This window comes from Micropterus dolomieu, linkage group LG19 (genome assembly GCF_021292245.1).
Source record: "Micropterus dolomieu isolate WLL.071019.BEF.003 ecotype Adirondacks linkage group LG19, ASM2129224v1, whole genome shotgun sequence".
Classification (NCBI taxonomy): domain Eukaryota; kingdom Metazoa; phylum Chordata; class Actinopteri; order Centrarchiformes; family Centrarchidae; genus Micropterus; species Micropterus dolomieu.
Genome location: NC_060168.1, coordinates 21,121,491 through 21,193,579, shown reverse-complemented (window position 1 = coordinate 21,193,579; position 72,089 = coordinate 21,121,491). Strand labels below are relative to the sequence as shown.

General features: G+C 39.4%; 3 protein-coding genes across 3 annotated transcripts in view; 2 read left to right on the top strand and 1 right to left on the bottom strand.

Moving 5' to 3' along the window:
* The first annotated feature begins 25,903 nt into the window (after positions 1 to 25,903).
* On the top strand, positions 25,904 to 40,575 carry xpnpep2 (X-prolyl aminopeptidase (aminopeptidase P) 2, membrane-bound). The gene is made up of 21 exons (XM_046030796.1): positions 25,904 to 25,992; positions 26,650 to 26,711; positions 27,019 to 27,129; positions 27,232 to 27,295; positions 28,003 to 28,107; positions 29,512 to 29,598; positions 29,763 to 29,906; positions 30,852 to 30,953; positions 31,541 to 31,622; positions 31,763 to 31,964; positions 32,224 to 32,313; positions 32,705 to 32,814; positions 33,529 to 33,606; positions 34,638 to 34,709; positions 34,811 to 34,871; positions 35,163 to 35,232; positions 35,387 to 35,491; positions 36,725 to 36,784; positions 36,983 to 37,059; positions 37,188 to 37,277; positions 40,088 to 40,575. Exons 1-21 carry the CDS (start codon positions 25,944 to 25,946, stop codon positions 40,286 to 40,288), a joined length of 2,022 nt encoding a protein of 673 aa, XP_045886752.1. The 5' UTR covers positions 25,904 to 25,943; the 3' UTR covers positions 40,289 to 40,575.
* A 5,770-nt stretch (positions 40,576 to 46,345) lies between these two features.
* sash3 (SAM and SH3 domain containing 3) lies at positions 46,346 to 56,510 on the top strand. Its single transcript, XM_046031690.1, has 8 exons — positions 46,346 to 46,495; positions 48,472 to 48,567; positions 50,021 to 50,155; positions 52,655 to 52,790; positions 53,499 to 53,656; positions 54,106 to 54,315; positions 54,420 to 54,564; positions 55,674 to 56,510. Exons 1-8 carry the CDS (start codon positions 46,433 to 46,435, stop codon positions 55,943 to 55,945), a joined length of 1,215 nt encoding a protein of 404 aa, XP_045887646.1. The 5' UTR covers positions 46,346 to 46,432; the 3' UTR covers positions 55,946 to 56,510.
* A 3,256-nt stretch (positions 56,511 to 59,766) lies between these two features.
* The window catches only part of zdhhc9 (zinc finger DHHC-type palmitoyltransferase 9), a 33,004-nt gene continuing 20,681 nt past the window's right edge, over positions 59,767 to 72,089 (bottom strand). The window contains exons 7-10 of the mRNA XM_046031627.1: positions 68,886 to 68,988; positions 65,101 to 65,204; positions 64,660 to 64,753; positions 59,767 to 63,732 (exon numbers count right to left, since the gene is read on the bottom strand). Of these exons, the coding sequence (XP_045887583.1) occupies positions 63,550 to 63,732; positions 64,660 to 64,753; positions 65,101 to 65,204; positions 68,886 to 68,988 (484 nt within the window). The 3' untranslated portion in view covers positions 59,767 to 63,549. The remainder of the gene's footprint in view (positions 63,733 to 64,659; positions 64,754 to 65,100; positions 65,205 to 68,885; positions 68,989 to 72,089) is intronic.

Below are 72,089 nucleotides of genomic sequence, written 5' to 3'. Positions count from 1 at the left end.
AAGTGACGCTGTCACGATCCCCTCCACCGTGACCCCTGCTTGTGACACCTGGCATGGGAATGAGTGTGTTTTTGCTTGGTTTTCCTTTTGGGTGGATGTGGCATGCTTGGTGTGTTTTGGTGTAATCTGTCTGTCTGTGTTCTCTCTCTCCCTCTCAGTCTGTGGCGTTGGGCGGTTACCTCTGGCAATCCTGGCTTCCACCTGAAAAACATAGCTCATCTCCACCCATCACTGTTCTTCTCTGCTACACCTTCAACACATACAGAATTGACTACTACTGCTTCATCCAAGTCCTAAATAAACTACAGTACATCCAGAACTAGGCCTCTCGCCTGCTCACCCATACCTGTTCCCATGACCACATCAACCCCGTCCTCCAGAACCTCCACTGGCTCCCTGTTCCACTACAGATCTGATTCAAAGTCCTAAAGCCCCTTCTTACCTGCTTCATCACCACACTCTTTCCCGAATCCTCCAGTTTTCTGATGACAACCTCCTGTCTCCTCCACTAGGGACCAATCGGACCTGGGGCGATAGAGCCTTTGAGACTGTACTGATCAAATCATGAATCAAATCATGAATCAAAACCCACCTTTTAAAGCTATATATGTGTATATATATATATATATATATATATAAATATATATTATTGTTATTATCATTATTATTATTATTATTATTATTATTATTATTGGCACATTTTCACTCACCTGCCTGCCATCAGCAATCTGCACACCTGGTGTGCATTAACTCAATCAACTCTTTTAACAACTCTGGGCTTACATCCAGTCCCCGCCCGATTGTTGAGTCGTACATGGTATGTCTTGTGGTGCGTATCAGCCTACTAACTTGCCTGCAGCTAGATATTATGCTCGTTCTATCTACTTGCCTTGTTTGCCTGCCAGCCCAACTAACTCTGTGAATCTCCGTCTTCAGATTCACCAGCAACCTGGTTGGTGATTACTACTCCTGCCAGCCAACTCACTCGTTACTTCCCCTCTCGCCAGCCAGCTCCCTGCTCACTTCACTAAACTGTTCTTCAATAATTACTTAAATAATACTTGTATGTCTAAGCATACAGATTTATCGTCAGCTTAGGGTGCTATTCACAAACTTTGAATTAAGTTTTTATTTTTATTTCAAACCATGAGCAAGCCATTATCCAAACTTTAACCTTTACCAGTGTCTTACTGTGGTACCCAGGTAACAATAAATAAAGTTGGTGGAGAGAATCTAAGCTCAAAGGTCCACTTACTCGTGATCCATAGCTTGCAGTCGCATCTGTCATTAAGGTTAAGTGATGACACCTGAGCCTGTTTCATTTGCTGAATGATGACTGTTTCTCGTCACCTTACAGTATATTGTTCCTAAAGGCCTAGACCGAAAAAGGGGTATTGAAGGGATACACCAGAAATTTTGTATTGCATAAAGTTGGGTGATTCACAAGGACTTTAATACATTTTTACATTACAATGGGTTCATATCACAAATCTAAAATTGACACTTACAATTTGGAGCAATTAATATCCAAAAGTATACACTTATTGGACTTTTTTTGAGGTTGATGCATTTGATGGAAACAAAAACAGAAAAAACAGCGGACAGGAGGAAAGCCACTGAGGCTGTTTGAATGGCGGCTAACTTGTTATATCAGAGGGCTTACCTGTGCCTCAAATAGAACTGTACTGCTCTCTGCTTCAGGCCTCTAAATGTGAGTTTAAACATCTGTGACGATGAAAGCCAGATGATGCCCAACTGTGTTTGACTTTGATATTTGATGGCAGCTTTCCTGAGCCCCACATCAGCTAGTATGTTATCTTCGCCATAAAAGCTACTACTGTACAACTGATCGTCGCTATTACTGATCTACTTTGTCTCGGTGGAGCTAGCTTAAAAATAAATGTCAAACATTAAAGAGACTCTTGAAGTAATGTGAAGCATCACATCTTGAGCTATCAACACTAAAAACTGTCAAAAGAGTTATTCACTATGACAAATGTGCAGGACTCACTATCTGTTTAACTGCGACCCCCCACACCAACATATAAAACATTGCAATAGGATTTAAATGGCTGTAACAGCTCCACAGACACATGCGTGTTCTGTGTATCTGGAACCGGTTTATGTTACGAGTCCTAATAGACACATAAGCCTCTCTTTTACAGCTCTGGGAAGCTAAGGACAAGGCTGTTGTCTGAAAACAGTGCCCATGGATAGACAGACAGAAATATATGTTTTTATCACATACATAAGACAGAAAGAGGTGACTTTTTAAGGTCATGGGTTATTCAAAATAAAGAGGTTTCGTTTTCTATGAGAACATAACTTTCCTTCACTTTGAACTGCACTGTAACATTGCAAGCATTCACTCCCCAGGCAAAAAGCATGTTCGCACTGCAGGCCGGCACCAAAATTGCTGAAAGGTTAGATATACAATCAGGAAATTCTCCATGATGGGTTGAAGCAGCTCAGCTGGAGTTCAGATTCCCTGCTGTTACAGTGTGTCATGCTTTTTCCTTTCCTCTATGACCCCCAAACCGAATAGGTTCCACACTGCTGCTCTGCAGTGACGGCCTGGAGTATCTCAGAGGGTCCGCTGGTAGATTTATGAGCACCATGCTTTTGTTTATCCAAGGCGTCCTGCTTATTTTTGCTTCAGTGTTAGAGACTACAGGTTTAGATAATGAATCAAGGCCTGAGGTTATGGATCCACAGAGAGCTGCTCCTTGCTGGTCACCTGGTACGACCATTTTGTGCAGTAAAGGTTGGTGTTGACATTTCGATTTCATTTAGAAAGAATGACCGGGTAGAGAAGACTCAAATATGAATATACTGTAAAGGTTTTGGCAATGTTGACTGAACTAGCTCAACAACCTTTGCATGGATTGCCGTGAACTATTGTACAGACCTTCATGGTCCCTAGAGCATGAATCCTTTAGAGGATGTATAATTTTGATTATGTTAGCATGTTAGCATTTTACTCAGAGCTCAGAGCGCTGTGTACAGCCCCACAGAGTTGCTAACATGGATGTAGAATCTTGTTTCATGGTAGTGTTGTGTCGTTCAATGAACGTTTCGTTCATAAGACCTAATCATGTATATGACTCGGGAGGAACTGGTTGTCTCAGTGAGTGATTCGTTCATTTTCATGCATGCGTGAAAATGAACTCTTACGTGGACTCTTACGTTCACTCGTCACACGGCAGCTGCATAGGCTCCATCAGCACAGGAAACAGAACTGATTAGTTCACGACTCTCAACTGTGGGTCTGTTTGAGTTGTTCATTTGTCACGTGACAGCTCGGCTACAGGGCTGTGGTAAGCAGGCAGCACAGGAAACAGAACTGATTAGTTCACGACTCTCAAGCAACAGTGGCTCTATAGGTTTGAGTCGTTCATTTGTCACGTGACAGCTCAGCTACAGGGCTGTGGTAAGCAGGCAGCACAGGAAACAGAACTGATTAGTTCACGACTCTCAAGCTACTGTGGAGCAGGAATGAACGACTCGTTCACCGCTCACATGGGTCCTCCTCAGTCAGTGCCAGCGCCGCAGAATGAGAGGCAGGTCGGTTGTCAGGTAACTGGACTGACATTATATAGCTCTTTTGTTTATTATGTGACATTTAATAAAGCGTAACATTATTACAGCGCAGTGATGTTGTGCTAACTTATAGTTTTAACACAGCCGTACCATTACTTTAGTACTGCTGGTGTTTAACATTACAGCTAACAGCTGATGAGAGTTGTTCTGGGTCCGCTCCACTTCAGAGCCCTGACAGGGTTCTACCGGGAGCTGAATTACCTCAGAGGTTGTCTCCTCTCCAAAACAAACAGACCCGGTCATTAAAACATTAAAACATAGCCACGTAGCAACGTTAGCGTTAGCCCTGTAAACAGCTAACAGCTGATCCAGGTCCGCCAGAGAACGCAACGTAACTTTTCCTTTTTATTTAATAACAGAGCCGTGCTGTTGTTTCACAGCTCGTGACTGGTGAACAACCTGCAGTGTTTGAGAGCGATGTGCTTATGTGTGTTTCTCTGTCTGCAGAATCCGGACCTGATGTGGCGTGTGGCCCATTCTGCGTCCAGACCTGCCAAACTGCTGCATTTATATAATGTGTTAATATTTCTTTGTTCCTCTCTCAGTGCTGGAGTTCTTTAAGAACTTGGTGGCTTGATCCAGATTATTATTAAATTGGTTGTATTTTAATAAGAGTGTGTTTATTCATATAGTGTATCAAGCTTATTACTTCTATATACACAAATCTGATATTAATATTGTACTCATGGATAGGAACGTTAGGCTACTGTATGAATGAGCACTTTAGAGATAATGATAGTAATTATATACTGTACATAAGCCTTTATATGGCTGGTCTGGTTGTACTCAGGAAAGATTGTGAAAATGGAAGGATCTAGGCGGAGTAGTGGTGATTGCATATAGACAACATATTTCTGTGGTTTTTACATGGTTTGAATTTGGTTGTGGGCCCAGGGGGGTTTATATAATGATGATATACAGTAATCAAGAGGTGAATTTGTGCATTATACTTTGTCAAATAAAGCAAGCCAGGCAGCCTTCCATGTTTGACCAGCAATAACCAGCCTAGTTCAAATGAACGAAATGAACGAAATGACTCAAAAAAAGATTAGTTCATTTTAATGAATGAGATTTGAATGAACGAGTCTGTCAAAAGACTCGAACTTGCCATCACTATTCTATGGTTAAAAGCAAGCTGCCGAATTTTAGAGCTAACTTGATAATACATGACTTGCATGGACGCCAACAGCTGGTGCAGTCAGACGTCAGCAAGAGACAGATTTCTTGAACCTGACCTGAATCTGAAGCTTTATGCAACATAATGGCCTGATTCAGTTAATAGAACAGTCCCATATCACATGTAAAATATGTAACACAGTCCTTTGTGTACTTGGACATAAAATTACATATTGACAAACTGAATGTTCATACACACACATACTTATATACTGTGGGAGATTTATTAAATTTACTGCTCATGTCCACTATGCAAAGTCAGTTGTGTTAAATCAAAAGCACATTGACTCTGAGAACACAGCACAATTACAACTTGTACAACAATGACTCAATGTCATATAGTTATATCTGCCTATTTTTCACCAAAACCTCAGCTGCAACAAAATGTGTCATGACCACAATGCTTTCCCTGTTCTTTCTTTGTCAATGATATTTTCAATGATATGCTTGGTTTGTCAGACTGTCAGGGGTTGGCCGTTTCTAAAGGCTAAAATAATATTTGTTCACAGTGATAGAGGCTGGAAATGGGGGCTGGTTTAATTACTTTAAATTGTAGATAAGGGTACGGTGAAAGATATAGCTCAGTAATAACACAGCTAGAATTTGCTATAAATAGCATTTGTCATCAGAGCTGGGAGAAGAAGGTGTTTGAGCTAACAGGCTGACTGGATGATATGTCGACTGAGGTCAGCGTGTGCGTGCCGACTGCAGCAGCTCCATTTTTCCATTGGTCACTGCTGACACCCATAAAAGTTTTGCACATGATGGGGTTGCAGCAGCAGGGTCTCATCGCCCAGAGGTTTCCTTTTATTCTCCCTCCAAGAGGGTACTTAGAGGCATTGCCTCAAGCTGGATTCCACAGACATTGTATTGTTCTGTCAAACTGAAGTGACAAGTTTAGCCAACTAAAAGCCTTCTTTTTGATTGTAGTGGTTTTAATATTGTACAGTATGTCATTCAGTATCAGATTTGTGGATGGTGGAAGGATTTATAGCATTCACATTCATATTAAACATTCAACACATGAATATTTTGTTCTTTTCTGTCTCCATTTTATTCATAAATAAATAATAGAGGTTCTTCCTTTCCCAACAAAAGCAATGACTCATCACTAATATTAAGATTTCATCCTCATACCCATGTACTTGTGGCTTCCTCACCAAATTTGTCTCCAAGTTTCCTCATTATTGTTTTCTTGATACATGGCAGTTTCCATGAGGGATACTAATGATATTTTACACTCTAACAAGCCAAAAACTAAAAATGTACCGTGTTTTTCATCCTCAAGTCTTCCATTGCTTTCCAAAAATACCGTATCTGCATCAAAAAAGTGGCTCATAGGCTTAAAGCTGCCTGTGACAGCAGCATCATCAGCACTGTTACTCTGTTTGCCGCAGCACAGATTAACCCTAACTAGTACATGTAATGGGCCAAGTTGACTGACCAAGTTTGACATGCAGTCCTCCCTTTGTAACAGGGGTCACAGCCTGCTATGGTGGAGTAGTTTATAAGGGAAAGAAGGATTTATTGGGACATGACAAAAGCCCCTGCAAGTGAGAGGTGGCTGCCTTTTTGCCTCAGCGGCTGTCTGTTTGCAGCAGTGCAGAGGCCTTATTCTGAAGGGTCAGGAGGTCAAGTTAGCGACCACGCTAATCCCTTCACAGCCTTATTATGAGCTCTTGAATGTGCGGACACGAGCAGTGCAATACTTTAAGTCATGTGTCGAGCCAAGGTTTTGATATCGTCTCATTGTTTCAGCAGCAATGTGAAACATCATTTTCTCTGAAAGTGGTCATATAAAGCTAATTTTCAAAGTTGTACAGGAACAGGTTTACATGGTTTAATTTTCAAAAAACACCATATTTTTGTCATTCTGCACATTGCTGCAGCACCCCTTTTAATCCTGTGTGTTAAGCACTCCATTTTATCTATGGAGTGAAGCAGCTCACTTCTATTTGATCTTTGGTGAGAGTTACACAGTGCAGTACCTAGTTAAGGACTACTAGCCAACCAGCCTGTACCAGTTTCGCAACCTTAGACTGGAGCAAGAGTTTCAGAGTGGTAAGTTATTTATTTGTAACAAATGTATCTTCATACATAACTGTTTTAACTGTTCACTGGTATCTAACGTTCAGTAGGGAGGGTGGGGGTGAGGGCAGGCAGCGGGCGGACGTCTTGTGTTTCGCCACCAGTGTTTTTGAGGGCGGGCCACACTAACTGCTAGGCAAGTATTATGACGCATGTTACATAGTGATCGACCTGTTTTCAGGTAGTTCAGAAGCAGTGTTTTCTGTGGGAGATGGCAATTCCCTTTAGGGTGAACTGATTTTTGCTGATTAGCCATGCTTGTAGCATGGCTGTAGAGATGGCAATGCCAGTACAGGCAGTCATTGTCCCCAAAAGATGAATTTCACTTACTCAGTAAAATATCACATCTATTTGATGGATTGGCATTGTGTAGAGAAAGGTTTCCCGGCGATATGTTGTACTGATTTTGTTGATCATCTGAATTTTCCTGTAGTGCCACCGTGGGGTTGACATTTGTCCAATTTTTTTGTTAATCAAAATATCTCAACCGCAATTGATGGACTGCCATGAAAGTTTGTACAGACATTCATGATCCTTGATTCATGAGAGGATGAGTGCAAATATGCTCCAATAAGTTCACCAGGTAGTCATTAACTAATGTCCACTGTTTGGTGCTAGGCAGGTAGTGTGCAGTAACCAAACAGTAAAGCTAAGGGCAATAAGCTGAAAGACACTGAAAAGCTCTGTAGAGCTGAGAAGACCCGCAGAGTTTGGTGTTAACTCTGTAGGTTCATCACTATGGACGACCCCTTTAACATTACACAGTCATTTGAGCCATTGTTATTATTAATATATTGATTACAGCTAATTAACATGGCAGTCAGCCAACGCTTGCACTGATTTCTCATTAGATTTTTCTTCACTTGCCAACCTGCTGTCCATAATTTACTTAAAACGTATCCTTGATTAGGGATTAGTGGAAAAGAATAATATCCACTTCTAATCAAGCTGTAGGAATTGAGCCACATAATGTCTGTGAGGGCTCCAGGATCACACGTGTTTGTGTATGATCCCTTGGTCCTCCACGGATATTAGCAGGCACAATGGCATTCCTCCACATACAGTAACATCCTACGCAATTAAAATGGAGCAAATTCCAAAGTGCAATTGATGATACTAATTATAGATATCGTTTAACAAACAAGCTGACATAATGACAGATACACTGGCTCTTTCCCTCACACACACATACAGGATATCCAAAAGTAAGGAAACACCGTGTGTCAATAGGAAACAACACAGCGTGAGCCGGAGTGTGTCCCATGTCCCTGAAGGCACCGTGCACTTGAACCAGGTGCCTTCCTTTGTGTATTTCCTGTTTACCGACTCGCCTGCTGGTTTGTTTGGGTGTTTTCTTTTGCTCCCTTAAGTCAGTACCTTCCTGAGGACAGTGTAGCTCTTGCCTGACTTCACTGCTCTTTTCTGGCCACCGGACGTCATTAAAAAGGCTCAGAATATCAGCCAAGGGAAGTCCGAGGGAGTCCAGTATGTGGTGCATTGTTTTTGAAACCATGCTGGTTTGAGCTTTAGCTATTTCTGGAGACACCGAGCTGCCTCCAGCACATCAACTGTATTCAACTGTAAGAAGTAGTTATTTTCCACCTACGTCTTCATTGCCAAATAAAACAATGCCATTTCCAAGGACTTCCTTTAAGTATACATTTATTTCCTCTGTCCAGAGTGACTATTTTTTCAGTGACTCATGCACTGGAATATTTCTCAAACTGTTGTGTGAAATAGTTCGATTTAAGCATCACAAAAACATACCATGTTTTAATTTCTTGATTATCAGAATTATTGATAAATATTTTATTCTGACAAGTAAATTATTTTATCATATCTTTTATATGCGGAAATGTCTCTCCCTATGTTTTTGGCCACGCTAGTGGATTGCATTTAGGGACGGCAGGGAAGTTTGCTGTCGTTTGGTCCACCACTTTGTTCCAGACTGAATAACTCAACAAATATTAGAAACATTGCCATGATATTTTGTACATGGGGTGCAGAGGATAAATCTTAATGTTTTTTGTGATCCCCTGACTTTAATTCTAGTGCCAAGAGCAGGTCAAGTTTTCACTTATTCAGTGAAATATCTCAACATCTACTACTTGGATTAGAATTACATTTTGTACAGATAGCTGTGGTTCCCAGTCGATGTAACCCAATTACTTTGTGGGTCAGTTTTCTTTTGTTCAATACTATAAAACTAAACATAATTGTTCGATACTACTATACTTCCATACATTTCCCATCAGCAACAGCTATACTTTGTGATTAGTGCTACTTTTCAGCAAAGATGGGGAACATGGTGAATATTAGCACATTGTCATTGTGAGTGCAAAGCACCACTGTGTGAAAGTACAGCCTCACGGAGCCACTAACATGGCTGAAGACTTAAAATTTGACTTCTGAATTTTGACCAAATCATCGAAAAACAGCGGAAAAGTTGAAACAGACATGGCTTTTGGAGAAATGCAATCCCACGTCGCATTGTGGTGGCCAATCCAGCCACAGTACCCTACAGTAAGCCAGGAATATCACTGGTAATAATTTGTGATTGTTTAAGCACAGATAAACACGCACACAATGCCCCCCCTCCCCACCAAATACACACAGCCGCACAATCTTGCAGCTAATCGCCGCAACACCTGATTTGGTCTGAATTCAGCTTAGGTCAGGCCATCTTAAACCCTGCAAAAACGCAGCCCCACATTCACAGAAACGCAGGGTCAGGCACATTCTTGGTGGATTACTTTGTAACGAGAACACAGAAATTTACCATTTACCAGATGTGTCGAAAAATAAAATGTGTCGCTGTGATAACTTTCCAGAGTTGTAAATTGCTGTCTCAGAGTATTATAAAGCGTTGTGCAGTGTTTTGGCATCTAAGAATCCTTCAAATTCACAAATCTGCTACTTCAACACGATTTTTGCAACAGATGTTTAGGACCTTGCATAGTCTTTAACACAATGCTGCTTTTGGTCTCAATGCCTGCTTAGACTTGTTCTTATATGTCCACCCTTTGTCTGCAGTGCAACACTCTGGCTATCAGATCTGAGACTAATCTGAAGCTCAAATGTTAAGATTCCTGATGGCTTCCTTGACCTCAGGTTGTGATATCTCTCATTTGGTTCTCTCACACTCAGTATCTGGGTCACTGATTGGGCCTTTATAGTGTGACCTTTGTTTTAACGTGTTATCAGACACAACATAGACCCCAGACTGCTCAAATCACATGCCTCACACCAAATACACACAACTCTGTCTGTGTTTGCTTACACACCCCAAAGCTTTGCAGCTTTCATCATCAAAAGACAAATTCTGATAACGAAGGATTAGTCTGACTTGTTCAGAATCGCTCGGCTGACTCTTAACATATCATACACTCTCTCCAGCCTTTATCGATTAAAACCTGCTCCACTAACACTCATCTACTGTACTCTTCACTGATATGTTCGTCCTCTCGCCTGCAACAAGTCGGGTAATTCCCTCAGCGGTTTGGAATTTGACACTCAGAGAGACAAATGGAAGCGTAACAAGTCTCCCTGGTGAGAGTCCAAAGCTGGAACAAGAGCCTGTCACCTCACACCAGGCACACACTGTTATCATCCTGCACTCTGGCAAACATGCCACCGCCTCACCAGCTGCACTTGGGATCAGCCAGCATTTTTTAGCCTCCCAGAATGACAGCAGCCCGTGCCCTTGACAGAACCAGTGAATGAGCCACTAGCTTGTTTTTATTTTTTAAAGTTCAGAAAAGCTACTTAAGTCAAACTTCAGGAGAGAAACAGCTCAACGGTTTGCCATGCTTCTTGAGTGGCACTGGTAATTGTACACTGACCTCAGTTTCAGTCAAACCAAAGTCGATCTCATTTCCCAAAATCGGTCTTTGAATGTGGGCGTGATTACTGTCAAACAAACCTAAAATGTTGTATTTTCCTCCTCATCTAACCATGGGATTTACCACAGGAGAAGCCTTGAGCTGAAATGCTGTATTCCTTTGATATTTCATTGCTGAAGCTGAGCTCTTAGTGGGCAGCAATTTTGGGGCTATTCCAGGCTTGTTTTAGTTTTTTCAAGGGTATCTCAGCCTTCACTGATGTGAGGTGGAAACACATATTAAGTTATTAATTCTATTCACAAAACCTCTTAAAGGATCACGGATTCCTTCACCAAATACCTTCTGACATATTACAGCACCATGCTTCTTCTCAACAGTACAGTATTTACACAGTAGGTATTCATGAGGGTCTATGGTCTGCGGAAAGTAGCAGATTGCATGTGATCGTCTTGTTAAGGAACATAACTCAACCGTGCCACAAGTTCAGCAAATTGCCATGCTATCTCATAACCTAAAAGTCGATTACATTATTGAAGACAGACTTGAGGAATTGCAGACTCCAGTCATTTGCTCCCCAGAGCCCCACACGCTGCTTTACTGTAAAATGCGATACCTCTTCATTAATCCTGCTGATTGGAGCGCAGCCCAGTAGGATGTATGCAGTTTGAGAGCTGACTTCAGGCTCGTACGCACACATCTGTTTTATTGTGAGCAACTGTGCGTGTGCATTTACATCTATACATGTGTGTGTGCATCATAAGTGAAGCATTGGCGCCTCGGGACTCAAACCCCTCCACCTCTGAGTGTGTATATATGTGTGTGATTTGAGCGCCATGGGAGAGGTCTTGCATCCATCTCATCTGACAGCCCCCGACCTTCCACTAATCTCAGTATTTCTCCCTATCTCACTCCCCATTACCTCACACATACATACACATGCACAGGGACAGCAGGCATGTGACCTGCTGCAGCATCAAAGCCATCCTGCTCATTCGTCTACAGCTGAATCGACAGGCAGTCGCACCCAGGACTCCATCACCAGCTACTGGCCAAAATCTGTTGTCATTCGATCTGCATTCCTGCTTTAAAGTGGAGAGTCCTTCACTCCATGTTAAGTCATCTCTGCAGCCCCAATTGGTGTTGAATTTCATTTGTCTTCAATCTCTGGAGAAATGAAACACTCCTATGAACGCATTTTGTTGGGTAAAATTGCTACAGAGATTTTTGTTTTTATTAGCCATGATAGCTGCATAGCTCTAGGGATGATAATGTTGGTCTGTCTGTCAGCCGGTCCAAAACTTTGTTCCAGGCTGAATATCTCAACAAATATTAGAAGAATTGCCATGATATTTTGTGTAAACATTCATTGTGCCTAGAGGATAAATCCTAATGGTTTTTGTGATTCCCTGACTTTTATTCTGGCGCCACCAGCAGGTCATATGTTTTTTACTTACTGTGAAACATCTTAATATTTACCACTTTGATTGGCGTTTTTGCCATGACAGTTATTACAGACGTTCATGTTCCCCTCAGGATGAATTGTAATAACTTTGGTTATCTCTTAAAGGTTCAGTGTGTAAGTTTTAGTGTCATCTAGTGGTGAGCGAAGCGTGCTCTGTAGCGGCATTTCTCTGTTTAAGCTAATGTAGAAAAATGGAGGCGCAAAATGGTCCATTATAAAAGGACCCGCAGTGTATGCAGAGAGAAATGGCTCATTCTAAGGTAATAAAAACATAACGGTTCATTATGTAAGGTCTTTATACACCACTGAAACCATTATTATGAATATTATATTGCATTTTTGTCAATAGATCCCCATAAATATTACACACTGAACATTTAACCTCTTCTGTAGGGAATCAGGTAAAAAATTTAAATTTGTCCAATGTTCTGGTTGGAAAACTCATGACATGCAACACTTTTCTTTTAATGTGTTATGCATATCTTAAATATTTATATATTGCTTAAAAAATCCTAAATGGGGGGTTGAAATAAAGTGCAACTGGCATTCCCACCAACCTCAACTGTACTTCGTGTTTAGTCCTATTTAACAATTGTTAGCATGCTAAACTAAAGCTGTGTCTCAATGCCGATGCTTCCGTTACATGCAGTACACTATGTACTTACTTGCGTAGTGCGTAACCTTTGACAGGGAAGCGTTGTCTTAAATTGAACACGGATCTGGTACACTTACTGAAAATGATGATTGCAACATTTGAGCACTTGTTATTATTATTATTATTATTATTATTATTTTATTGTAGCTGGATTTATAGCTGGATCATCATTGCTAAAATGACCACAATTGTCACACGCCAAAGCATCTGCTGGGTTTTTTGCTCACTTGACTTCAAGTCAGTTTTAGTAAAAATGAATAAAAATACTTACTTTCACAAAGGCAACCGCTGCAGCTTGCCGCCATTTTCACAATACCAAAAATACACAGGTGGTCCCTCCCCTTCCGCTACATAGCCAAGATGGCGGCTATTGAAGGTGAGAAGTGTCCAGTGTTCCCTGCAGTCCAAGTTCAAGTATGGAAGGGCCAGGAAGGGCACGACTTGAGACACAGCATCAGTTGGTGATCATGGTAAAGATACCTGCTAAACATCTATGCATGTTAATATGTCAGTGGAATCATGTTAGCATGTTGATGATAGCATTCAGCTTAAAGCACTGCTGTTGTAGTGTGACTGTAAGGTCTCTGCTGTGAATCTCATGATCACTGTAGCATACATTCAGAAATCTATCCTGAAAGTGGCATATGGCTGTGCAATGAAAATGTAAGCACAAACGTTAAACAATTTTTTACAGATGCTATAACTGTCCTGGTTTTTGCTACTGCAGAAAGGTGTTACTCCTGTTCTGTATGTGAATCTCTGGCTGCAAACCGTTGATTTACCGCCTGTTATCTTCTGCTTCCTCTATCTCACTGAACAATCTGGTTTCACTTGGGCTCCCAGCTCTATTTAAGAGCACTTTGTCATCACAATGAGAGGAGGAGATATTCCTCCCTGCCAAAGCACACCAAAATATGTATTGTGTCGTAAAGAAAAAAAGGGAAGACCTATTTTATATGGCTAATGAAATCTTCTAATTTCTTCAAGATGTTGGGATACGTTATGGCACAGATGAAAAGAAGTTAGATTTTTTTTATTTTATTTTTATTTTTTTTACAAATGCAGCATGTGTTTGTGATCACTGCTTATCTGCTTATCTGAAATCTGCTCAAAAAATGATATCATGCACTTGATACATAAACTGTACAATAACGATGATACGATCAATCCAGATTTTCATAAAATTTCAGGTTAACCTTTGACTCAGATATCTGGATTCTTAGTATTGGCTTTGTGAGGTTTATGATAAACCTCAGTGTAATGGTGGTAAAACTGTTTTTTTACATCTGATTTTCTTCTTGAAAAATTAATTTCTTTCCTCAGCCATGTGTACTAATCTGTCTAATTTATAATCTGCCAATTTCTAACAGTGACTATATTTCAAGACCATGTATTGTAATAAGTATCATTGTATATTGTCAGAGCTTTGATGATGAGAGAAAGAAATTAGTTTAAGAGGCTAAAATCAACATTTTGTACTAACAGTGGATCACATTTCAGCAAAAAAGCTCTGACAAACTCAGTGTACACTAGCTGCTCAGCACCTCACAGTAAACAGACACAGTTAGCAACTAGCTATGAAGCATAGAGGAGAATTTAGCGGCAAGAGCCAGATATTTCTCTCAGGAGTTAAAAGGAGATTGAATGCTGGGCTTTTATTTGTCACATTACCACAAACATGACTCCAAATTATTGATAATATTTGTCTGTGTCTGCTGGATCTGTAAATGCTGTAGGAAGCTGTTTTCTTAAAAGTTGGCCAAATCAACTTTAAAGGGGGATTAAAATACAGTTAAACAATGCTAAACGTGGAAAGATTTATTCAAGCACTGTTAAAACACATAAAAACTTATTTAGCACTATGTTTGATGTACTGATAATAGTTATTTTTATCGAATTTTGTTAGTCATAATTTTTTCCTTTATTTTATTGTAATTGCCTCTTACTGGGGATGTGTCCTTGTCCACTTTACTGGTCTCTTTTTATCTTCTTTTTTGTTTCCGTGTGTAATTATGTCTACTCCTTAAGGGGCCATTGTGTAAAAATTATCACTTTGTACTTTGTTTGTCTAATGTCTATTTTTTTTAAAACCCAACTCTCCCAGACTTTATGAGCAAATATAAAGTTCAAAAAGTTGCCTCTAGCAGTGCAAAAAATATTTATGTGTTATACAGTATAGCTGTAGTCTTGGGGAAGTGGCAAGATTTGTAATCAGCTTCCCCGGGCCTCTGCAGTGGCATTGCAAACAAAGGCAGTTCGGAGATTGGACGTGAGTGACCCCAACATGGCCGTTTGTTGTTTACTTTATTCAGACTGACGGCTGCATACAGGACTGCACTGGGTATACGTGACTGAAGTCACAATACCCTTGATACAACTGCAGAACAGGACAGGACTGCAACTAATTAACTGTTTTTCCTTCTGCATATTCATGACCTTTTCTCTTTCTCAACTTCCAGTTTCCTCATTATCTTTCACTCTATACAACGACTTGTCCCCCCCATAGACCACATTAGAAAGACTAGTAGGGCTCTGGAGGGCTAGCGTCCACTGTCTGCAGCAGTGTAACTGATTTATAACCAGTTAAAAACCCTACAAATCCACAATAACCATTATCGTCACTTTAAAAATATCATCCACTCCTCAGAGATAGAGGAGAATGTGCATCACAACCACACTACTTCCCAACAATTCCAGGGCAGCAGGGGGAACACCCATGTTGTATTCCCTCAAGTGTTTACTGTACTCCAATCCCTTATGTCGTGCAAACCATTCAAACACTGCTGCACAAGTCATTAAATGTAATTGCTTTAATTTACAGTGCTGCGTGTTTGATGAGTGTTGACATAAATGACAAAAAGCAAACAAATCTCTGAATCCCCTCAATGCCAAAACCCCAAAATGATTCCTTTACTGTAAGAGCTTGTTGATGCAATTATTTCATGTTGATTTGATTATGATTCAGCCCAGTCCTCTAAATCTTGTTCGGCACAGATGTGACACTGGTTCACAGCCAGCCTCGGAGGTGGTTTTCAGAGAGCATTCATGTTCGGCCACGGTGCCCTGCCTTCCCCTCTGCCTGAGCTCCTCTGACTCACGCACTGAACACTGTTGCCAGGGCTACCATTTATTAATATTGGCCCATAACTTTGAGCCTCATCACCAGGCAGCAGAATGGCCGATGGCTGAGACAGGCACCGAATGCCCCGAAACGCACTCCGATACACATGCACGCAAACACACTCACACATACACACACATGGCTTTGTGTGCAATTCATGTATATTGTGAATGAGTGCACCTATAACTGAGCAAGCGTTTTTTGGAGAACAGGGTGTTGACTGTGAGAGAGAATTGCAAGTGGAATATGTTGGACACTAGCGACACCTTGTGGTCACGTTTGGTGCAGTGGTTACTTTCCTTTGCTTGAAAAAACAGAACACTTTGCTTTCTCTGTGTGTTTATTTGACAGTGGCCTTCCACAGATGCAGCTTGATTGACATTTGTCGGTGCAAGTAGTTTGTCATTTCCTGTGTGAACAAATGTAGTAAAAGTATATATTTTTTTATTTTATATTTTTTAACTAACTGCAAAGAGAATGCACTATGAAATTGACTCTATAGTGCATACTCTTTTCTATTGATATGTAGTGTGGAATTGGGACACAGTACAGTTGCCATGAACCAAAAGTGTGTTTTTCTTTGTTATTTTTTTTTTTACAACTTTACAATGTTTTAGCACTATAAAAAAATATGAATCTATTGTATTTAGTTCAACAGTGATTTAAACTGATGATGTGAGATGTGCTTCACCTTTCCTAACAACATGGATTTCTCTCGATGCAAGAAATTACAGTGGAGCACTTCCACCCCCAACTGGTCACTTGATGTTACTAAATGGTAATGCAAAAACACTCCTGCGCTGTAGACCACAGACCCTTTTTATTACTGGAAGACACTTGTGGAACCTGATCTGACCTTTAGTTGTGATAGAGTAGGCACTGGAATATCTTAAGTAAAATAATCACGCTGTCGGTTTGTTAACTTCACTCAGCCACACTCACATGGAATGAATGTAGAACATTTTTTTCAATTGCTAACATGCATTGGTCAAAACTGAAATCACATTGAACTCAGGTGGTTGGTACATGAATGTCTCAAGAGCCAGTGTTACTGTGTAAACAATTAAGGAAAAACTGAAAGCACTGATTTTTTTTTTCACAAGTAAATTATATGCAATGATATAGAAAAAAGAAAGGATAATGAAGCAAATTTCTGCACTTCTGATTCATTCTTGTTACACGTATTTTAGTACAGTCAATAAAATGAAAATAAGTTATCAAGTTCCTCATTTATGTATAATGCTCCCTGTTGTTAGTGTTTTATAGTCTGTGTGTTGCGAGTGACAATGTTTGCTTTTTGGGTGAGAATTGTTGCCAGAGTTTTTTCTTGAGACATGTATGAAGTGTTTTGGTGGTTTGAGTGAGTTTTGGAGGTCAGATTAACTGTTTGGCCAAGGTGACTGTATGCAAGTATGCAAAGTGGCTTCAGTACTGACCGATGTTTGAAATAAACTCTATTAATAGTACAAAATGACGTGCAAATTTTGAGGATAAGAAGCATAAGTCCCTGTTTGATAAAATGATGACACAGAATAAAGGTTTTGCAATCATTTTTAGCATTTGAGTATTTCCCCTAAAGATCACTGCACAAATTGAAGTGTACTCAAATACATGGTGAACAGTGTTCTCTTCAGGCCAGAAGAAAGATGTTTTAATGACTGAAAATGTAGTATTTACCTTAGCAAATTCTATTTTTATTACAGTAACATACTACCCTAATACTATTTTCCATAGAGATGTTATTAGGTTAAATACAAACATTAGGCCATCAACTGAGTGTAGAAGGCACTTCATTTTCACTGTGTGCATGTGGTGAATTGTGGAATTTCAATTATTTTTGCTTAAATAATTAATTAATCGAATTGTTTGGTCTAAAAAATGTCAGAAAATGCTGAGAAATGCCCATTAAAGTTTCCTGATGCCTAGTGTGACATCCTAAAATCTCTCTTCATTTCAATCTTCATTTTATAATGATGTGAAACAGAGAAAAGCAGAAAGTCGTCACACTGGAGAAGCTGCTACATAAATGATTTATCCAAGATATAGTAGCTGCTGATTGAAACTACTAATGGAATAATCATTTGAGCTTTACATATCGAGTCATTTATCAAGTGAAAAAATCAAAGGTTATCTGGTTGCTGCTGCTCTAAGGTCAGGCTGTCCTGCCTCTGCCCTTCACTGTAAATGAAACACATCCAATGGGTTTTTGGAGAGTTGTGGACCCTTTTTATGCCACTCTTCCGCATTCACCTGCAAATTTCTGCATCAGCTGATTACAACTTCTGTTTTTTCATGATGAACTCTGAAATGCATTTAACTTGCATGCCAGTGGTACTGTACACATGCTTGTACATCTGCAGGTTTTCACCACGTGGATGGAGGTGAGTTTTAGTGTTTCAGGAGTATAAAGAACAGGATGATGAGAGAAATCCTGGATCTCAGGATGGAAAATGAGCATCTCTCTCAGAGGTTCACGCAGGCCACAAACCGGCTGTGGAGCCAGGGAGCTGACAGAGATGTTCAGACAAAATACACCACTCTGGAGAAGTTCAGGGAGCTGGCTGCAAAAAAACACAGCAGGGAAGTCAGACTTGAAGAGGTGGAGAAAAAGAAAAGTGGAAAAGCCAAGGAGATGAAAAAGAATGAAAAGGTTGAGGAAGTGGACATTGAAAAGGAAGAGGAGATGAAAAAGCTGGATACAAAAGAAAAAGAAGAAGTGAGACAGCGACAGTAAGGTGGAGGAAGCTGCTTGATGTTCATATCAGGTTGGACATCAGTAGCTCCCTTATCTTCCCCCCTTCACCTCTCCACCTCTCCATCCTCCACCATCTCCCTCACCCCCTCCTCTAAAGACATCTTACATTTTTTATAAGTAATGGCCAAAATAATAAAAGTTTCTGTAAGTAAGTCAATTGTGTACAGCAGCACACCACACATAAATTACCTGAGTGAAAATAACCATGAAATAACCAGAAACACTTTTGGATAGATTACAGGTGTTGAAGAATTTTTGTGAGCCAGGATCAGGTGTGAAGAAGTTTCGGAGACTGATGAAGACTTAATATAGTTTATTGAGCCCGGCCGAGGAGACACAGTGCCAGCATACAACATATGAACAAGTCAAATGCCAACACCAGATCTGAAGGATAACATCTTTTGGTCCCTTTTTAAGTTTCTGTCTTCCCCCTAGAGCCTGTAGGTTTTCCTATCAGGTCATCTTTTGTTGGCCTTAACCTAAAACAACTAATTTATCTGATGTTTAGACTCCAGTGCTTCGGCATATTGGAATCTATCACTACCCATGAGTTGTACTCTAATCTGTGGAACCAGTGAGTTCTTGTAAACATTCTTGTAGGACTCAACCTTGTAAGATTCCCAGAGAACACTGATATCTGCTAGCCTGACGCCTGAGCTACTGACTCAAACTAATCAGTCTGTTGTTGTCTCCCTGACAAGGACAAGTACATGTGAGAAATACCTAAAGCTAGAATGTCAGAAAACACTTATCAATCAATCACTTATCAATTAAGTCCCTTAAGAAATATTCTCAACAACAGGGTTAAGAAACTTACTGTATATACGTATCTTTCATATAAAGGAATTTCACACATCTGTACAACAGAATTTTGAATCTTAAATCTCAGTCATGTTTACGATGAACTCAGAAATTCAGTCGTTCTGCAAATTGGAAATTTGTATTCAATCCAAATTAATTTTATTCATTTAGTGCCAATTAGTAACAGAAGTAACCTCATTGAACTTTTCATATGGAGCAGATTTAGACAATACTGCAATTTAACCATCTGTGCATTATCATATAGGGCCACCAGTCTCTACCTGTTGTTTGACAATGGCCACAAGATGCCAGTGTCCACCAAGACATGACTTGAAGTGGATGTTGGGTTTATGAAATATTTATGATCAGTAGAAGTGGTCTTGGTTGCAGTTAGTGTTGCAGCAGAGTTGCTTAAACTGGCTGCATTATTGGAATGGGTGGCACAGATATTTGTTGCAGCGTGAGTATGTTGTGTGAGTCACAGTGAAACAAAGTGTCATACATATGCCAGACCAAACAGAAAATTACAAGAAATTAATTTACAATTATTACCAATGCCAATACTGCACAAATTAGCAGCCTGCAGAAGTTAAGATTGCATAGTGAGTGTATACAGTGAGTAGGAAACAACCTGCTAAACATCAACTTACAATATGCTTGTTAACACACACACAATCAACAGCTTAGTTTAGTGAAGTGAAACATTAATCCCTGGTCTCTCAGCAGAGAGTCCTTTAGGAGACATCATGGCCCCAGGTTACCAAATGCCGAATAGCAAAACTCCACTGTAGTCAGCCTGGATTCACAATAGCAACCCACATAATGGTCACAAGAACACTGACAGCACAATGCAATACCAATAATGTGTGCATTTACTCCAAATTTGGTATATTTTGGCAGAAATCTGGGTGTTTACACAACATACTAAAAATGATGGACAACAGAGTAGTAGATTATGCTGCAGAAATGGTCTGAGAATTTTCAATGGGCAATCTACTGTGACTAGCTAGAGCTGCATTTGTCTGTGAAGGAGCAATACTTTCAGTCACCAAGATTCACAAAATGTTGCCTTTTGATGGATCATTTCCTCAAACGCATCACTTTGTGCAAACTGTGCATTGGAAACATGTTGCAATGTCATGTGTGAATGCAACAGCAAAACCCTGCCTGAGGAATCTCACAGGGTTTACTCTATTAAATTAAATAAAACTGAGTCCCAGTTTCCTAAAGGACCCTGGAGGGTCTGGGACAACAACCATTTCCCATCAACAGTTTGCAACCTTTGAGTTAAAGTTGCATAATCACTTTTATTGTGTGTCCATGTGCCTCTTTTCATTCTCTGTGTTATCAAAGAATTATGGAAACTAAACATGCTTTATCACCAAGACCAGGTTTTATTGACCCATATGCAGTTTTCCATTTCAATAAACAGCGGTGGCCAAATATTAACAGCTGTATATCGTAGTCCTCTCTTCCCTCTGTAATGCAGGTTTTGGTCCAAGGTCAAAGCAATAGAGAAGCTTTACTGAACGCATTATTAAGGTGAATATATTTGCAAAACAAGAGAAGCAAGTGGGACCTTTGTTTATTAGTTTCCTTTATTTTCTTATGTACAAGAACGTATTTATTAAGTATTGGTCAATCATTATTTATGATGGTCACTGTTGCTATTCACACTGGTGCCTCACAGCAAGAGGGTCGTGGGTTCAAACCCCGGTTGCCCCGGTCTTTCTGTGTGGAGTTTGCATGTTCTCCCCGTGTCTGCGTGGGTTCTCTCCAGGTACGGACCTGTCCAGGGTGTACCCCGCCTTTCGACCAATGTCAGCTGGGATAGGCTCCAGCCCCCTGCGACCCTGTACGCAGGATAAGCGGTTGACGATGGATGGATGGATGGACTGTTGCTATTCACTGACTATTGAGCACTTGAGGCTCATTTTAGCGCTGTATGTGGTATCAGCTGTCACAAACTAGCTCAAAGTGTGTGATAAATATCATAAATTCTCAAATACTGGCCTAGACTTTAATTTACCCAACTGCAGAGAGAACCAGACTTTTATCTGAAACAGGGTTATAGAAGTGACACACCTTTATTTGTACTGTAGCGTACCCTGTTATACTGTATATCTTACCATATTTAGTAGGAAGTCTCCCTGTTTTCTTATCTGATTTCTGAATTCATCCATGTGTACCTGATGTCTCAATAAAGTCAGTATAATGTACTTTCCAGCTACACTGACTGTCATTGTCATTTCAAACTCAATTTATATTCTACTGTTTTCATTCTTTTATTATTTCCACTTGCTTCGCTTTTGCTGGATGTCCTCCTAACAGAACACATGTCCTATTAGAAGTTCTGAATGCTGCCATTCATGCTCTGGGGACCATTAATGTCTGAACCAAATTTTGTGGAAATCCATCTAATATTTGTTTAGATATCTCAGTTTTGAAGTGGTGGGCCGACCAACTTGACATTACTGTCCCTGGAGCCTGCCTCCTGTCAATTTCTCCCTTGACAACAGGAAAATGAAGCTTCCTTGTATTTCCTTTTGGGGAAAAAGTCACTTGTGCCTCTCAAGAGGAGGAGTAAGTACTATAGCAGGCGATGTAGCGGGTGCAGCAAGGTGAACTCAAGGTACACCTGTCATCCACCTCCTCTGTGTCATATCTGTAGCAGAATCTGTTGATCCGCTACGACGCTGCATGTGAGAAGCTTGTAGAAATGATTTACAATCCAACTGGACCTTGTATACTACAGTACAAATACATTGCAGGTGCCTGCAAATGCTGTCAGGGAAGAGGGAGGCTGCTCTACGCCTTCCATCTTGTGTGTGTCTCCTCTGCCCCCCTGGGGTTTTCTGGGGAAATCTCTGCCAGGTCACTGTCAATTAAGAGAGCATTTATGTTTAGTTTGTTAGTTAAGCTTTATTTTTTCAGGACATCTCATTGAGATCACAATCCCTTTCTTCTAAGCAAGACCTGAGAACAAATTACATATACAGAAAACAATCGCACAAAACAATCATTATTTACCCAGACACACTGCCTAACAATCACAAATATTAGATATATATTAATATTACAGTGGCAGATGAATGGGTGAAAAACTGCATTTATTGTACAGTACTGGTCATAATACACTGTCTCACATCTAACCAGATGTGAGACAGTATTTCTCAGCACTTAGTTCATATGACGTGTTTTTGCTTGAGTTCTTAAGCATTCACCTACATTAGCTGCAATGGGTTTTTTTTAGAAAGAAGGGTCGGTGGCCAGTAGCACATTATTCTCATCAGACTTGCGTCAAAATATAAAATGCAAAGCAAATCTGCCAGCCACTTTCTCTTTTTCATGTAAGCAGCTCAGTCTGTGAATCCACTAGGCCTACTGTACAATAGAAGCTTGTAGTTTTATACACAATACTATAAACAGACTACACGTGCTTGCAAATGTGTTGTGGAAGAAAGAAGCTGCTCTACACCTTTCCTGCTGTCCTCTGCCCCTCAGTGAAAAAAGTAATTGATTCCTCCTTTACAAACGAGCTTTTCAAGTCCATCAGGCTCTCAGGTCAGTATCAAAGTCAATCAGGCTCGTGTCAAAATGTAAAATGGAGTAAACAGCGGGTACCTTCTTCTTCTTTTTCTTCTTCTTCTTCTAATCCTTTGTATTTTTATTATTAGGCTGTTGGGATTCTGAGATCTTTATTATGAACTACAATGAGCCATGTATAATTTGGTTTCAAAAGCCTTACTGGTTTAAAATGTGTTCTTTACTGCGTGGCTTTCACACTGATTACCATCATCGGCTGGTTTGCACTGTATCCCGTGTATCCGTGTCCCGTTACTTAATGTTATAATATATAATAATAAAATGTCCAACTTAATATCTGGGTCACTTTATATCTAAAAATACTGTTGTGAGCAATAAAAAAGCAGGCTCTGCAGAATTGATTTATAGCAGATTTATGCATAAAGCATTATCTTGCTATAAAAAAATGTCTTCATATATTACATTTGCAATACCAGATATCTCCATTTTTATTCATTTTATGTTTTATTATTGTGCACTCCAGGGAATATCAGTCAAACTGTTGTTACAGACAAACAGTGCTTATCCCTTTTTGCAAATGACTCTTCATGTAGTACACATGCTTAACAACATAATCAACAATTTATGGTAATTTGTTACTTTGTTTCTCGGCTCTACGATGGCAAAGTCGGCCTGTCAGTTGGTCCACCACTGAGGTCCAGACAGAATTATCTCAATAACTAGATGGATTGCCATAAAAATTCTGTACAGACATTCATGTCCTTCAGGATGAATTGTAGTGACTTTGTTGATCCCTTAACTTTTTAAATAGCACCATCACCAACACGAGCATATGATAACCAGTACGACATGAAAACCAAATAATTGTTCATAAAACACAGGAATCTATTATCTATTATCATGTTTTTAATGAAAAAGATGAGCTCATCTCACATGCTGAAAAAACTTTCAATTTTAAAGTAAAGGCACTAAATGAGATTTGAAGGAAGTTTGATACCCACCAGCTTTACAATTTCGTTTCATATTCATAGATTTTAAGGCCCACAGACACTTTTATAAATTAAAACCTCTAAGAAGGAAGGAGGTCATTTAAGAGACAGTTCTGTGATCACTGTATATTACTGTATATTACAAATGTCTTATTTTAGCACTGTAGTTTGAAGGCCTGCCAGGTTTTGAAGTTGTGATCAAAGCCAGTGGATCCACCAAGGTGTTACCTTATATTTATGTCTTCACATCAGGTAGTTCCAATGTCAGTAAGCTGCATGTGCATAAATCTGGTGCTCTTGATTAATAAACCAGGAATAACAGACCGCTGTGAGACTGTGTGGTTGCTTTTCACTGACTAATTAGCCTTGTGATCTTATGAGAGTCCTGTGTGTTTATATAATAATAATAATCTATATTTGTAGATACAAAGTCCTTCACAGAAGGCAGCAAATGAAACACTAACAATAATAAAAGCAACAGGAAAAATATAAGGGTTCATCGAATACATTAAAGGAGGATTAAAGAATATTGATTGAACTCTGACTTCTGTACAGTCAACAGCCAGCAGCTGGTTGGCTTAGCTTAGCATAAATACTGGGAACAGGAGGAAACAGCTAGTCTGGCTCTGTCCAAAATAAATTTCTTGAGCCATGAAATAATGATGCATATACCCCCGTAAAACACTAAAGTGTTGCTTTTACATTTTGCTTTGTAGCTATATAACGCATAAATTCGTGAATTTTACAGGTCCTGGCAGGCAGATTTTGTTACTTTGGACAGAGCCAGTCTAACTGTTTCCCCCTTTTTCAGTCTTATGCTAAGCTAAGCTAACCGGCTGCTGCTTGTAGCTTCATATGTAATTGATAGGCAAGAGAGTGAATCTTCCAATGAAACTCTTGACAAACTTGAAAGCAAATAAGCATATTTTGCCAAATGTCAAACTCTCTTGTTAAACTGAGCTAGAATAAAATGATGTAAAACTAATTCCACTAAAATAAAATAAGATGTAATGTATAAAAATGTTTGAAGACAGACTGATATATTACTGCTGTAATAAATATCCTCCTCAAACACTTCTTTTAGCTAAATGGCATTATACATTTGGCTTGAAAACAAGGATTTACAAATACATAAAGCAAAAATGTTTTCATGGAGATCTCTCTAGGATCACAAGGACTTGTCCATAATCTGTAGATTCAACATAGATTCTCATACATGCGTTCATGTTCAAATCATGAAAATTCACAAAAATGAAAATCTGCATCTACAAATGTCCACAGACAAATACTCTCCACTCATACACAGTCTGTCACAGTCAGGCATGCACTGTGTGTAAACAGCCTTGTGCATGTTGTACAGCATAATACTGCTTTCTTTAATGCAGCATTGGCATCTCAATCTTATTAATGCCAATAATTACGATGAAAACAGTACAAGTGTGTTCTTATGTGATCAAAAACACATGTGCCAGATGACTGTGCATCTTTGTGGGAATTCCTCAGTCTCTGAGTTGCATCGTGATACAATCAAAAGCATTGAGTAACTCAGCAAGTTACGGGGACGAACAAATCTGGAGTGTGGTCATTGTGGCTTGGCACATTGTATTTCAGGTCAGGGAGCAAAGAAATGTTCCTGAAAACCAAGAGCCACCCCCAAAGCCACTACACATGATTTCGATCAGAAGTCCACAGGGAGAGGAGATAGTCAGTGGTGCCAGAGGAGGAGGAGGAGGAGGACAGAGATAGGAAGAGAGAGAGAGAGAGAGAGAGAGAGAGAGAGAGGACAGTCATGCAATTACTAGCAGACACCCACACACAATTTCTCACATGCACTGCATACACATCGGAGGACCTGCTGTGTAGCCAGTCTGTGTTTGAATCTGTTCGTGACGGGCTTGTAGTGCCAAGATGCCTTCCTGTGGCTGGATTTTGGCTCTGTCTCTGGCAGCACTAACAGGTAAAATAAAAGTCCTCTTTATTGTTATTGACCTGTGTGTGTGTGTGTGTGTGTGTGTGTGTGAGAGAGAAAGTCAAGTCAAGTGAAGACTTTAATTGAGCTCCTGTGTTTATCAATATTTCTATTTATTTATGATAGTGACAGAAGCTGTGAAGTGGTGTAAAATGTAAAAACAGCTCATATGTAACAGTTTAGTACATGTGATCAGTTTTATTGTATCACGCTGTATAAACACTCCCTGTCACTCTCACCTGTTGGCGTACTGATCTGGATTTCTTTGCATAAAAATAGTATTAGGAGATGACAGCTTTGTCTTATTCTCTTCCCTTTTTTACACATTTAATAGATCATCTCTAAACATGACGTGGACATGATTGAACTACACAATCTTGATTGTTTACATTTCTCTTGTTGGACAAGTTGTGGTTAATGTAATTGATATCCTGTTTGTTTTTTCTTTTGTACAGCCGCCTTGTTTGCTCTCTGAGCTCGACAAGTGTCCTTTACTTTGACTGAACCACAGTGCATTGATTCCACAGATTGCTTTGACAGTCACTGCACTTTACACTGATCTAAAAATGAGCTTACATAGTACAGCTCGGTGACAACTGGGTGTCACTTTCCAAGGTCTCTTGTCACCACATCTTCTCATTTCAGGAAACACGCTTGGTGCTGTTGCATTTGAGAGAACTGAGAGGAACTGTTCTCTGTCCCCACCGGTAAGACTTGTTAATGGGAGCAAAAAAATTACTAAGTCATAAAACACTAAGTCATAAAATTGACCACCAAGAAGTCACACAGTATATTTTTTTCTATCACGAAACATGTTGCATGAGTTTTACACGGTTACAGTTAATGATTATTGCAAATGCTAGGGTTAATGATTATAGTGGGAGATACAGAAAGGGATGAATCAGCAGTTCTTAGCAAGTTTTGATTCAGTCTGGAGACTTTTCACACTCTCTGTCTGTCTCTTTGTGTGTGTGTGTGTGTGTGTGTGTGTGTGTGTGTGTATGTGTGTTACAGTACCTCCCCAGCACAGCAGTAAATACCACTCACCGGCTGCAGGAGTTACGACAGCGAATGCTTCCCCTGAATATCTCTGCTTATATTATCCCTGGCACCGACGCTCACCTGGTACATCTGCTGTCCATCATAATTAATTAATCTGGGTTTAAACCTGTGTGTGTGTGCCTGTGTTTGTGACAGAGATCCTAACCCACTGTGTTTTTCTGTCAGAGTGAGTATATCGCACCACGTGATGCCAGGATGGCCTTCATGACGGGCTTTACAGGCTCCGCAGGTACAATCCTTATCTGCCTCTTGTCTTCTCTGCCTCCTCTTCTTCTTCTTCCTCCTCCTCTTCATGACTCAATCCGCTACATCTGAGTGCTGCCGTCATGCAGCTCCTCTACTTTCATCCCACATCCTCACCGTACAGCCCACTCCCCGTTTCATCGCTTCACTCACTGCATCATTGCATCTTCTCATTCATCATCGTTCTCTTTTCGTGGAGTAACTTGACCATTAAATCATGAGCTCTATTTTCACGCAACACTGGTGAACAGAATTAATGATCGTACATATTCTGTACTCAGCTGTTGCATGGATGAAAGGCTAAGAAGATAGATGACAATTCAGTAGCCTACACAGTTTAAATCAGGCCATACCTCCATAAAGAAAAGTCACCTTTTCTGGGCCTCTAATATGTAAGAATCAGACATGCAAACTTTACATCCAGAGATCTGCTCAGCTGTTGCTACTTAAGTGTCTCATGTGATGGTACAACAGTGGAATGATAATGTAAGCCCTGATTACATATCCACCACACATCACCAGGTTGCTATCTCCTCAGTGCTTCTTCTTAACCTTCCTGTTTCTCCCCACATTTTCAAGATTAGCTGTCCCATCACGCATTGTTCTAAGTCAACTCTGACATTTATAGTCACTTGTAATTCACTGTCACTGCTGCACTCTCCATAACACAGCTGCTGTCCTGCCTCTCCCCAGGCACTGCCGTAGTTACTCAGACCAAGGCCGCTCTGTGGACAGACAGCCGCTACTGGGTTCAAGCTGAGAGACAATTGGACTGCAACTGGGAGCTGGAAAAAGATGGTAGGGGTGATCATATTGTGATTACTTGTTATGACAACGCAGGACACATGGATGCCGATCAAATATTTGTGGTTTTGATGATCCAGTCCTTGACAAATGCGGCATCTCTGATTACAGGATTTACATGATAAACATAGCTCAAATAAAGTCACCCCATTTTATGTCTTGTAAAAAAACACTTTTTTTTACATTTTTCTAGTTTTTATATGATTCTGATGTTTACACATTTGTAAAGCACAGCATTTAATACATAGGGCAACTGACACTTTATGACTTGTTTTGACAACTCCCATCAGTCAAGGTTTTGTGCTTTGACAGAAAGAGCTCAACCCACTGCAACTTGCACTACTGATCTGACAAACTACGCTGCATAAAGAAACTTGCTGCTAATACAGATAATACAAGCATACAGAAACACTGCAAGTTCATTTTAGTTCTCATTGTATGATTCAGATTTTATAGGGAGATATTGGCTACACATTTAGCCTTTTACAAACGACTGGCATGTTCATCATTTTTTTGTGCTATTTCAGGTGTTGTGAACAAGTAGCCATGTTTATGTATTTGTTTGAGTGTTCTGTGTTAAGTGAATGCGTTTCTTAATTTGACTGGATAAGGCTGGTGAAATTCTGTATTTTTCTGTTGTGCCAAGAAATCCCACAAAAAATTAAGTGATCCCACTAACAAGTATTGTCTGTGTAGCCCGAAGTCGTATACATTTTATTCCTCTGTGCCTTTGGGCTCCTCTGTTGTCCAAAATATGTTTTAATTGGGTGACACATTCCTCCATTACAGCAACTGTAGTTTATTTTGAGTCAAGCCCAGATGCTGTAAATACTCGCTTGAGTGTATTAATCCACTGCTGAATATAAAACTCTACAAATGTACTATTTACTCGTGTTTTAGTAAACAACAGTGCCTAGCTGTTTTAGGACATTCTTTGGCCCATAAAAATATGATGTTTTTAAAGATTTATATCCTCAGTGGGAACAAATGTGACTGAAGTTGAGAGCCACAGACAACGACTTAGTTTTGGTCTTTCCATGAGATTTGACAAGGCAGCCTTATTATTTAAGATGCAGTGCACTGAAATCTCTGGGCATGTGTAGATTTGTTATGTTGACAGCTCTGACATAATTTTAGTCTTTACTGTAATTACCCAGTGGCTTGCAACATGGGTCACTAATTCATAGCATCCTGTAACATCTTATGGTTACATTCATCTGCTTGTAAATGTAATTATTGATATTGATATCTTAGCATGTAATTTATGTGATTTAATACACATCTAACTGGCAAAAAGAAAAAAAGCATTCACAGTATTTCCCAACTGGATTTATTCTGTCACATCTACTAAAGTCAATAACAACTTGACTACAGTCTGTCATGTGTGATGTTGCCCAGTGTCCATCCGCAATGTAGCAGAGTGGCTGATTTCTGAGGTTCCACCAGGAGGCCAGATCGGATTTGATCCCTTCCTCTTCTCCCTCAGTAAGTCTCAATGCCATCCCTCCTGTCACTCCAAGTTAACATCAATATAGTGCTCCCCCAAGTAGATGGAAAATTATTGATGGGCCCTTCGGATGCCACACAGACTGTTTACTTGCGATTGATTCGGTTCAGTGTGTGTAATGATCTGCAATTTCCTCCATTAGAGACACAGGAGGACTACAGCATCAATCTGGAGTCGAGCAATCGCAGTCTCAAGTCCATCCCTGCTAACCTTGTCGACCAAGTGTGGAAGGAAAGACCACCCATCCCACCTGACAACCTAACCCGCCTGCCCAACAGAGTCATACGTAGGTTTCCTTATATGTGTGTTCCTTATATACTGTACACACACACACATACACACACACACACACTGCAGTCTGCTGGTCTGGCTGTGTGGTGCCCCCTATCTATGTGCTGATAAATACCTGCAAACAGACGGCAACAAGCGGCTCCACAAACACAGCAATAAACAGTCGTGTTTTTATTGGCTGGCTTATAGATCAAATACTAACTTTGAGAGAATGGAAAAGCCTCCGGATAAGGAAGTTGTCTGGGCGCCCAGGGGCCTTATTAGTCTTTATGGTCGGAGAATAGACAAATGGAACAAATGGAGAGCATCATAAACCTAATGGTGTGTGTGTGTGTGTGTGTGTGTGTGTGTGTGTGTGTGTGTGTACATATTTGAGTACAAATTTGGAAAAATATCCTATACAGGTTTTTATATTGCTGTCTCATAGTTAGGATATGAAAGCTTGTTCTTATATTTCGCAAGTCCATAAAGTTATGAGCAGTCTGTAGATGAGAGGAATACCCCAAGTTATGGGAAACACACTGACGTACTGTCTGGCAGCACTTAGTAGGAATGATCACATTTACAGAAGGGACTAAAGCTGTACTAATCAATATTTTTATATGAATGATGCACCAAATGACAACGTGTAATGTGAAAGGTGTTGCTGTTAGTGATGGACTCACAGAGATTTATCACCTGACTCTGCAGTTCCCCTCAGCTCTATGGAGCAAGTACCAGACAGTCAAGCACCAAATGGCAGACAGACAAATTTAGTGAATATAGTAGAACATTTAGTAGCTAAATGGTCAAATATTTCCCCTTAAGGTCGGTGGAGACCGAAACAGAGCTTTAATAAGAATTACAGTGACGATAGATAACAAAACTCAACATCCATCACAAATGAGCATCAAGTGTTTATTGTCATGGATGCAAATAAAAGTAAAATGTGTGTTTGCAGAAAGGTCCTGGCAGATGAAAGTGGCGCACATACGGAATCAGATAAGGGACAATCCATACGAACCAACAGCTCTTCTGCTATCAGCCCTGGATGAAACAGCCTGTAAGTAACTCCTCTTTCTTCATGAAGCTCATCCAATGTGTTTCAATAAATCACGCTGCTCATTTAGATAAGTTAATATTGAACCACAGCTGAATTCACTGAAAAATACTGTTGACATGAGCATCATAAAAATGCATTACAGACATGACAAAAATATAGGAAACAAACTACATAAAAAGATACATTGAATTTTTAAATAAAGGTTGATAGTTACTTGTAATTATCTGTCCACTAAATTGGATTAACCTTTATTACCAACAGTAATCATGTTATTTAACTGATTTGATTTCCTGTGATTACACTAGACATTTAGTTCAGAACTTTGCAAATGAGCAGTTAATTATAGAAAAGCATCTTTCTTATAACCCACACCAGAGGACTGCTGAGCCTCAGACCTTCCCTGGTTTCTGATTTCAGAATTAGCGAGTCTGTTTTCAATGACAGGGACACAGAAAAAGCCACGTACACAAATATTAGATGTGAGCAGCATATCTTGGCTCAGGTTGGATCCTGCAGATGACGTTAATGAATGTGGGAGATGCTGCTGCTGCTGACAATCAGTGGTGGTGTATATTTTTGATTTCCAGGGCTGTTCAATCTGCGTGGCAACGATATCCCATACAACCCCTTCTTCTACTCCTACACATTGCTCACACTGGATGAGATCTGGTAAGTCAATTTTTCAGGGATTATGTGTGGAATTCATTTTAGGTTTTCTTTCTCCCATCGACTCCCATCACATATACTAGGATTTAAGGACATATAGCATTTTTCTATTATATATATGAACCAAATCTCCACATCCACAGGCTCTTTCTCCACACTGACAGAGTGACAGAGGAATTGAAGGTGTACCTGAACACCTCCTGTGTTGGGTCCCTCTGTGTGCAGCTGAAAAGCTACAACACCATCTTAGATGATCTGAAGAAGTATGTGGCCATGCCAGGGGTTAAAGTGTGGATTGGCACAGAGTACACAAACTATGCACTGTATGAGATCATTACACCCGAGGTATTTTATTTCATTATATTTTCTCTACTGCATAACTTTGTTCTTCGTCATTGTTATGTAATGGTTTTTGAAATTATGTTGTATCACACAGTGTAATAAAGTTTGAATTGATGTATTTTATCATGCAGGCAGCAGTAGTAAGTCACCACTTGTCATTTGCTACTGGGATAAATATTTTTGCTGCGTGTTGTGGATTGGAATAAGTAGTATCAAATGATATACTTTTTGTATAAATAATTATAATTTTTGCATCCTGTAGGACAAACTAATGACAACCTCCTACTCTCCTGTATTGACGACCAAAGCAGTGAAAGATGAGACTGAGCAGCGAATCTTGAGGGACGCTCATGTATGTCATCTGCACTCAGAAACACTGACATCAAACACAAGTACACCAGCGGGTACATGCACACATGAGAGCAAACAAAACACTTGTTGTTATTATTTATGAAGTTGAATTTGCAAGACCAGATATGAGCTTCTAATACATTAATGTGAGGCTATTATCATTCCAGGAATCCATTAATCCGTCTTCACTGTCTGACTGGTGGGACATTTATAAATCGTTTTCACTTCAAGCTTGAACACTTCAGTGAACACACCCTGATACATTTATTACCCTGTCCAAACAATGTCTGAACAACCTTGCAACATGTTGCACTAGTGAGTTCATATGTTTTGTGTTGTAGTCATTGATGCTGAGACTCTCCTGGTCAGTTTGTCATTGTGGTTCTGTGTAGGTGAGGGATGCAGTCGCAGTCATCCAGCTGCTGATGTGGCTGGAGAAGGCAGTGCCAGAGGGGAAGGAGACTGAGCTGACTGCTGCAGAATACGCCAATGAATGTCGCAGGTGACGTAATACTCCTTGCTAAATCATGAAAGTTGCAATATGAGTGCGCTAGAGCCTAGAAAATATATTATTAAGTAACATAAAAGAAAAGAGTGTTACGGGTGTGTGCAGAAGTCAGGACCCAAAAACACGACAAAATCAAGAGATGATACTATTAAGGGGAGTTTAATGCAGTAGTTAGGAAAACGTGGGAGTGGAGAGTGATCCGAGTCCAGAGGGGGAGTCCGGGCGAGGCGGTGAGTTGTGGCGGTTGAGGTGAGGCAGGTGGGCAGGCAGATGACTGGCAGGCGGTTTCTGGGAAGTGGGAGAGAACAAACAAGTGTCAGGAATTGCGAGGGAAAATTTACGAGAAACAACTAACTCACTACTGGAGAAGGCCACGGTGTGTACCACGAGAGATACGCTGACAATCTGGCAAATACTGGCGTGCTGGACCGGGGTAGATAACAGGTAGCTGATTGCGAACGAGGTGCAGGTGTGAGAGCGGAGAGCCAGAGCCGGGAAGACCACGCCCACCTGCAGACAGACTCACAGGGAAACAGACAAACAGAGCCAATAGGATGGGGAAACGACAGAGAACACAAGGTAAACAGAGGAGGGGAACCGCTGAGTATAACAAAGAGTCAAACTCTAAAAATGTAAAAAGACACTAGAAATTTGAATATAATGTAATGTAATAGTTGGCTTGCACAGCTAATATAAACATCATTACAGTAAACAGAAAGACAGCAGAGGCCCAAGCTTTGAGACAATCTCTGCAAGCGGACCCAACGCTGCACTTGCCCATTACAGGTGAGATTTATTCAAATTCTTCCTCTTCTTCTTTTTCATTTGGATCACACATGTATCATCCTTAAAGGAACATAGCTGTGTGTGGTTTTGGATGTGGTTCCTTGTGTTACTGCTAACTCCTTTTTCAAAGCATTCCATAAGTTTTAAACGGACTTTTCTACCTCTTTGGGTTGGTGTGTTCAAGGATGCTCAGACCTCAGACAATACCTATTTGCATTTGTGTCCACAAACAATAAGCAAAACATTTTAAGACATTTAATTAAAGGATTAGGCTGATGATTACTTTATTTCTCAACAAAACAAAACAGACAAATGACAAAAGTATTAAAACTAATAAATGAAACATTTTCCTGCTGTATAAATACCCTCTGGTGCACCAGATGTGTACTAATCTACCACTGAAAATAGTCCCCAACAAATGCATTATTTACTCTTGTTTGAGTAGCATTCCACAAATACTACAGTGCTGTTTTTGGAAATTCATGAAAAAACTTTCTATTTGTTTTTTAAATTTACATCTTCAGAATCAGAATCACTTTTATTGGCCAGGAATGCAGGATGCAGGAATAAAGTAGTGGAGATAATATATACTGTACATATAGTATACACACTATGAATAAATGGGCTGAGTCCCACAGACACGGTATCCAAAAAGCATTGAAAGGAAGGCATTCTGGGAGTTTAAGATGCTGACCTGTAATCACAATGTCCCTGGTTCGAATCTGGCTGGGGAGCTTCGTTGATTGTTATCCGCCTCTTTCTCTCACTACTCATTTCTTGTGAGCTCTCCACTAGATGCTATCTAAGAAAAGCATACTGACCCCAAAATGCTTGAAAAATAGAAAACAAAACTGGGAGATAAGATATCAATCTAAAAATGTAAGGCATGCTTTAGAAAATGGTCAGCAATGATGTAAATTATTTGGCGCTACTGGGCTTTTAAAACTCTGGTATGGTCCTTTAAATGTGCTACAGCTGCCATAAGAGAGACTCACTGCTGCTATTATTTCCTGTTTTTTCTTGTGTTGCAGCCCTACAGAAGAAACAAGCCGGAGGTTGACAGTTGATGAGATGTACCTGGTGGACTCTGGTGGCCAGTATCTGTGAGTAAAAACACACTCTACTCACAAACTCTCCAGTTTCACATCTCATCACTTGCATTTGAAATGAGTCATCTCTACTCTCTGTCTCTCACTACTATCAGAGACGGGACCACTGACATCACTCGGACAGTTCACTGGGGAACTCCCACAGCAATGCAGAAGGTTACACTTTAGATATTACAATGAAAGTGTGAATGTTTGATAGGATATTTACATTTACTTGGTCAAAACACAAGAGATGGCTAATCATCCACAATTCAGTGGATCATTGGAGATTTTCTGTATCGCTCCACTGCAATAAAAATGTGTTCCAGAAACGCTCTTTTTGTATTTGATGTTTCGCTGTAAAAAAATCTTTGCAGTTATGTTCTTTCATAAAACTATTAATGCCACATAATCCCAAATATTCCTTTAACATTTCCCCTGTTATAAACCACGTGTCTCACTTCACAGGAGGCTTTCACTCGAGTGCTCATGGGAAACATTGAGATATCTCGAACCATCTTTCCCTCAGGGACAAGAGGTGGGAATAAATAACATTCAAGCATGTTTAAAATGAGATTCTAGTCTGAAACCTTTCCTAGTTTCACCACTAGGGAGCCCTGTTTTCCCACATGCTAATGTTTTGTGAGTGACTACAGGATGTTTGATTGGTGCTCTCACCTATTTATCAACAGGTGTAAACATGGAGATGCTGGGGCGCCGGGCCTTGTGGGAGGTGGGCCTGAACTATGGCCACGGCACAGGTCATGGTGTTGGAAACTACTTTGGAGTTCATGAGTGTAGGCTATGTTTTCTTTTTTATTTCCGATATATATTTTCCAAAATTTACAAGCCCAGTATGAAATTGATCATTGTATTCAGATACAGTGACACCACATAAAAACACATTTTAAAGGATAAACCCATCTTACTAAAGCAGAATTCAAATGCAGATTTCATTGATCTGTGATGCCTAAAATCATGATTATGATGTACAAGAGGCTGTTTTACATCAAATTGAACTTCATTACACTGTGGTGCTTATTCAGTAAGTGAGAGTGATAAAATTAATAAGCTGGCAAGCAATTTGCATGTTGGAGCACACATTTAATTTTGCAATGCAACCACTTCTATGTGACCTGAAATATCCACTGAGGTAAAAACTGAGCACAGTTTTGAAGAAAGAACAACAGGGAGAAGGCTAGGATCTGTGAAGTTACCTTAAAGTTACATTTAGACCCCTGTATGTAAAACTGCAACATTTTTTTTCATTATAGATTCATCTGCAGACTACTTTCTCTATTAACTATATTAACATTTAGCTTGTAAATGTTCAGAAAATTGTGTCCAACACAATTTCCCAGAGCCCAAAGTGACGTCTTTAAATGTCTTGATTTATCTGACCACCAGTCCACATTAGAAAGAGATCCTGTTTACAGTGATATGAAACAGGCAAATCCTCACACTGGAGAAGCTGGGACCAGATAATGTTCCCATTAAAAATGACTTCAGTGATCAACTGAGTGTGCTAATAAATTAACTAATTAATGACTAAGTGTCTGCACACTGGATTTTAGCTCCCCAAAACTTTATTTGACTAAAAAAGGCAACGACTCGATACATAATCAAGGCAATACATGATCATTGCTTGAATAAATCACAGAAAGCAGTCGTATTAATGACACAAAATATATCCAAAATATATCTTATAATAAATAAATAAATATTTTGTTATTTAAAAAAATTATACTAACTATACAAAAATTATACTAACTATACAAAATATAAGTTGACAAAATGTAATAGACCCCACTGATATGAAGGAGGACAAATGAGGATCGGGTGTGCAAATTACTATTCTCTGTTTTGAATTGCCAATTTATTTCATGCGAGGTTGCAGCAAAACATAAATTAATATCAGTGAAACGCCCCAGTTTGTAACTTAAAACAGCTGAAAATGTACATACACAAATAAAATGTTTGTTTTCACTTAGTTGTCTTTGCCATATTTTAATCCTGTAATATTTTTCCAGGGCCAGTGGGCTTTCAGGGCAACAACATTCCCTTCAGATCAGGCATGTTCACGTCTATAGGTGAGATTTTCTTCTTCTTCAAAATAATAATAACAATAATAATAATAATCTTTATTTGTAGAGCACCTTTAAAAAACAAGTTACAAAGTGCTTTAACAAGTGTAAAGACAATAATACCCAAAATAAAATAAAAACAAAATAAATCCACAACATTACTATAATTTTATAGGGATAAACATATAATGATTTTTCTTTTAGAACCTGGATATTACAAGGAGAATGACTTTGGGATCCGGATTGAAGATGTAGCTGTGATCGTACCTGTACATACAAAGGTAGATACAGTGTGGTTTACCAAAACCAAACACTTATTGATAATCATGTCAGTTATTTCCAGCTTTTAATGCATAATATAAGCAATGTCGCTGTAATTTCTTTGTGATTGTGCTTGTCTTTCCCTCAGTATGGTCATAACTACCTGACCTTTGAGACTGTGTCGCTGGTTCCATATGACAGAAAGCTGATTGACACTTCTCTCCTCAGCTCAGAACAGGTAGGAAATTGTATTTGACTGCATAATCGACTTCTTATGAGAGTACTGCATATTGAGAAGTTACTGGAAATTAACCATCATATTTTTGATAAAGCTATAAAGTGGTTACCAGACACAATAAATAAATACCCAGTAACAAGCTTTAATGTAAATTTACTTCCCCAAAGATATGATCAGTTTCCTGCATAAATTTGTAAATACCTCTCAGTCTAGGAGAATGTGACATCAACCGAGTCTTTCGTTTTCCTGCTTTACAACTGCTGGTTTCCTCTTAAAATCCCCCTTAACACTTCAGGTCACAGCTTCTCTGCAGCTTAGCGATCAAAACATTATTTCAGAAAACAAAACCACGTGTGAAATCAACTTGTGTTTTGTTTCTTTTATTCTAAAAGGAAAGGCAAAGATATTTCTGCTGCATCACTGTACAAAAAATAACATTGTGTTTACAAAATGTTCACACAAAGAAGAACGGAGTTTTTTTTAGCTAATTTTGAGTTTGTCTTGTTTTCTTCAACTTCAGTTTATTTATAGTGCACATCACTCAAAGAGTCTGTGGCACAACAAGTTTGAGGATATGAAGTTAAGAATGTTATTCCAACAACAATAACCAAATTAAGATCAGAAGAACAGAAAGAAGTATATTTATATATATAGTATAAAGTATATTTACTCAAGCACTGTACATAAGTACATTTTCAGTTTAATACATTTACTTTACAGCGGTAGTTGCTGGTTTCTTTACAAATTAACGTTGTTTCACATTTTAAAAATGCAAGACTTTGTATATAAAATACAATACATTGCCAAAGATTAAAACAGTGGAATTGAACCTTTTTATATCATGAAAAACTGTGTCTGGTTGGGGCCCCCTGTCATAATTGAGATGTCTTTGAGTTGTCAGGAGTTCCACCAAAGAGACAATTCCCTTCTGAATTTCTCAGATTGCTTAATTTAAATAAGACCCAATGAGGCAAAGTTCTCCAACAGACCACAAAAAAACAAAAATTTAAAAAACAATTTTCCCGAAAGTCAACAGAGCTTTGTTTTGTCTTCTTTTCTTTCGCATCAATCATATCACGACCCCTCAGATGTTTCTTGTGATCCAATGTAGGGGCCACCCAGTTTGGGAACCACTGGACTAAACTAACAATATAATGCGGTCACCTTTATAATAATGTGTCAGTCCATGAGTCGTTTTTCTGCAGAAACTTTGGCTGATGGTACAAATATACACACAAGGCTGATATATGTACTTCTTCTTAAGTATGAGTTTGGATGCAGGACTTTTACTTGTTACTGAGTATTTTTACATTTTTGTGCTTTTACTTAAGGGGGCTTTCACACCCGAAGGTCCGCATCAAGGTCCGAAGCAATGTTCATGTTTCATGTTTAGGGTTTCACACTGCAATTCTGCGACTGCACAGGACTTTACGTGACACACTTGCGTCCTGTCGTCATCATCTATGTGGGCTGCTATGGGGTCTCCCTATACTTGACATTGATTGGTTTATTAAACAGTTCACCGGGTATCTTTGACAAGAATGAATGACAAAAAAATTAACATATGCATTGGCACTATATTATTATTATTATGGCATTACTATCTGCAGCACCAACTATACTGAAGGCTAGTTCAAATTCGGAATTAAACGTCCTCATTGTGCGAACATTATAACGTCGCCGACAGGAAAGGAGGAGAAGACAGCAAGCAATTCTTCTGCACCTCCGTTTCAGGAGAAACCAAAGATGTATGTGGCAGTGTGCTTCTATAGTGGCTGTCGAAAAGATGATCTGTCACGGGAGACGGTGCACTTGCTTGTTTCCGGTTTACATGTCAACCGCCAAACTTCCTGTAAATAGTCTGAAAGTCCAAACCATCCAAAAAATGCTTTCACACCAGAAACAAACTGAACCATGGTTCAGTTTGATCAGGACCAAGACTACCTCTTTTCGTCGGACCTAATTTCATCTGTTTGGTCCGGACAATGGTCCGTGGGAGGTTTCACACCAACCTTTTGGTTCGGACCAAACTGAAAAGTCCAAAAGTCCGGACCAAACGAGGTAGGTGTGAAAGCCCCCTAAGTAAACAATATGAGTACCTCTTCCACCACTGTCAGTATAGCAATGATAATTAATTTAGCATTTTTTGGAGATGTGACCAAGTGGCAGAACCTACACAAAGAAAATGGTCCAATGATTGATCCCTGTGGAACACCATATTTGACCTTCAACCAGGAACATACAGTATTGCAATATAACAATAAAACAAGTCACAAATAGCCGCCTACCCAGTCTACTGGCCTGGTCCACACTTTGACAAATAAACACAGGTCTCAATTAGACAGCTGCTAACTTCTGCCACTTTTCTCTGCTTCCTGCACCATGTTGTTGGATGTGCGTGTTTTCGTTACCTTGCTACAAAGTGCACAAGCTGTCTGTCAGAGGTAGATCAAATGAATGATGTGTAATTGATATTATTTGATATAATAGTTTTTATACAATTAAGTAATATACAACAAAGCCTATTTCAGTTTTGTGAGAAAGGAATTAAAGGCCTGTCCCATATGGACACCTGTCCCAAATATAGGCAGGGTCAATTCAGTGATTTTAGCAAATAAAAGACCAGGCTATTGATCGAAGTTTTACAGTAATATAAATTTATATATTTTTGTATGTGTTATCCATTCTTAAAAAATTTGGAAGTTCATCCAATTTATCTGAAAAATTAAACAAAGATACTTGGGGTTTTTACATCTCTAAATGAAAAGCATAAATTAACCTAAAAACAGAGTGGTCTTTTCTCCCTCCAGCTTCAGTGGCTGAATAAATACTATGAGACGATCCAGAGGCTGGTAGGTCCTGAGCTGGACAAACAGGGACTACATGAGGAGAAGGACTGGATGCTCAGAAACACAGAGCCCTTCATGGAGTCTGGATCTTCCGCATCTGTCTGTTCGTTCTCGCTGACCCTCACCACTCTGTCCGTCACTCTTCTCCACAACATCATCTGAGCAACTTAATCTCTCTTGCACTCACTCCATTCAAAGCAGACTTGCACACTAATGTTCCACCTATGCAGTCTCTATTGAGCAGCTATACCAGATTGTGAGATGCACTGCAATTTAGCATTTTTTAAATTAAACTGATGTATTTGTTTAATGACTGATATTGTGGTATTTAAAGTTTAAAAATTATCTTTTGTGTGATTTGTAATGTTTTAGCTTTTTGGTTTTTAATCTGGACATTTGTATGACCAGCTAATATAATTTCTATTTTATTAAAGTAACACTCTTTAAAACAAAGTGGTGGACTCAAGTCATGAATCTGATAATGATTGATAAATTGATAGAATGATAGATTCATACTAAATATATAAATCCTTGTTTACATCCATGTTTATACCATGTTTTCACTTTTAACTCCATTATCTGACAACTACAGTTACTTTGCAGATAAAGATTTTGTCTTAATTTATTCTAATAGATTAACTTGCCCAAGAGTAGGCTATATGAAAGTAGTTCAAATTTGCTCCACGTTGATCACAACAACAAAATTCTCAAAGATTAAATATCATGTGTGCAGCAAATCAAGTCTTCCTTTTCCTGACTATAAAGTTAGTTTGAATCAATCTGACCGCAGCCAATCATCATGTGTAGGCAGGAGGGAAAGGTGTGTTTGGCAATGCACACCAGCAGACAGACAAAATAAAATGACATTCTCATGATCACGTTTAGGTTTACTGTGAAGAGGTCATATTACGCCTTTTGGCTTTTTCCCTTTCCTTTATTGTGTTACATATCTTTTTTGTGCATGTTATAGGTTTGCAAAGGGAAAAGGGGAGAAGAGAGAGAGAGAGAGAATTGCTTATTAAGTGATTCATCATTTCCCTCTCTCAAACACACGCAGCAGTCCACTACTTGCCCCAGATGTCTGTGATATTGCAACAGGGTGTAGGTCTACTCACACTAGGCAATCTGTTTCAATCGCCTGAAAAATGCCATCAAAGACTATTGCTCAAGGAGAGACCGAAATTCCACCCTTTGGTAATATTAAAGTGTCATTATTTTATGCAATTCATGCGATGCGCAGCGTAGTTCATTAGGAAAGTGTGTTCATTTAAGTGTGTTTATCTTGATTAATGTAAATAATAGCTACTAATTACAATGAAAAATACATTATTTGTGATTCAAAATAATGGTAGTTGAAAAGAAGTAGAGACCCCCCACAGATGCATGATTTTACTGCTTCCATGGGAACTTAGACCCTCCTTATGGGAGCTGAGCTCCCATTGACGACTCCCATGTAACGCGAACCCTGTATACTCTCCAGGCAGTCAATGGACATAAAGTTGTTACTGTGATAAAGAGACAGTGCACTGTTAAAACATTAAGTAGAAAAGATCACTTTGCTCCAGTCTAGGTTGCTAAGCTGGTTAGGGAATATGTACTGCTGAAGCGAAGCACTGGTTATGCTTGTCAGGACCAGCCCTACTCTGCTTCTGATTTGCTAGTAGTCCTTAAATAAGTGCTGTGCATGTGCACCTCCCAACAAAGATCAAATAGAAGTGAGATGCTTAACTCAGTTGCTAAACTGGAGCAATCAACCCACAGGGTGAAAAGAAGTGCTGCAGCATTGTGCAGTATGACAAATATATGGTGTTTTTTGAAAATTAAACCATATAAATATATTCTTGTATTATAACTAAAATTATGAACATTTAAATTAGCATAATATGACCCCTTTAAAGACTACACTGTGGCAAAAAAAAACAGACCAACAACAACTTCCATTCTCATCCCGACACTTGAAGCTGCACAAAAAGCAGTAAGTTGAGGCTAATTTTAATATTATTTGGCCAGCCATAGCTTAAACTAGCAAAGAGCTGATGTTACCAAGATACTTGTTCTGGTTGCCAGGCCAAGTGGCTAGGTCACCAACAGAGAATCCAGGAAGCTGTCTCCAGTATAAAAGACAGGGGTCACAAATTGGCCCAGAATTTGTAACCTCATATTAGATGACAGGGATCAAGGCTAACGAGGCAGGCAGGCAGACAGCAGGGAAAACAGAGAGACTGGCAGGCAGGCAGATTACTGACGGTAACAGAGATAACACAAGATACTGAACACTAACATAGGCCATATCAAAATAAGAAGTAACAGAACAGAATAATAAAAATAACAAACTAATCCAGACACAAGCAGACAGATCACAAATAAACTAACACCAACAAGAAACACATGCTGAAGCTAAGGTTAAACGGAACCAAAAGCAGACAAAACCAAAATAACACATTGTCATTTATATTCCTGGTGAGGAATTAAGCAAATAATTGAGTAACAAGCAACCGTTGTCTTTGAAGAATTTATTAATAAAAGAGAATTAACAGAGAAGTACTAAAACACATGGTCCAGAGACCTGCTGCTTAGGGCAGCTTCGGGCGTCTGGCCCCGAGCAAACGGATGCATCATCATTTATGCAGTCTAGGTTTCTATGTTTTGGGGAACAGAGATCCTCTCTCGGCCTTGAATGAACATTCCAGGAGAGGAGAGGAACAACAAGAGAGGAAAACACCAAAACAATCTCACAGCTCTGACCTAAACCCTAGTAAATGTGGACGGAGTAACATAAGGAGTATAGGAGAGGAAAGGTGAAGGATAAAAACACAATACATATATATCTATAAGCCATAACAAAATTAGTAATAACAATAGTAATATAATAATAGTAAAAGACCATACATAAAAGATTAAATGTAAGAGGACACAATTTTCTGCCATAACACACATAACTAGGAGTAAATACAAAGTAGTTGGCCTATTTGACAATAACAGATTGGTGTCAACAACAGTCATTCATTATTAAACCAGGCAGGCCACTGTCTGTGTGTAGATAAATTATCAAACATCTCTGTACTTCAATTAATTAAAACAAACTAACAAACAATGCATATTAAAAACATATAAGCTTTTATTTTTGTACACCGAAATCACATCTATTAAAAAGTTTGAACAAACTGAAATAATATAGTAATGGTACCACTGTAGCTGAACAGCTATCAAAATAACATTTGAAAAACAACCTCTGTTTCAAGTCTTTGTACCAAGCTAAGTCAGCCGGCTGCTAGTGGTAGCTTCATATTTATCGGTCTTCTCATCTAGCTGAATCTACTTGAACGCAAATAAGCATATTTCCCAACCTTAGCTTTCTTACACTGATGAGTGGTTAGCAGTAAAGTTAGCCTAGCATTGTCAAAAGACACTTACATGCTCTATTAACTTGCTTTTTATTCATCATAATTACATTTTTCTACAAAGACTAGGCTAGGCATTAAACAACAAATTACATTTATATTACTGCTTTCTTCCAAAGGTGAGGAGCTCATGTCCACAGAAGGCAACTCTTCTGTCAGCATGTCTTTAAAGTGTGAATGTGCTGCCATCACATCAACGCCCTGCATCCACACACTCTTGTTTAACACTAGAAGCACATGAAGAAACAGTTCACTCAGACAGTCGGACAGCTTTCAGCAAAAGGCATATTCATCCATATCCGCTCTACACTGAATTTTGTGGTAAAGAGGCCCTGAAAAAGAGGAACATGTATGAGATCATTGTTCTCTGTGAAGAATAAGGTCCTCTGTTGTGCCCTTTTGTTATTTAGTTACTGTTACATTTCAATATCTTTATATGTAGTCATCCCTTGTGATCAGCGTCCTCCCAGCACCTTGCAAGTACAAGTACTTAAAGGTGCCATTAGGTGTTTACATTCAGTGCATTGTGTGAATCTACATTGTCTAAAAAAACATGATCAGTGCACTCCTTCCTTGTGAAATATTCTCAAAGCCAAGTTTTCAAAAGTATTTTAAATCCTGCGTTTTTACGCCCGTGCTTGCTAGCAAGCGGTCTTCTTCTTCATTGTCTTTGGTGACACATTTCTGTGCTTCTTTGCTTCTCAGCTTCGCCAACTGTCGATCGATCGAACAATTAGCATGTGAATCTCGTTACCCACACGTGTACAAATACAAACAAAACAGGGACCTTCTCTTCAAAACATTACTCCATAGCCCCACTAGTTGTCAAATCACAGTGTACAGAAGGATTGGCAAAGATACATCAAAATGTATTTTAAAATAAAGTACTGTATTTTTGTATTTCAAAAAAAAAAACTTTTCCAAGATACCATGAAATCCCTTCGCCCCCCTTCTGTCTATCTGCTTATTTGATCTGAACAGTGACTAAGTTGATTAAGTGATCAATGTTTGACATCAACAGCTTTTCTCTCCCCAATGAGTCATGCGATAAATCTGATAGGCAACCAGTTAACAGATCAAATATTCACTTACCCCTGTGATGAAAGTTGTGATCAAACCAACATTTTGCTAATGACTCACAATTGAATCCTGATTTACTTATAATTTAGTGTTTGGGTTATAAAGGGCCTTAATAGCATCATCTGAGCAACAACAAACACGACTGGTGGATGAGTTGACAACTTGTTGGTTAATGATGTTGTTAGTGACAATAAGGTGCATGTGTGCAAATAAGTTACACCATCTTGTAGCTTTATAAAGTAATAGTGTACAAATGCTGCAAGTAGCAAGCTAACATTAACTGTGAGGGCTGCTGCTCAGGTCAAATAGTTATCAAGAACATTATGTAAATTGGTGAGTGATTTAGCCTAGGCTGCTAAAACTTTGGTTTTTAACAGGAACTGCACGTTTCTCAACTTGATCTCAGGTCAGATTTCTGTTCTGAACTGCAACACATCATCATCGGTAGTACTAATATAATAATATGTTATCTAACATTATAATGAAATTTTATCATTCTGAAAGTACTTTTACCTTTTGATACTTTAAGTACATTGGTCTGATAATATCTATGTGCCTTTACTGGAGGAACATTTTTAACACATTACTTGTACTTGTTGTTTGGTAATGTTTTTGTCCCTTTAAGATCTGCAGACAGATCAGTTTGTTGCCAGTCTTAAGTCGAGTGACAGGAAACTAAAATAGGGCATCCTCTTATCATGTGGTTTGCTAACCCACCAAAATAACAAGCTAAACTTGACTTACATTTTTACTTCCCTTGCTACCAATGTTTGCCTTGTCCAGCAGGCTGAGTGTATATTTAAAAGCATGCACATTTCTGTGACTCACTTAAGTTGTTTTTGCCCTGATTGTCTGTTTTGGATGTTTTTTTACACTGTCAGCATGTGTCTCACTTTGCAGCTATTTTGTCTCATAAACCACTTTTTGTATAAATATCCTCTGTTGGGTGACCTGGACTGTCTGATCACCGGTTTGTGATGGGTGTCATGGCCTCCTGTAGCTGTGGCAGACCTCTGCTGCAGCTGCAGAGTGGTTACTGAGTTTCTAAATATGTCATCTTTAGATTTCTTTCACTTCCACACTTCAGTGCACTGACAAATACGTGCTCATTTCAGAACGATGGCTAAACAACAAGATGAAAAAAAACACACAAAAAACATTGTTTGGCCTGGACATCCCGAACACAGAGAGCTGGTGCACAATTCAAGAGCTGCTGTGTTGCATGATAGAGATTTTTCCTGTCGGCAAATCTATTTCAACATTCTGCTGAAGTTGAAAACTGACGTCTGTAGGAGTAGAGATGTCGTAATACAGCAGCTACACTTCACAATGACTTTTAAAACCACTGCTCCTTATTGATTTAGAGAGCTTTTATTTGACTGAAAATGTTAATTATAAGTAACCAGAGGTTGATTTATTTAATTAAAACAAGCTTCACAGAAAAAAAAACCTTTCTTTTCAACCTCTATCAGCCTATCAGTGGTAACAGAACAAACTGAGTTGTGTGTGTCAGTTCAGTTTAGAGCCACAGAGTTTTTAGCATAGAAATCCAACAAATACATGTGACACGCTCACTAGCCTGTGTGTAAACCTGAGCACCAAAAATTGGGTTTGCCTCTTCAGTTTCTGCGCAGGCCACGTGACTTCCTCTCAGCCTCTGAAATTCGTTCGGCTACAGTGGAGTGCATCTCTACCTCCCCTCTGTTTTTTTTTATCTGACTACTTTGGCAGTGACAGCAGTGACAGAAACCCTCACTGATTAAAACCGGTGTAGCACTCTTACAGCTTTCTGTCCAGAGAGATCTCAGGACCGCTGAAGCAGAAGATGTTGAGGCGAAGGCCTTCCAATGCCTCGGAGAAGGAGCAGGTGCAGGTACAAAAGAAGAAGGTGAGCTGAGTTTTTCATATTTGGTTTGTTTTAAAAGGTAATGAAGGTTTAAAGTTAATGTAATCACACAAAGCCTTTTATTATGTGTGAATGTCATAGGCTGGGATTGTGGAGAGGTATTTATCAGCAATTTTATGCTTGTTTCTACGTTACTTACAGCTGTCTTTGTGTGCACATATATTCGACACAGGATGTCTGCTCAAGTTTAGTGCAAACCTTTGCGGTGAAGCTGAACAAACCCACACACATAAACACACACAGCATAAAGCTCAGCACGATCTTTACTTTTAAAACTGAATATGTTATAAGTGTCTAGTCTACTCTCAGGCCTCAACATATTCTTTGTACTGTTTTAGAGCAGTAAAGTTCCTCTATTCTGGCAGAGTGAATCATTGCTTCAGATGTAGTTTGAGTCACAGCAGGCTTTGTGGCTTCTGGTGTTTTCGTCTCCAGCTGCCACCATGAGAGCGAGCCTCCCACGCTTGACACCAGTGCCCTTATTTTCCATCCATATCTCCCCTCCTGTGGTCTAATTCACGCCTCGTCATTATACACCTCATTGCCTTTGAACATCATTGTTCCACGACCCGAGTCACTATTCTGCGATAAATCGAAGATTGATTTATCTGAAAGCTTTGTGGCTTTTCAGCGAGGTGAGCTGCTGCAGGAAAAACAGACAGACATATACCAGCAAAACTCATAATGGCCTCATAATAAAGGTCATTTGTTCCCTCAACTGCACTGGCGGTTTAATTCTTCAGGGTAGACGAAAACATCAGAGACCATAGCCACCAGTGCTGACTGAATGTCTGCAATGATTGGCTGCCAGAAAGTTGCTCAGGCTTTGCCCATTTCCTGTGGTTTCAGCAAAGACTTGAGAAGGATGAGGCACGATAAGATTGTGCACAGCGACATGTGGTTATATGGAAAATTAGATGAAGAATTTCCACCAGTGCTAGAAGAAACTCTAAGATGTGACAATTATGCAAAAGAGTAAAGATTTGGCTTCTTTTGGGGGGGTGGGGTGGGTCAAAGTAAGTCACATGTCATAGTAAGTCACATGCAAGCAACATGCTATATACAGCAGACCTGAGGGATCAGTCCATAAATTGATTAGTTGATTGATAGAAAATAATCAGCAGCTATTTTGATATAACTGATGAATCTTTTGCCATAGTAAATTTTCAAGCAAAAATGCCGCAAATTGCCCAGTTCCACCTACTCAACTATGGGGTTTTGTAAACTGAATATCTTGAAGTTTTGGACAGTTGGTTGGACAAACATTTTACTGACCAAACTATTAGAGACTCAATCAAGAAAATAATCAACAGATCAATCGATAATGAAAAAAATATTTGCAGCCCTATACCAAACTTTAAATTCAGAATAGAGCATTTCACAGAAGGTTGATTCCCATCTGTCCTTTTTCAAATTCAGACTAGAAAGATGCATCGTCTTGCTGGCATTGAGTTATAAGATGAATTTGCTTTGTTGTTTCACACATTCAACCTTTTTATTTTCCTCTCCCCATGGATCTTTGTTAAGTTTAAAAGTCGCTGTTATGAATACAAACTATTTATTACAGACAATTATGGATCACCGCAAATCATTTCTTTTGTGTTTCCTGCTAAACTGCTCTACTGCATTTAAAATACATATTAGAAGCAGCTGCCACGTGCTGACATTAAACGATCCAGATTCATGACTTTATGTTTGATAACTGTGTGTGCAGAGACAGTTGTTCCTTCTGAGAAAAACCTCTGCAGGTTCGTTCAGTTCACATATAGAGAGTTAAAACGTTGGTGCACAACCATGAGATCAGCACTATCAGTGTTACAGTAAGAACCACAAAGCAACGGACTGTCATGTTTATAGCGTTCTCAGCTCTGTGGAGAAAGCACTATGACTGGACCTTTGCTGCTAGTTATGGCTTGGTTATGATTTTAAAATGAAGTCAATGCTTTGTGTGTTTACAGCTCACTCTGCAGAGGTCCAGCAGCTTCAAGGATTTTATGAAGCACAAACCCACCTCTCCTGTTGTGTCAGAAAAGGAGTTTACCTTGGAGGAGAATGTAAGCTGAACTTTTCCTCTCAAACATACACATTAAAACACACAATCACATTATCAGACATATGTCACTGTTTTGAAAAGTAGAAGTAGATATCTTATAAACACTTTGTGTGCTTAGTTCCTAAATGGCAGTTCCTACAGATGCTTTATCACATTGTTCCTCATCCGTCATACTGTGACCAAATGATGCTGCATCCAGAAGAGGCCAAAGTGCATGAAGGCCGAGCAGAAATTGATCACGGCTGATACAGAAGTGTAGTTTGTTTCTTCCTTAATTTAACAAACTGCTGAATGTGTGGGCATATGTTAGCACTTTACACAGAACTTTAACAACTTCCCAGAAACATATTTTATACCGTGAGTGGAAGTTGGAGGACAAGTAAATGTAGAGGTGTAGAAGAAGAGAGGAAGTAAGAATGAGAAGCGTTGCACAGAGCCCAGATGACTGCAGCATGCAGACAGGATGTCCTCTTGTGTGAGCCAGTCAAGCAGAGAGCCTCTGTGTTAGACAGACAGTTGCAGAAGCAGCAAGCATTTAACCAGTAGTCTGACAGTGCTCCCCCAGAGAGTTTTTATTTCTATATTCATCTGTTACATCCCACTCTTTCTCTGTGTTTGTTTACAGCAACAGTTATCTCTCTTTACCATAGTGCTTATTTGAAAAAGTCTAAACTCAACTTAGTTTTGTGAGAGGAAGTTATGATTACAGTCTACAAGTGCACGAATTCCTTTAAAAAATCTTTGAATGTGAGCGCAGAAGACTGTATCAAAACCGCACGAGAAAACAGCTATTATAAACTCTGCTACAGTTTACTATTGTGGACACTCACTATCCTAAAATAAACCACTAGATGTCGGTAGCCACAGAGGGATGTTCAATGTATAAAATGTCTAAAACAGCCATCACAAACTGTCCCTCTTAAAGTTCTATTTTCTCTAAATCTAACAGCATTTCTGCTTTATTTTCCTTTACAAATTACAGATGACTCAACCTCTGTGTCCTCAAACATTGCAAAGTGTCACACAGAACATTTGTTCTAACTAAGTGCCTCATAAAAATACTGAACATCTTTAGCTTTCATTACTGAGCCCACAGCCCTGCAGCGTTTGTCTGCAGATGGTGTTGTGTTTGGAAACTCTGCTTTCAATCAGCTGGCCACAACACAGTGCAGGTGTGAGAGTGGGTGTGTGTTGTGCATGTGACTGTGTAGGTTTTAGCGGTAACGCATACTGCACAATAATACACAATGCAACTCCCATAATTTGTGAATACTGTGTGTGACTCAGCAGTGATGCCCCAGTGAGAATCATTTTAGTTTTGCCATGTTTAAAGTTCACTCAACTTTCCCGTAACTTTACTAAATTTAAATAAGGTTGTGCCACATACCCTCTCATCCTCTCCTAACATCTGTCGACAAATTGGTGTTGATGATTTTTTGTTACTCTCATCTCAGGTGGCAGAGTGTGTAACAGCAGAAGAAGCAGTAAAAAGCGGCAGCAAATTGGGCAAGAAATGGCGCAACGTCATCTCACGTACCATGACCCGCAAAACATCCAAGATGGTGCAGAAGGCTCTGGCTGAGGAGGGGGTAAATCCTGTTTATACTTACACTTATGAAGATCACAGTATCACAGTAGCAATTCATATATTTAAAGTAGAACACACCTTGCTCTCTACGGACACTGTTGTTGTTGCAAAAAGATTGAAATTGTCTCCATCTAGTGGACAAATGTATGTACTGTGTTTTTCAAAACAAAGGCAGAATGTGTTACTTTCCACCACTGAAAATGAAAAACAGTACATTTACTCAAGAATTGTACTTTACTACAAATTGTAAGCACTTGTATTTACTCCAGTATTTCCATGACATGCTACTTTACTCTTCTACTCTACTACAAATCAGAGGGAATTACTTTTTATTCCAGTATGTTTATCTGACAGCTACACTTATAGGTTACTTAACATATGATGATAATGTATTAAAGATTAAACTGACTAAGAGTATACAAAGAAGTTGCCTCCACCTCGACCAATTGTAATAGTAAAATGTTACATACATATTAATGCATCAGCAGTATCTACCAATTTGTGGTAGTATAGGCATATTCAAAGAGCAACATTTTCATATTGAGTGCTTTTGATACTTAAAGTATGTTTCCTTATAATACTGTTCTTTTACATTCAATACAGTATTTTGACACTTGTAAAGCAGTATTTTGACAGTGTAGTTTAGCTACTTTTATTCAAATAAAGAACCTGAATATTTGCTCCACCACTGAGGTCTGACATTTACCTGAGTTTGGTTCTCAGTTCAGTGCTCCAAACTTACAAAACTGCAAATGATTTGTCATGAATAAGGTTCTTTTATGTCATAATAAACAAAAAAGCAAAACCAGAGTGGATTTATGAAGCCTTATATTGTTAAAAATATGGTCTCCCAATGTGTCCTTGATGTTCTAAGATCTTGAGCTTACATTGACCTCTGACCTGATTTTGAGAAAAATTACTTTTCTAAAGGTATCATTTAACCTATGGAGCATTGAAATTGACAAAATATAGCAAAAGGTTAACAGACAAGTCAAATGAATAACTAAATACAATAATAATATTGTTAGTCAAGTAATAAGTAAGTGTAAAAGAAATGTAAAGCTTTGTACTTTTCAATCAGTTTTTTAAAGACGAGCAAAATGCTTTTTCCTTTACCACCAATTAGTTTAAAAAATAAATTATATTTTAGGCTTTAATTTATTTTACTCAACTATTTATCTGTCACTAGCTTATTGTAAACAACTGCGTGGGTGACTATAGTCTGGCTGTGCACAACTGGCCTAATTTTCCAGTTAGAGAAAACGCAGCAACTTCTCTCCTTCAGATGACGCAAACGTGAGGGGGTTGGCAATCTTAACAGATACAGTGTTATGGAAGGTATATTGGATGTGTGGTTTGTATAACACAGAATAATAATAATTTCTTCACAGTGACATCACTGCAGTATTGACAATTAGTGTCATACTGCCATGAAGCATAACGACAGGTATTGTTTATGATAACTTGAATTGTAACTGGTGCACAGTGATGTAAAAAAGTATCAGCGGAGTGAGGGAATTAACTATTCACAAAGTTGTTACTATAATTGAACAAGTTGCCATCTTCAAATGTGGCACAAATGTCCACTTGGACTCAAGGATGAACTGATTAGAATTTGGCCAAGGTCAAGGTTCACTGTGACCTAACAAAACACATTTTTGACCATAACTCAAGAAGTGATGCTGGGATTATGACAAAATTTATAATCCCAAAAGTTAAATGTAAACTTCACTGTGACATCATAATGTCCTTTGGTCTTAATTCAACACCATAACTCAGGAACAGAAGATTGTGACCATGATTCATAGCTGGTCAGACACTGAATGGGTGACACTTTTGACTCAAAGGGTCATTAAGACTTCAAATAGGTTTTAGCCATAATTTAACAATGATCTGGATAGTTCCAGATTTCACACACATGTTGACTGGGACGACACAACGAGGAAACAATAACTAGCTCGGTACTGGCTTTCCTCCATCTCGTACATTCTGCCTTTCACTTCCTACCTCAATCTGAATTTCAAGTAACAACGGAATCACATGACTGCAAACAACAAACCAGAGTATGGCTAGCTAATCCTGATCTGTGAGTGAGTTTCACATCCAGCTCATAGAGAGACTAAAAACATAAGAATACCTCTTTACATCCCGTACATGTGTTCGTGTTTAGTCAATACATCCATGATAATCCTTCATTAATCAATCAATATAGTGATAACTCCCATTTAGCCAAAAAATACACTTTATACCTTTTATTCAATTCTAATTTTCCTATTTTCTGTCCTAGCAAACGTTAATTATATTTTTGACTTCTCTGATAACTTTTATGGCATTTTGTCAGTTTCCAGGCTCCTTATAAAATATGACATCGCTGTTGTTTTGAAAAAATGTTTTCTAAGGAAAGCTTCTTCATTATGTCACCTTCAGTTTCAAGTCAGCATTACTAATTGAGTGAATGGACTGGACCTCTGACCTGCACTGTTGTCTTCTGTGTCTCCAGGGTGAGAGCGGTGAGGATCTGTCTCCGGTCTCTCCTGACTGGCTTCCAGATCTGAGCGCAGGACAGAGGACGTCTGTGTGCTCCACAGGGTCAGAGGACACCGCGCCTGGCCCCTTCACCCGCCAACTCTCAGGCAGTAAGTGTACTGTACTGTAATCTGTGTCCCTGCAAACCAGAGGTGTCCAAACTATGAGGGGGAGTTGAAGGGGGCATATAACTCCTAAGACTTGATACACATATTTTTAGATTACACTTATGTACATTATCTTTAATGTTCATAAATAAATTAACGTACATAAATACAAGTCATGACAAGTCTACAAGTCATAGAATAAAGACCCTATAACTCCAGAACTTGCCTGAGAATCATCTTGTTTTTAAGTTTTCTTCCGTATCAAAGTAATTCAGTAATAGCTGTCTTCATCCGGGGGTACACTGAAAACAGGAACTACTGAGAGCCATACTTTCAATGTTGCCAATTTGCCAACTCACTGACTCCATGGCAACATTATACTTCCTGTTTACATCCCCAAAGCATTATGAGAACTGCACTACCAAAAAAACCTAGAGCCAATTATCAACCAAATACTAGGAAGACAAAGAAATGACTATTTCTTTAATAAACTATAATGAACTATTAATATTGATAGTGTATTATGTTTTTGGCTCAGAATCTCCCTTCAGCATGTCTATTACCCTGACAGTCTCCTCTGTCTATTCATGTGCAGCTATTTGAACTGTGTTTTGAACCTGTGGACATAAAGACAAGCAAAACCCCTCCTTAACAATAGGTATCTGAAGGCTCAGGATGAATCTGACCCCGCTTCTTATCTGTGCACCTCAGGCAGCGACAGACAGAGCTTGGACAGTGGATACTGCCAGAGGGACAGCATGAGACTGGAGGAGAACGGCCTCTCTTACAACGGACCTTTCTGTGGTCGCGCTCTGGTTCACACTGATTTCACGCCCAGCCCCTACGATGTTGAGTCGCTCAAACTTCAAGTGAGTTTCAGAGGGGAAGTCTTCCTCGCTGTCTCTGATGCCATCCTCGGCCTCTTCAGCTGTCTTGTCATTTCTTCCTCCAGGGAGCTTGTTAACCAAGTGAAACAAGATTATTATTCTTCAAGGCAAAGTTTAGACTACATCACCCCATGACTGACTGACTGTTTGATCAAAAAACATAATTTCAGTAGTGATTGTGTCATTACAATGAAAATTATACAGTAGTGCACAAGGAGAAACGTCTGTTAATTGAAAGTCTGTTCAAATTTCAAATTCATGTTTTGCTTTTCATTCCCTTCATATCATTCTACACAAGTGATGCATATTTTGAGTAAATGGAGAGATGTTGTTTGGCCAAATTATTCTTGCTCTCAAGGTCTTTCGTCTGTATCCTTTGGTGACATCATCATGACTAAGTCTGGCGCTCATGCGTCATCTCTCGCTTACAGAAAGGAGACATCATCCACATCATTGAGAAGCCCCCTGTCGGGACCTGGACAGGGAAGCTCAACAACAAAGTGGGCTCCTTTAAGTTCATCTACGTAAACCTGCTGCCAGACAGCCCCCCCTCCAAGAGAAGACACCGCAACAGCAAGATCGGCCGAGCCAAGTCCAAACCCAAGACCCTGGAGGAGGTGCTGGACACCATCGGTCTTACTGTAAGATACTCTCTGATGACAGTTTGTTACGCTGGAGCCGCATTGTCATAATCATGCATATCCATCTTAATGTTGAGTTTATGTTGTATGTTGTTGTGTTTCAGGAGCTGAGTTCTTTGCTGTCCATGCACGGTTTCCAGAGCCTGGAAGACTTTGCAGGACTGAAGGAATCTCACCTTAACGAGCTGAACATCACCGACCCCGAGCAGCGCTCCAAGATCCTGAATGCCTCTGAGCTGCTGAGAGACTGTAGGTTTACAAACTGTGATGCTGCAACAATATTTCATATGATGCTCTACTGGCTGGAAATAAGAAGATACCTCTAATCCAGAATTTCAGATCAGAAAAAAAATGTCCCATTAAAAAACAGTACTGTAAGTACTGCTAATTTTAGAGTCACTTTGTGCCACTCAGATGTCGTGTTTAGGCAGCGTGTCTTCAGGGAATAAATTATGCTACAGTCATATTTTTTCTGCATCAGCTACATAATTAAGTGCATTTAATGGCTCAGTTGCACTGCATTACACTCACAGTTTGTAGTTATACTCACTCACTTTCCCGGCTTTCCCCTGATATCTTGGCTCATCTGAGCTTCAGACAAATCATTAAACATGATTTGAACACCAGGAACAACAGCTGTATGTCGAATACAGTTTATGGACTTCCATTAGTGTTACAGTTAGCTGCTACAAACCTTATTCTTATTATTCACTGTTGACTGGCACTGCACTTTCTTCCTTTCCTGTATGATGATGATGATATCTACTGTGTTGAGATTAATATTAGAATCAAGGGAAAGTTAAAAAAAAAAAATCTACATATTTATTAAAAACCTATTGGCAATGAAAGAATGCAACACACCCTGACTGGGACTGTTTTCATAGATTTTGAATGAATGACTTGCAGGAAGCCAAAAACAATCCAACCTGTTCAGCTGGTTATGTAGCAACTACTAAATGTCCTGACCTAGAAAAACAAATCTGAGATGATAGTGGAGCTCAACAGAAAAAAAAATTAGCGCATTAATACACAATTTTTATTGTAAAAAATCCCACAAACTAAAATCACACTTTAATGGACATTGACCCGAAACTCAAGAGAGTGACAAAGCCCCCTGGTGGGTCTGTAAAAAGCATTTTGACAACACCTACAGTCAGCCAGTCCCAGGACAATAAATTACGCACACAATCTCAAAATAGAGAGTAATCTGAACATATTTATGAGATTGGTTCTTTTGTATTTGTTGACAGACTTAGCTGAAATAAGATGAACAGACCTCTCAGAGTCCAGGATGAATTAAAAAAAGGCCTGTATTGAGCTGTTCTGTATTAAAATGTGTTCATCTTTGCTCCATGTAGCTGAAGAAGAGTCAGAGCCAGAAGAGGAAGACAGATCTGTGGAGGACACCAAGGAGCCGAGGGATTCAGGCTGCTTCGAGAGCTCGGAGAACCTGGAGAGTGGACGTGAGGAGCCAAAGACAGAGGAAGACCTCCAAGATGAAGCATCAGAGGAGGAGACAAACCAGGACAAACACGAGCAGGATTCAGAACAGCGAGAGGAGAACCAAACAGAGCAGCTGGATGCCCTGCAGGAGGAGCTGCAGGAGCTGACGGTGGACGAAGGATCTTGAAAAAGTGGTGGAAAAATAGTCAAACTTCTTTTATTCCTGGTTCTCAGGGACTCTGTGGACGGAGGTTTTGTGCCATTAAGAACGTCTCCTCAATAAAAGAGAGCGGTCTTGTGATTTGAACACAATGTGAGGTTGAAATATTGAATGAACATGATGGTCACCGTTTTACTCACTTTGCTTGAACTGTTGGGCAAGCAGCACAACTGGTCTCCATCAGCCACAGCTGGGTTCACTGTTTGTGATGTTATATTGTAGGAATTATGATGTTTCCTACTGAGGATTGTATGTGCGGTGTGAATGAAGGTACCAAGCATGAAGCATTTAAAGGTTTTCTTTCTCTTCAGTATGACCCTGTCCTAAATATGTTCATGTTGTGCAGGCTTCTACAAATATGAATGTAAAATATTTTCAGATGTTTTTTCATGTGCCTTGAATTGTAACTTTCAGTGGTTTGCTATTGCTTACATGTTATGAGGTACGCTACAGTGATTTCTGTCACATGCGATCATGGGGATGTCTGTACCTGTGCTGTAAATAGAATTTGAATAAAAAAAAATCAGTGACATGTGGTTGATAACGTAACCCATTAATTATTAGTCATTTTAAAGGCTTTATCTTGAGAAAGTGAGTGAAAAAAAGTATTCTAAATCTATATGATTCTTTGATAACTAATAATAGATATTTCTAAATAATCTTAACTCCACTTTCACTTCACACTTCATGTCCACTTTCCTAACTGTTTCCAGAGGTTTCCACTACATCTTTAGTTTTTAGTGGCAAATGCACAGTTGTCATCACGTGTTCTAAGTATGAAACTGAGACATGACAACCCAGCAAATTCCACTCTGACTTTTCAATAACTTTGGGCTAATGAGTTGGTGAGTTGTCTCGATTCTTCCTTTTTTTAATCGTGGCTTAATAACTGCAGTTTCTGGTTCTGTAAACAGGCTCAGAGTAGAGAAGTGATAACTATTTGCAGATCTGTTGCCAAGTAGAAAAAAAAACACCTTCGAAAAAGCCTGTAGGCAGAATATCAAGGCAGCAGGAGGAGAATTTCAGATCTTGGACAATATCCTCCAGGGTTTTATGGCAAATTATGTCATGCTAATTTGTTTTAAATGGATGCAAGGACAGTGCTGACATCTTGTCTGGTTTTCTGAATTTTGTCAGTGGAAGAGAAGGCAAATTCATTGCATAACTCAGTGGATACAAGTTCAAGGGATACTGACACAAAAGGTTTTGTCATACTGTCAATAATAGCACGTGCATTATTATTGTTTTTGGCAACGATGTTAGCAAAGAAGGACTGCCTTGCATACTCTCTTTATAGACCTATGTGTCATATTGAAGGTAGAGATTTGTTTCAGCTGTGTTCAGCTTTTCAATATTATCTTTTTTCATTTTACCAGCGAGGTAATGGCACTCGGCAGGTGTGGAAGAAAAGTCCTTTCTGAATACACCATTTTGTGATTAACCCCAGTTGAAGATTTGTGTGTACAGCGATATCATCTCAAAGAAAACACAGGAATGATCAGAGCATCAATCACCACCACCTTAGTCCTTAGGACCCTTGGAGATGATTAAAACCAGAGTAGAGTGTGCCTCTTATTGTGTGTGGGCTCCATCACATGCTGAGTCAGTCCATAGTTACCCAGAATTCAACAACAGTTATTTAGTGCTGCTCTTCTGGGGGTTGTCAACATCGATGTTAAATTAGCCAACAATAACTACAAAGACAAAGTAAACACAGATGACAGACAGCAGTTCGGAAAAGTCATCAATGCATTTTGCACAGTATTGAGGAGGCCAGTAGATGCTTAAAAATACAGTTCAACAAGAGGAATTCACTTGGCAGGCAATATATTCAAAAGATGCCAAATTTCCATGAGACATCTGCTTGCGTTGGAAAGAATTATTAAACAAAATGGCTACTCCACCTCCTTTCTTGTGCACTAGTCTAACCAAGTTTCAGTTAAAAACATACAATCAAGATTAATTTAACATGATTTGCCTGCCAAAGACCTGACGATTAATAAAGCTATATTTAGTGAGTTCAAAGCATTCTCCGCCAGTTTAACATTTGTTTGTGACAGGGCTGAAGACGAGGAAACGATATCAGATTTGATATATTTGCAGAATTGGTTGAGTGCATCCTGTTTCCTAACAGATTAACCCAATTTGATGACTGAATGGAGTGCCACCTATAGAAAGTTACCAGCATGTCCTGGAAATATTCATGAGTGTCTTCATCCTGACAGCCTGGACCCAAAAGATATCAGTAATCTCACAAGGGGTAAGTTTGGTCCCAGCATTGACCAGCTTTTTCATCTGGTCAGTCAAGTCCAGGAGGGAAGAGGGTGATAGGAGAGGAGAGTGACCTGGATGAGGTTAGAGGGTAGCCTGCATGGCTCTGATGTCTATTATGTTTAACTTGCTTCAGGCTGGGGCTGAGGTGGCTCTATTTCAAGATTTGTGTTGTGTTGTGTCTTGCCGTTGTTTTGATTCCTCTTGTCTCTTGTCCTTGGCAGAGGGAACAGTAAACTGGAGTAAAATGGATTAGAAGTGAACAAATTTTACTCCTGACGTCCATCTGGCTTAAATAGATATCTGGCGGTGCTGGAAAAACATTAGAATGTCAATAAAGTGCACTGACTGCAGGATATACACTCACCTAAAGGATTATTAGGAACACCTGTTCAGTTTCTCATTAATGCAATTATCTAATCAACCAATCACATGGCAGTTGCTTCAATGCATTTAGGGGTGTGGTCCTGGTCAAGACAATCTCCTGAACTCCAAACTGAATGTCAGAATGGGAACGAAAGGTGATTTAAGCAATTTTGAGCGTGGCATGGTTGTTGGTGCCAGATGGGCCGGAACACAGTATTAGTATGGTGTTCCTAATAATCCTTTAGGTGAGTGTATTGTTCAGAGTCAAAAATCTGTTGAATTTCTTAACTGGTGGTAGAGGGCCACTAATGAACACCTCAGCATTAAGGAGCTCAACAGAGCAGTAAAGTCTAACTCCAGTAATTCTGACTCCTGTTTCACAATATCATTGGTCTCTATGCGCACTATGATATTTTTCATGGTTTGGTGTTTCGCCATGGGAGATTCTTCCTGTCATGTCACAGACCGTGTACTATCTCTCTTAAACGGTGCTAGCTAGCAGCTCTGTGATGCTGTACAGTGGTGCTTTGAGCTAAATGCATCCTGGTTTTAAGTGATATGTTTACCATGGTCACCAAGTTTAGCTTGTCAGGATGCTAACAACTAGCAGCACAGCTGAGGCTGATGGGAATGTCATTAGTTTAGCAGGTATTTAGTCATAAGCCAAAGTATTGGACAAATTTAAAATTTATCCTTACGCAAATGTGAATGTTTGTACCAAATTCCATGACAACCCATCAGATCCTTGTTGAGATATTTCAGCATGACTAAAGCCACAAAAGTTAGGAACAATTAAGCAAAGAAGTGATCCACCTACAAAAAACAGTAGAGAACGCAAATTAATGTTGGGCCAGGAATATCGTTTCTTCAAGCCGTTTCTCATCTTTTTTTTCTTCTTTTGCAAAACCCTTTCCCTCGCAGCATTACAGTCTGCAAAAAGCTGTTGTATATTCATATAATACCATTGTTTTCAAAGATGCCTCTGGAGAAATTTGAATTCATACAACAGTTTGTTATTATCCAGGGGCACAAACATGCCAGTATACAAAACAAGTCCTCTGTTGAATATTTAATGATAGCAGATAAACTGAGACGCCTCTGGATTTCTTAGAGTCTCATCTCAAGAAAACCTTTTTTTAAAAGACAAGGAATAATAAGACAATATTGTTTATTCACTGGACACATTGATCATGTAAAAAGAAGTGAAGTAAATTGAATGAAATACATATAGTCACAGTGTTGATACTAAACAAAGTGAACATAAATAAAGAGTTCCATCAATGGTATAGTACTGTATCTGTATACATAATGCAATGTAATAGATTGATCAGAGCATTCAGATCTGACCACGTCATGGCATTTTAACACAGGAATCATACATACAAGAGCTCGGCTTGGCTCTACAGTCTGCAAACCTTTACAGCTAAAAATTAAAGTTTGACCGTCCCTTTAAAGTCTGCTTTCAAACAGGATTTCAACACAAACGTCCCTTCTTTTACCCAGTATCAATCACATACATTCTTGCTTCTCGGTGACAGCAACCCAAAGCCATCAGATATACCAAACTGTCTTTAAATACTTGCCAGAAAGAAAGCCCACTAAGTTCAGCTTTAAAAACTGATCTTGTTTGGGTACTTCTCATTGGAAAGTTTTCCAAACAAATACTCAAGTTACACTTTTTTTCACTTCACAGGAACAAAACTGCTACATACACATTCACAGCTTCTTCCAACAGAGATGTGTCAGCAATCTCTCCATTTATCCTCTAAGTGTACAGAAAGCAAACATGGAAAAAGGATTCATCTAGAGCTGAAACTATTAGTCGATTAGTCCATCAACATAAAATTGATTGTCGATAATTCTAGTGGAATTTTTTAAGTAAAATGTGCTAGTTCCAGCTTTTTAAATATAAATATTTGCAGATTTTCTAATAGTGAATCTTTCTGACTTGTGTGTTGGACAAACTCAATGTGTCAACTTCAATATATTAACTTTTTACTATTTTCTGACAGTATATAGACCAAACAATTAATCAGTTAATCAACAAAAACATCCACAGATGAATCAATAAAGAAAAAAATGGCCTAGTTTAATCTTGTATTGTCTGAATGTGTCTACCAGTCTTGAGCTTTAAACTGCACCACAAAAGTCATGGTACAATCAAAAATAATCATACAGCTGCCAACAATCATTGGCATTTGACATTTATTTTCCTCTCTTTGTTTGGCAAAGATTTTTGGAGTTAAAATCTTTAGGCGATTAGGAGAAATTGTGACCACTTTGAGTCTTACAATAAATCATCTCAGGCAGATTTCAGGGTCTGATACGATGCTGTTGACACACTAGAATTTCTACACAAGAATATTTCACAAACACTAACTCTGTCTTGCATACAACACATCACTTTTACAAACTCTTGCTATCAGCTAATGTCATTGAAATGCTAAGAATAAGCTCCACTTCTCTTATTTCTTTATGTGGATGCTGTCCCCTCAAGCGATCCGCAACCAAAACAAGACAAATTTTCAAGTCACATTAAAGGCTGTGCTCTGCTCGAAATACACAGATGTGTGAAAAGAGAGGATCGAGCGTCTTTCTCTCTCTGCCTTGGCCTCATTTTCTGCGATAATGAGCCTGCCACAGAAGGATGCAGTGGAAACGGCCTCGGCCTTGGGCGTGCTGTAGGAATAACTGTCACAGCAGAGGTGCAAGGAGAAGGAGGAGAGTTAAATATGAGAGCCATTTTTATAGAAGGAGGAGGCAGAGGAAGGCAGGAAGAGAGGACTCGAGAGGAAGATCAGAATTTGCAGGAGGAGGTGTTCAATGTCACAGGCAGCATAATTAACACTGGCTGCACTTGCGCTTTAAGAATAAAACAAAAACACAACAAAGCCTTGCTGCAATCTTTCCTCCTCACCAATCAGTTGAGGTTTTCAGTCCATCATTACCTGCTAAAACTTTGTACAATTCAACAATGGCTTTGCTTAGTTTTTGCTTCAAAATATCTAATTCAGTAGTTCCCAACATTTAAAACCAAGTTTAAAAACACAGCAATTTCTACTCATTTATAGGGGAAAATTCACACTATTTCATAAAAAAAGCACACTGTTAGCAGATATTTGCTTTTTCTACTTCCTTATCCTTTTGAACACTTGGATTTAAAAAAATAAAAAATAATTTTTATTTGCTTTCTTGCTGGGAGTTCGATGAGAAGATCAATACCACTCATGTCTGTATGCGAAGCACAAAGCTACAGCCAGCAGCTGGTTAGGCTAGCTTAGCTTAGCTTAGCATAAGGACTGGGAACACAGGGAAACAGATAGCCTGGCTCTGTCCAAAGGTTAAAAAAAAAAAACAAATAGACACAAGGGAAAAATGGTTTCTGCCTCTTAAAAGGAAGTTTTACCTTGCCTGTGTCACTACGTTCTTGCTCATGGCGGGAATTTGTTGGGTCTCTGTAAATAATATTACAATGAGTACAGTCTAGACCTGCTCTATATGAAAAGTGCAAGGAGATGACTTTGGTTACTAATATAATAAACTGAATTCAGTTGAATTAAAATATACACCTACCCTACAAGCTCACAAATTATTTTGTTTAATTAATATTGCAAAAAAAATATTAGTGAGCTTTAGAGGTGCTAGTAGATGTATTTTTTTAACTTTAGACAAAGCAGTGTTTTCAGTCTTTAAGCTAACCATGTACTGGCTGTGGCTTTATACACACGCGAGTGGCATCAATATTCTAATCAAACTCCCTGAAAGAAAGCGAAAAAGCAAAAATTTTGAACTATTCCTTTAATTAAATGTAGATTTTCTTGCAACCACTTGTGGGACTCCAACACCACAAGACTTAGTGTATGAATGTTGGCATTTCTTATTTAACTCTGTATAAGTGGTTAGAATGGATTATTAGGGCTCTGTTAGTTAACATCAGTTGCATTTGATAGCACAACTGTTACGATAAGGCACTGTTACTACGAGTGTCTACTATCATCAGAAGACAGGCCTTTTCTTACATGAACTTGGAGTCTGGATAAGCATCACAAGGAAACAAGACTTTGACTGTGCGTAAAGCAATTTCATATATTTTAGAGCACCAACGTCACACTACATCCTTGATTATATAAAAATGGAAGGACAGGCGTTGGTCTGGATCAGATCACTTTAAAAGACGCACCAAAGTAACAACAGTACTGAATGCAGCAATATCAGAATACAAGGTAGATCTTGAGTTGCCTGGAAGGAGCCTTTAGGATATCTCAGCGTAGGAGTTGTTTGTCCTCCCCCTGCCTGGACATCATGTGTACTCACAGACTTACAGCTGTAAAACCTCTTGCACGCTCATCAAAATGTTGCTCGTCCAGCCTTCTCATGGTTTGCATAGGGCATGTAATGTGCACACAACAGAAAACTGACTGTATGTATGAAGTTTTATACATGTCCAGAAGTTATATTGTCTTTGCCAGACACTTGCAGGGAGTATATTTGAACTGGCCTCTCACAATAAATGTCAATATGCAATTTTATATGAAGAACAAAAGTAGTAATGACATTCAGAGCAGTCCACAAGTGACCTGTGGGGAAGTCATACGCTTGGAGAGTTCTTCTTTTTTGCACGTCTCCCAGCAGCTTCTCCCCCTGCGTGTCTTTTCCATGCAGTGTCCAGGAGACAGAGGAAGCTGCTGACTTTCCGTTAAATCACCCCCCCGCCCTTTAGGAGGAAGTGTCAATCAAACAGCTCTGCAGCTCCTGGTGAGGGGAGGAGGGAAGGAGGAGCTGCCGCAGAAGCTGTGCTCTTCTGGTGGAATGTAGGGCAGGAGTCGGAGCATAACTGAGTCACCCGCACAGTAATCAGACATTGTTTATTAATGTTTCATGACCAGGCAGGACGCTGGGGGAGTGGCTACGGCGACAGCCGCCTCGTCATGCGGCTAATGGGTCTTATCCTTGGCAAGGGATGCTTCTGGATCAGCCTCGGGTGAAGCTAGGGGCGGGGCCTTTGGAGCAGGAGGTTTTTCCTCTTTGGGGGAAGCGTTCTTCTCTGCTGAGGCAGCAATGCTCGGCTTGGCATCATCAGGTGTGTGCTCATTGGGGATGAGTGGAGCTGTTGTTTTCTGTAGGCAGATGATAGCATGCTAAAAAGACCCAAATGCATTAAGAGCCACTGATGACAAAGTGAGCTGCAGTAAAGCATCACAGGAATGAATACACGCATGCAACAAGAATGTCATGTCATTGGTTGCAGGATATGAAACGTTTCACTCTTTTAGAAATGTACAGTAAACTCACATGCAGCACATAGCAGAGTAGAAGTCTGCTTTACCCATCCTATACCCAATCAATGAATCAATAGCCACTGGATGTTGCTTAAACTACTAGCAGTAGCTGTGGCACGACACCAAGTGGCTCAATCTAATGGCCTTAGAATAAACTAATTTAATAAGGCCCTATAACTAAACTAAAAGGCTTAAACAAATAGTGAAAGTAGTAAGTGTGCAAAAATGCCACTCAGTTGCTGAAAGGGGAGTACACTATTTTGTTCCCACCCTTAATAAAAGTTTTAAAAATATAATTTCTGCTATGTAACAATCACCATAGTAACATTAAGTTCTGAAGTACCTATGTGGCAGTGGAACATTTTAATGTCAACATGATCTTTGGCGACACTGAGGAGAGAGACACGTTTATATTTTAAAATGAAAAAGTATGCATAGCAAAAACATGGCTAACGATTTGGCTCTTAGTGGAACAACTGAACAATTATAAATAAACAATGGCAACTATGTAAAGAGCCACAAAAAGGATCCATATCCATGTGTCACAAGATGGATTATCAATAAGAAAAGTGCTTTCCACTCAGAGCACACTTCCGCTCACCTCCTTTCTTCTCTTCAACAATCTGTAATTGGTTTAGAGTCTGTTTTATGTCTGCTCTGTTTTCACTATTCTGTGTTTGCAGCCTCGATCCACTTTAGTGGAAGAGTGTGATGGGGAGGGTACAGAGTGTGTGTGTGCGTGTGTGTGTGTGTGCGCGCTCTCACCGTGGTTTGTGGCACTGGGTTGCTGCCGCTCGAGAAGGAAGGTTCAGCAGAAACAGGCGAATCCTCCTGCATCAGTCCTCTTCTGTCTAAGACGCTAGAGAGCGAGACAAAGCAATCAGTCACTAAGTGCATCCTGCTCGTTTTTCCACAAGAACGAGGCACATGAGAGGGACAAATCTAAGAGCCTAATCTATCTCAGGCACTGAGAACTAGAACTCATTGATAACAATAGGAAGAAAACAAAAGACATAAAACTTAATGCAGATAATGTGACAATAAACCAACCAAAATTGATGTCGGATTCTGATTGAAAACAGGCATTTAATACAAAATTATTCAACCAATCCTGTGTGAGACTAGTGATTGGTGAGTATTAGCGTGTTTTTTCTTCCTGCTGAGAACACAGCCATTTAATTCAAGACATAATCTGACAAGGTATACCTCGGGTACGTTGGCCCACAGAGCACCTCACAGCAGTTTTTGATGAAGTTCTTGTGGCTGTACGGGTTCTGGACTCTGTTCTTTCCCGACCAGGATCCTTTAATCTGGGCAAAACAAAATGTACACAACACTGGTCACTGGAGCAGCAAACCTTCCCAAACCACCAACCAACATCCCAAACACATCTTGACTACAAACTCGCCCAGTTCTCTTTCAAAAAAGATTTTCCCTGTGCTTATACCTTATTCAAAAGCATAGTTCCATTTTGAGAGGTTATTCCCACAGGCTTGGCTTTGACCTACTAAAAAGGATCTTGTCTGAGATTTAATGATTCCTGGTTTAATGGGAAATGTGGTGCCAACGGGTGCCAACGAACACAGCCACTACAGATAACAACCACTTTAATAATTCATTGAAAATTCAGAGATTTCATAGAAAGGATTCCCCCAGCAATAAAGAAAATCCTTCTACACTGTACTGCATATAATCTGTCAATCATATGCATTATTTGGCAGCTAACAGTTAACCCCTAAACATCCGGGTTTCCCTTTTTTTCCTTTAAGTAGCTTTGAGGTTGGGAGAAAATCACCTTATTCCACACAGACTGTTCATCATTTACATATTCAGTCAGCTGGTTTCATATTAATGTGATGTTTACTGTCAAAGAAATGTTTAAACCCAATAGTTCATGTTTTTATGGCTCCACAATTACATCAAATGGATTTCCACTAGGGATGTCCCTCTTACTTTTCAAAATGCTACATTTGTACCCTTCATTTTTATTGTTTCATGTTGATTTTCTAACTAATGTCTCTGAACATTATCTTCTCACTATGCTGCCAACATCATCCAGATGAGAGAAGATCTCAGTTGATAGACTTATTTGACCATCTTCAATTATTTCTGGGCGCGCAAAAAAAATGAGCCTAATGAGCAGCAGCGCACGCTTAGACACTTTTTGCCCTGTGCTTTGTCTCTGATGTTACATACTGACCGCAGTACCCTGTTGGTGGAGGTAGTTGGGACTGTATGCAGCCTAAAGGTAATACCTGCAGATACCACTCAGGGCTGAAAATATATTCACACTTATTCTGTATGCTTTTTAGATAAAAGAAAAATTAATGTAGTTAATATTCTGCTAAAACACACTTGAATGGAACATCAATCAAAGATAAGACAGCAAAGCACAGCGCTCCTTGTAGTAAAAATGCAAATATAAGTTTATTTATCTTTTTGATTTTTTTTGTTATAATACCATTAATATGGAAAACACCCCGTTATTTCATCATAACTTAATATCATAGTGCTAGATTGATAAAAGTGTGACTGGAACAGACAAGAAGAGAAAGAGATAGATTGACTTATAATTGACCCATACAGTACTGATTGACCCTCCAGCGAGACAACAGCTTGTCTTTAGTTGCAGTAGATATAGGTCAACAGTCTGCCCATAAGGTACTTCGCCACTGCATGCCAACATATACGGGGTGTGTGTGTGTGTGTGTGTAGGAACTGTCATCCTATGGGAGACTAGAGCCGCTACAGCACTCAAGCTGCCTTCTCTTGTTCGCCCTTATACCACCATTTCTATCCTCCTCCTCCTCTCACTCACTCTCTCTCTCTCCCCCTCCTTCCCGTTCTCCCCCAGCACTGTTTCTGGCAGCGTGCCCAGCCCCTGCAGCTATCGATGCATCTATTATTAGACCAATCACAGATATTGAAACGGCCAGGATGACAGCCAACTCCTGGAGCAGCATTACACTATACTGTAGGTGCAACATGGAAGAGCTTCATTACTGATTAAATTACTGAAAAAAATGAGGCCAGCTTTCCCACAGGAAAGAAAAAGGGGAATTATAAATTAATTATTACAACAAAGTATGAGTGCACTATCTTGCTTTCAGCCATCTAGAACCTCCCACCACCAGCATCACTGCTGCTGCTGCTGCTCTCTGCTTCTCGTCGGAGCCTCTGCAGTCAGATCTGGGCTAACAAAGCCGCCAATAAAGTACACACACTGTTAACACTGGATATACACAGACAACATAAATTACTCCCTCTGCGGATTCATCCACCTGCATCACCACCACCCATCATCTGCTTTACATCATGCTGAATGTGTGTGTGTGTGTGTGTGTGGTGGCTAAATAATGAATCAATGGTAATGCGATCAAGCAATCAATATTTGTTTCCTCATTTAGCCTCACAAGCTTCATCTAAATGTAGCTGACAAGTTGAGAATCAGAACCCAGCTGGTCTATTTTATTTCAGCTCAGTTCTGTCGTTATATTTATTAAGAATAGCTGCTATCCATGCATATTTTTAGATCATTGGAATATGTTGGCTTGGTGAGCAGGAAGGACTCCAGTAAAATAAATCTGCTCCTGCTGCACATTTCTCTTGTAAATGTGACATACAGGATGTCTTTGTTTTAGCTGCTGTTATAAATAGACTTTCTATCTTCAGTTAAGATCTTGCCTCTCGGTTTCTTTTTGAGTTCACAACACTTTCTGTATTTGCTTTACTTTTGTTTACAATATAATAGCCTTGTTTAACAAGCTACAGGTTACCAGTGCCCTGTCCTTGCTTGCTGAACAAGGCGGTGCAGTTGTCAAGGAAACAGCTATGCAGTCTTGGAAATTGTAATGTTTACACCTGTGATGTATGTTTATTTTTCCAGTCGCATGAAGCCAGGCTGCCTGATCACAACATTTACAGACATATTCTTCAAACTATACTTTATCTTCATGATGTGCTTAACTTTGTCAACATTACAACATCATTAATCGAAATCTAATTTAACAACAATTCTTCATCTCAAACACATGTCTATCCCTTTATCCAAACCCTTATATTTGAAGACAAGAAAAATATTGTTCCTCTAACATGACATTTATGGTAAATTCCTTCTTCAGTTTAGATTGCTTGGGTAGGTGAAAATAATGGTGGGTAATGACCTAGGTGAGCACCAATCAGAAGAGCCGAAAGTGCCTGAATATCTGGGTCTCATTTACACTGGGAAAATCACCCAGTGTAAATGAGACCCACATTGGATATCAAAAAATACTGGATATTGGATATAAAAAAAGCAAAGTGCAAATGCAACCAACATGTATTTCAGTGTTGGAAAGGTGTAAATCCATGTGCCTCTCTTTATGGAAAGAGCATTCTGGTTGTTGTTGTAGTAAATTAACTGATAAAGTGCACAAGTTATTCTTCATATGGTTCTTTTGCAGTTACAGCTTTTAAAACAGTTTCAGGTGCAATATCAGTACCCTCTGAGCTTTAGTAGGATCTACCCTAATTAACATGTGGCCCAGGAAAACAAAGATGCTGCAATCAGATTCGTACTAGTATGGCCAACAGAGATGTGTATGTGTGTCTAAGTGTAAAAGAAAAGGAAATGAAAAGTGTGTTAAATCGCATCTGGAAACAAGATACTTGAATCGACTTGAAAAGTGTAAATGGAGCTGAGGCGCACTTCACTTTAGTTCGAGTGCACTTTAATACAGCATGGCCACTGGAATAAAGTACTTATCTTATATTAATGTCTCAGAAAACAAACCAAAGTTAATCATGTGTGTTATTTGTTTTGGTTCATTTGCATAAAGACAGTGCGAAACCTAAACAAACTAGATGCAAAGTACAGCACTGTGCCTTGCAGCATGATACAGACCTAAAAACAAATAAACTGTTGATGTGAAAAAATTAGTATGTAGTCATGGTCAAAAAAACTTTAAAGTTATAGAATATGTTTAACTGAGCATGCAGTGAGAAGCACTTACGTCCTCATTCGTGGTCTGGTTGAGAGAGATCAGGTAGGTGTGAAAGCCGGTCAGTCCCACTACTGACCACAGGGTGAAGAAGCACACCAACACCTCCAGCACAGTGAACTCCAGTTAAGAAAACAGCAACAGATGTTTTCTGCCTGACACAGGGTCACTGATTAAACAGTGGACAGCACGTGAAAGCAAAATGGCAGACACTTATGCAACATGATTAAAGCCAGTGACGGTCAGTAAAAGGAAGTCTGAAAACAGTATAAGGTCAAGGGCATGAGGTTTACTGTATACCTGTAAACTCAGCCTTCCCTACAATTGCTATGCCTGTCAAGCTTTCAGTTCTTGCATAGCACATAAGTTTTTACCATGATGATTGTGGCAGATTTACCACTGAAATTACTAGACAAAAGCAGCATCCATTTCTATCCAGCAACTGTTGATTTTGCCAGCTGAAATGACAACTGTCAAAACTATAGTTTATCAGCTGTAGCTAGCTAGCTAATTAAGCTAGCAATAGCTCCATGTGTTGCTTGACAATGCTGTCTCCGGTAGAGTTTTTAATGTATCCAGCTGATTTGTTATAAAACAAAATTCTTATAAAAGGGGTTTTAAGTATGCACATACATGTTATCGTGCCAAACATGTGACAAACAACTTCGTAAACTGAGGATAATGCCCCTGATATACTTGCTTTTAACTACGCGTTCATGTACGCAAGATAGCTGCCATGCGTATCCAGCGTTCCTTTAGAGCGTAGGTTGTGCACGTCTCCACAAATTAACGCTACGCGTCCGCAAGATGCAATTCAGCAAATGAATGTGGTGGCAGTATGTCGACCTGACAGACAGGTCAGCAGCAATCTACTGTTCCACACACCAGCCCAGGTGGTGGCAGTTTGCAGTGGGTTTGCCAACCGGCATTAAACGCAAAAGAAGAAGGTGGTCAGCGAGCAGATTTAACAAAGGAGATATGGCAGGATTTTTACAATAAAACTCTTGGAGCTAATCTGCAATTACCGAGATCGTTATGATGTCTCATTAAAATCATAACCTCCTTGAGTGTCGCTATGTTTGGTTTATTTACAATGTGCAAATTCAGAGGTTGTCAAGGAAGATAAACTTGTGTCGGCGTGGGATGATCCGGCCCTGATCTGCCCCCTAGTGGATTCACGTTTAATCCTCCAAGTACACAGGCAAGTATGTGGCGTTTGCGTCGTCGACGCCTGGCTACGCCTACACATTGTTAAAAAGCAATTATGTCTGGGGCTTAAAGCTACCAGGCGAAAAGTCAGCAGTTACTAATCTGAGTGGAAAACAATAAAGAAACTGCATTGTATTTTCATTGTAGTGTAGAGCCAGTTAGGCCTAATATTATTACAGTAGAGTATAATAAAGAAATGATTAGTTTGCATTATAGTTTGCATTTTCAAACAGTATGTTTTCTCTTTCAATGTAACAAGAGAAAAGGCTTTTAGGATGGAGACTAACCTTTGTTCAGGAATATGTAACACTATCTCAGGTAACGTTGGCTGGGGTTGCTAAACTTGCCCAAATCTAATAAGAGCAGGACAGAGATGCTAATGTTAAGCTAAATTCTAATAGCTTTCAGGACACGCTTCCACACATGACCTGTAACCCCACAAACCAATTTGGGTAGCTGTGATGTGTTTGGCCTTAAAAGTAATTTGGTTACTACTTTAGTCACGTAAACTTTGTTTAATCCATTCCTTACACTTTTGCTTCTGTGTTTTTGATTTTTGAAAGGCAATTAAAAAGACTTCATCAATACTGTTCGGGGAGAGGTTTAGGCAACGGCCATAGTTGGGGTGTCACACTTTAAAAGTATCTTTCATTTTCTATTCTAGGAAACCTGCCAAACGTAGCACTCGCAGCAGCTGTTATTGTGTTATATACTGTGGTCAGAGATTAAAAGGATATGTCCCAGGTGTTTCCTTCAAAGTGTTCAAAAAGCCCTTATCCACTGAACCTGTGAAAAGAGCAACACACAGAGAAGTTAAAAAGAAAAGACTTTCTAGAATTCCCACTGCTTCTTTATTAGTTTTGTTTCTGTACTGAAAAGGCATAATTCTTACACATTACCCCAATATTAACATAACAAGCCCAGAGCTAATTATCCTGCCTAGAAACATTCCTGTTTCCTCATCTCTCTGTCTCCTTGCTGTTTGCGTTGGTTAGAACAAGGGAGCAGGAAGGATGAGGATGAAAGAGGAATCGTGTCATGCTGTCACTTGCTGTTGTTTGTCATGTCACATTGCAGGAACAGCCTGGTCTGAATTAGTTCATACTTTGAGCACATGAGCATGCGTTTGCATATACACCACAAGCTGCTAGTGAGCCTGTGTCAAAGGTCGTTCTTCCTGTTTTGCCACATTCTTTTAGCCATCAATGTACCATTCTCCTACATAACGCACCTGTCTGTTCTTTCTAACTGGACAAATGACTGACAGGTTACTCACGCATGACCACGTGGACGATGTCAAAGGTGAAGATGTAAATGGTGAGCAGGGAGAGGGACATGGTGAAAAGGTAGAAGTATCGGTAGTTCCTCTTGCCCACACAGTTGCCTACCCATGGACAGTGGTGATCAAAACGGTCTGTGAAAGAGAGAAATATAGAGAAATACATATAAATATGTAAATTGTATAGCAAGCTGCACACCAACTTAGAAATCAAACATGTTAAAAATACATCAGTGTCAGCTGCAGTCCTTTAGTCAAAGACAGCTTTGTGCATCAGCCTCAGTAAACCTGCAGTCTAAATATGGTGATCACTTCCTCTTTGCCTCTCCTCTTGTATAATTTGGAGGAGCGCCAGATGAAAGCAGGGCAGGGTCAAACGGACAACAGAGGTAAACATCTTGCTTTACACTCTTCTCTGCAGCAGACACACTGCTGCACTCCACGGATGGTGTTTCAAAACAACATACAGTAAACACTGAGGCGTGAAGCAGCTTGTAGATATAAGGTCATGGATAAGAGTAGAGAAATTTCAGTCATTAGTTCACCACTTTCATTCAGACAAATATCAAACAACAAATAGATGCATTGCCATTAACATCTAACACAGACATTCATTGTCTCCAGAGAATTAATTGTAATCACTTTGGTGATCCTTTGACTTTCTATCGAGCACGACCACAAGGTCAACGTTTTTAATGTGTCCAATACTTTGGTTTATGACAAAATAC

Coding starts and splice junctions, on each gene's coding strand:
- sash3 (XM_046031690.1), top strand. CDS start 46,433: ATGTTGAGGCGAAGGCCTTCCAATGCCTCGGAGAAGGAGCAGGTGCAG. Junction 48,568..50,020: donor AGTTTACCTTGGAGGAGAAT/GTAAGCTGAACT, acceptor CTCTCATCTCAG/GTGGCAGAGTGTGTAACAGC. Junction 54,565..55,673: donor CTCTGAGCTGCTGAGAGACT/GTAGGTTTACAA, acceptor TGCTCCATGTAG/CTGAAGAAGAGTCAGAGCCA.
- xpnpep2 (XM_046030796.1), top strand. CDS start 25,944: ATGCCTTCCTGTGGCTGGATTTTGGCTCTGTCTCTGGCAGCACTAACA. Junction 31,965..32,223: donor ATGAGATCATTACACCCGAG/GTATTTTATTTC, acceptor TGCATCCTGTAG/GACAAACTAATGACAACCTC. Junction 33,607..34,637: donor GCTGCACTTGCCCATTACAG/GTGAGATTTATT, acceptor CTTGTGTTGCAG/CCCTACAGAAGAAACAAGCC.